This window comes from Astatotilapia calliptera, chromosome 18 (assembly GCF_900246225.1).
Source record: "Astatotilapia calliptera chromosome 18, fAstCal1.2, whole genome shotgun sequence".
Lineage (NCBI taxonomy): Eukaryota > Metazoa > Chordata > Actinopteri > Cichliformes > Cichlidae > Astatotilapia > Astatotilapia calliptera.
In genome coordinates, this window is record NC_039319.1 from 27486235 (window position 1) to 27549043 (window position 62809).

The 62809-nt window shown below is 40.3% G+C and overlaps 5 protein-coding genes across 12 annotated transcripts; 2 read left to right on the forward strand and 3 right to left on the reverse strand.

The window, feature by feature from the left end:
• Positions 1-3439: 3439 nt before the first annotated feature.
• On the reverse strand, positions 3440-7978 carry LOC113011228 (solute carrier family 22 member 13-like). The gene is made up of 10 exons (XM_026150667.1): positions 7604-7978; positions 7419-7522; positions 7111-7265; positions 5855-6023; positions 5651-5771; positions 5225-5319; positions 4913-5127; positions 3946-4054; positions 3642-3848; positions 3440-3560 (listed from the first exon to the last, which is right to left on the reverse strand). Exons 1-10 carry the CDS (start codon positions 7976-7978, stop codon positions 3491-3493), a joined length of 1620 nt encoding a protein of 539 aa, XP_026006452.1. The 3' UTR covers positions 3440-3490.
• A 2851-nt stretch (positions 7979-10829) lies between these two features.
• Positions 10830-21677, reverse strand: LOC113010698 (serine/threonine-protein kinase OSR1-like). Its single transcript, XM_026149888.1, has 17 exons — positions 21421-21677; positions 20416-20528; positions 19330-19438; positions 18341-18482; positions 17588-17643; positions 17376-17485; positions 17149-17250; positions 16821-16954; positions 16637-16685; positions 16467-16532; positions 16156-16278; positions 15642-15677; positions 15365-15514; positions 14834-14936; positions 14669-14737; positions 13965-14029; positions 10830-13808 (listed from the first exon to the last, which is right to left on the reverse strand). Exons 1-17 carry the CDS (start codon positions 21488-21490, stop codon positions 13734-13736), a joined length of 1572 nt encoding a protein of 523 aa, XP_026005673.1. The 5' UTR covers positions 21491-21677; the 3' UTR covers positions 10830-13733.
• Positions 21678-23641: 1964 nt separating this feature from the next.
• On the forward strand, positions 23642-34176 carry LOC113009934 (1-phosphatidylinositol 4,5-bisphosphate phosphodiesterase delta-1-like). Of its 3 annotated transcripts, none has more exons than XM_026148615.1 (15): positions 23642-23835; positions 27084-27242; positions 27814-28042; positions 28601-28730; positions 28995-29223; positions 30413-30614; positions 31483-31627; positions 31728-31880; positions 31986-32129; positions 32210-32363; positions 32443-32559; positions 32656-32834; positions 32926-33058; positions 33139-33288; positions 33515-34176. In XM_026148615.1, the coding sequence occupies exons 1-15, from the start codon at positions 23802-23804 to the stop codon at positions 33604-33606; spliced, it is 2250 nt and encodes a 749-aa protein (XP_026004400.1). In that variant the 5' UTR covers positions 23642-23801; the 3' UTR covers positions 33607-34176. The 3 variants fall into 3 exon arrangements, with proteins under 3 accessions (XP_026004400.1, XP_026004399.1, XP_026004398.1); XM_026148614.1 differs by lacking the exon at positions 23642-23835 and adding an exon at positions 24583-25376; XM_026148613.1 differs by lacking the exon at positions 23642-23835 and adding an exon at positions 26709-26869.
• Positions 34177-34359: 183 nt separating this feature from the next.
• On the reverse strand, positions 34360-51843 carry ctdsplb (CTD (carboxy-terminal domain, RNA polymerase II, polypeptide A) small phosphatase-like b). 5 transcript variants are annotated; one of them, XM_026148618.1, is made up of 9 exons: positions 50826-51843; positions 44785-44942; positions 44540-44572; positions 42778-42879; positions 42084-42140; positions 40021-40113; positions 39332-39517; positions 38062-38183; positions 34360-35036 (listed from the first exon to the last, which is right to left on the reverse strand). In XM_026148618.1, the coding sequence occupies exons 1-9, from the start codon at positions 50899-50901 to the stop codon at positions 34952-34954; spliced, it is 912 nt and encodes a 303-aa protein (XP_026004403.1). In that variant the 5' UTR covers positions 50902-51843; the 3' UTR covers positions 34360-34951. The 5 variants fall into 5 exon arrangements, with proteins under 5 accessions (XP_026004403.1, XP_026004404.1, XP_026004405.1 ...); XM_026148620.1 differs by lacking the exon at positions 34360-35036 and adding an exon at positions 35115-37978 and having other exon boundaries at positions 50826-51838; XM_026148619.1 differs by lacking the exon at positions 44540-44572 and having other exon boundaries at positions 50826-51841.
• A 452-nt stretch (positions 51844-52295) lies between these two features.
• On the forward strand, positions 52296-60545 carry hhatla (hedgehog acyltransferase like, a). 2 transcript variants are annotated; one of them, XM_026148616.1, is made up of 13 exons: positions 52296-52639; positions 53626-53753; positions 55185-55252; positions 55351-55464; positions 55894-55914; positions 56153-56347; positions 57200-57409; positions 57739-57910; positions 58206-58350; positions 58460-58495; positions 58587-58788; positions 59660-59801; positions 60069-60545. In XM_026148616.1, the coding sequence occupies exons 2-13, from the start codon at positions 53648-53650 to the stop codon at positions 60209-60211; spliced, it is 1554 nt and encodes a 517-aa protein (XP_026004401.1). In that variant the 5' UTR covers positions 52296-52639; positions 53626-53647; the 3' UTR covers positions 60212-60545. The 2 variants fall into 2 exon arrangements, with proteins under 2 accessions (XP_026004401.1, XP_026004402.1); XM_026148617.1 differs by lacking the exon at positions 55894-55914 and having other exon boundaries at positions 52299-52639.
• The last annotated feature ends 2264 nt before the right edge of the window (positions 60546-62809 follow it).

The following is a 62809-nucleotide window of genomic DNA, read 5'->3' on the forward strand; positions in this document are numbered from 1 at the left end:
GTGTTGGCCACAATGGATGAAACTGGGAAACCCATGGCACACCCATCTTTCTGCCTGTAGTACTCACCCTTGTATGTGAAATATGTGGAATGAACACAGTTCCAAGAGCAAACAAACTTGGTCAGTGCTGAGAGTGGTCCTGTTGCTGAGATTGGGGTCATCCTGTAATCTCTTACGAACTACCGGCCTAGTCTATCCCAACCCCACCCTGTGACCACCTGGACCACTTTGAACTTAAAATGCTGGTGAGCCAGATACCACCGCATCCATGCGGTTGAGCCATTGCAGCAAGGCATGATCCGAAAAGAGGATGAAAGGGCAAGAGGTAATAACAAAGATAGTTGACTGACAGTGGATGGCCAGGCCTTCCTTCTCTACAGTGCTGTACCTGCCCCCCTGCTCTGACAGGTTTCATGCTGATGTACACCACTGGAACAAAACGCCCCCCAGCCCTGTGTTTGGGGCATCAGTCTGAAGAATAAAAAAAGAGGGATAAGTTAGGCATCTGGGTTCCCCACAGAGACCCTCCTTCCCCCGCACAAACGCCACCTGGCACTACTTTGTCCACTGGGGCACCCTTCCAGGTGAGGTCGGTTAAGGCTCCACAAAGCCTTTATGGTGAAATAATGTTCTTTCCACTTCAGGATTATGGCTCCAACAGTGCAAATTCTTCTGTAACCTATGCCATCAGTATATTTTGCAGCAATACGGTTGCAAATATCTCGAGGGAGCTTATTGGTTTTATGCATCAAGAGATGTTTCTTATGTGACACCTTGGTAATGAGACACCTTTTTATATCAGTTGGGACTGAACCAGCTGATATAAATGTGCACTAAGTGGCAGGGTTACTTTCTAATTTCCAATAGATGTCAGCTGGTGTCATGCCATTTCCCATCTCCCTTTCTTTGTGTGTTCAATACTTTTTTCCCGTGTGATTTCTCATTATTAAACATAACTTAGTTTATGGATATATGTGGTTTGATTACTTTACTTGTGTGGATTGGATGGGTCTTGGATGTTTACCTAAAATATTGTGGCATGTTCAATACTTATTTTACCCACTGTATCTTTTGATAACAGCTTGCACCAATGACCCACTGGGTTTCTTTCAGGATGAAGCCAGATGTTCTGGATTTTTGACTTCAGTTGTTGCCATACTGGTTGGACTGGACTGGTTTTGGGGAGGTTGCTCTTAAAGCTACAGCATTTATAAATGAGCAGTGTGTTTGTGAACAAAAAGACACAATCACTGCTCATTACTATTCAGAATTAACCTCAGACATCACTCTGAAAAGTTTGAATGAATATAAATTTATTTGTATATCTCTTTGTCTCTTTATTTAATCAACTTGTTACTATTCAACATAAAAGCATTTGAGAATGAAATAAACAATTCAGTCTAAAGTAGAAGATATAACGTTATTGATCATTGCTTATTCAATTAATAATTAAGTAAAAACATAGGACATCTGAACAAACCACAAAGCTTCTAAAACAATGTCCTTTGGACAGGTGAGACCAAAGTGGAGATGTTTGACTGTAATGCTCAGCACCATGTTTTGTGAAAACTAAACACAGCATATCAGCACAAAAATCTCATACCAGTTTTCACCCACGTTGGTGGAGGGGTGATGATTTGGGCTTGATTTGCAAATTTGTAGGAACTTGCCTTGAGTCTCTTCTATACTAAAATATTCTAGAGTCAAATGTGAGGCCGTCTGTCTGACAGCAAAACCTTGTCTAAAGTTGGGTCTCACAATCAAGTCAAAGTTTAAACTTGAACTTGACAGAAATGCTGTTCTGGCCTATGAAGCAATGATGTTAAGAAGAGTGGGCATACATAATAAAAACCATAACATAATAACATAAAAACATAATAAAACCATACAGAAAATGATTACTTCAAGTTAGGGCTGGGCCATATTATACCGTTCACGGTAATACTGGTATAATGTTAGGCAACGATAGGAAAATGAAATATCGCGATAGAATATGAGTAAAACGCGCATGCGCAGTGCCTTTGTTTTCATACGCACATGGCCGATTGTTGAGTGAAACAGATGAACCAGAATTGGTTTGTAAAAATGGTGCAACTTCATTGATGTGGAACTGGTGTGGTGTTTGTCGGTCAGATACACGACAAAGCACATTTTTTTGCAGAACATGCAAGCGGCCGTCGTTATTGTTGTATTTGTCTGACTAAGATGCTCTTCTGGGAGTAATCTGGGTCCTAAACTCCGTCTCTTCAGGTCAAACAACACTGCAGCATCACTGAGAGTTAAAAACTGTCTAAATTCTTTCATCTTTAATAAAACGATCAGCATTGCTGCTTAACCAGGTGAAACTATGAAGTTTAACTTCCAGGCATCCATGAAAACAAAAGTTATTACATTTAACGGAGTTAGAAGTTAGCAGGAAGCTAGCGGAAGTTAGCTTGCTAGTTTCGCTAGTTACCTAAGCATGATATAGCATGTTCTGACAGAGATTTCTGGAAAAATTCAAACGTACAGCTCTGCTATCACGTCCAACATAAATGAAGACAGGAAACTAAACAGCAGTGACGTTTGTAGGGTTACTGAAGTTGGGCTAGCTGGTATATAATGATGTGCTACCTGACTGCTAGCGACACAGCTATGTTAGCATAACATAAACAGTGAAGCTGGAGGACGAACACTAACACTTTTCCACTTATAAAAGTTAACGTTAAAGTTCCTGATAGCTAGAGACAAATGCAATCGCATGGCAGGATTCTGTAAACGGACCAAACTTCAGTCAGGAGAACAACTGAGATAATCCATCCACAATACAAGGTTAGTCATTAATATACTGCAACAACATGGGAATAGAGCAGAATTCATTCATTAATAAATCAATGGTACAGAAGTGGAGGAAGCAAGAAGAATGAGTTTAATAAAGTTTGATTTATCTGACTGCTTTGTTTCGCTTAATGTGCCTTATAATCCCGTGCACCTTATGGTCCGAAAAATATGTACTGCACACTGCAGTTTAATGTTGCAAAGCACCTCTTTTTAACTTCAGTGGATATTATACATGGTTATGCTCAGGATATGTCAGCCCATTTCTACTGGAAATGCCTTTTGGTTAAACTTTCAGCAAGGAATTTGCATTTGCACTGTTACATTTTTTATAAAGCTTTAATGTACATAAAAACCAGCTTCTTGTTTAAGTGAAAATAAATGGAAGGTTGTCTTTTTGCGCTAGTAATGTTGTGGAGTTGTATTTTGTCTCGCATCAATTATATCGTCGGTTATATCGTTATCGCAAATTTTCAAATATATATCGTGATAAATATTTTTGGCCATATCGCCCTGCTCTACTTCAAATTATTGCTGCTAAGGTATATGAGAAAAACAGTAACACTATCAAGAGAGACTTGACTTTTAAAAATCAAGTTTTCAATCAAGTTTTTGCCAGCTTGTGTGTTTGTTGTTTGCTGCAACAAAACAGGAAGCAACTGAAATATTCAGATTACAGCTTAGTTGATTTTCTTTGTGGAGGTAAGTTTGATCCACTTTGGTTCCTCTCCATAGTCTTCGTCCTGCAGGGAAAAGGAAAACAGAGAGGTTAAAACTATAGAAATTGTTTGAAGAGTTTGCCGTCTCGCTTGCAGCTTAATTACCCATTGGCTTCAGCTTCATCAGTTGAGTCTGGAAGCTCTTTTCTTCTGGTCTCAGGAAGCAAGAAGGCAAGAGCTCCACTGATGAGTGTAAGGCTGCTGTAGACTATGATTGGTATGGACCAGTGGTAGATGGCCAACATGTTGACTGGTGGAGATATCAGACCACCAGTTCGATACACAATAGAGCCCAAACCAGAAGCTGTTTGTCTGAAACAAGAATGTATATTTTAAGGACTACAGAGTTTGAGAGCCACACTAACATTATGGCTGCAATGGCAAGGAGAGAGAGAGAGACTCAGCTCACCGAAAAGATGTTGGAAACAGCTCCTGAACATACACATTGCACACGGAGCCTGCCCAGTTAGTGAGAAAACGTCCACAGGTTGCTAACGCAGTAACAGCAACAGCATAACCTGAAACAGACTGACAGATTAAGTTTACTGCTTTCAGAAGCAGCTAATTCATATTTCCTTCATCATTCACATAATAATTTTAGAGAAATTTAAGAACCCAAAGGTCTGTCTGTAAATCAGCAAAAAGGGTCCAGGCCCATTTCTTGGAATCTGTGACTTACAAATTCACTAGTCCCCCATCTCTTTCACAGTTTTGTAACTGTACTGGGTTTCCACGGCTGTAAGTTTGCACTCAATGACCTTCCAAAGATTTCAGGATGGAGCTCATGATAGCTGCTTCATTATTTCCATTTTATCAGGTCTGTGTGTTGCTGCAGGAGTTTCACCCCCCTCAGCAGATTTTAGTTTAGGCTTTACCACAGAGACCCACTTATGGTTTAACAGATGAATTTTGTTACTTGCAAAGTTACACCTGTATTTTACCATGACAGTTAGAAGCCCTTTAGTGTTTAGTATCGTGAGATGACTGAATGGCACTGCCATCTAAAAACAGACAATATCAGAGGAAAAAAAATAAACAAATACATATAACTGGACCATGTATTGATGGCCCAGCATTATTAGCTATGAGCCGATTCATAGATATCAGCATTTATAACAGCCAGTGAGTGAAAATTAAACAAGTAAAGAAGAGACACAAGAAACACCCTTCTGCCATGTTGTGGTTTAGAGGTATTTGCGGGGAATATTGACATCTCATAGACTGTCCACCAGAGAGCAACCTGCAACTTCCTTTTTGGCAACACAGGTGCTTTGTAAGCAGCTAACACAACAACCAGCTGATCTGAGCAGAGTCAGGACAGACCAAACAAACCAACAAAACAACAGTCCTGAGTGAATACATCTGAGGAGCTCTACCTTGAGGAACCGCTAGCATTAAGAGACACAACAATCCTCCAATTAGAAGTGTTGCCATGAGAGATGGTTTTCTTCCCACTGCTTCCAGCAGCCAGATGCTCAGAATATGAGCTGGTATTTCAGACAGGCCAAATACTGCCTGAGTCACGAAGATGTTCAAGCCAAGTTTTCCCACACTGAATGAAAGGCAGAAGTAGGCAACATTCAGCGAGAACCTGGGGAAAGACAGAGATGGATTTCAAATACAAGTTGCACAACTTGATCTGACGATTAAAGGCTCGGTAGAGCAGATAGGTGTAAAATATAACTTACCATGCCAATGTTATGGTAAAGAAATATTTCCTAAGCACAGCTGATTGGATAAGAGTTTTTATGCCTCCCTTTTTCTCAGGGTCTTTCACAATAATCTGTAATGCACAGGGGTGAGCACAACATCATGCTAACATTGCTCATGTTAGCAATCATTTAATCCTACAGCCTTACAAATGTAAGTCTGACTTACTGCATCACAGTCCATTAAATTATTATCCTTCTAATGCAACTTTGGCCTCAGAAGTTGACACGGTGTCCTTGTGGTTCTAGTAGGCTTACTTTATTATTATTTATTAGAGTCCATCATTACCCATCATTTGCTCATTATACTGCTAATATTTTATTACATAGCAGCTTTTATTATTGCTGCATGTAATATTCCTTTCAAGCCTCGATACAAAGGGAAGTGAATGTTGTGAAGGGTACCTGGTCCAGCAGATAGTTTGGAACCGTGCGCTTGTTGATGGCTGCAGCTTTTTTGATTAGCTGTTTAGCCTCCGTTGTCCTTCCAGTGCCCAGCAACCACCTGGCTGACTCCGGGATAAACCTGTCCAAAACAGGCCAGTGGCACTTAATAAATTCAAATGTACCAGTCATAAGGGATGGCATCATGAGAGAGTTAATGCACACCATATATAAATAGCAACCAATGCAAGTGGAGCTGCCGTGATCAGCTGAGCCAGTCTCCAGTTTCGTACAAAGTAGATCATTCCAGCGAGGAGGCACTGTCCAACTGCACCACATAGCTGAGTCACACATGCCCCCCATGAACGATTGGACACCCCGATCCATTCAGTGGCTATAACATTTTTTTATTTAATTTTTTAAAAAAAAGGTCAAAAGACAATGTTGACAGGAATTACAGAGCCCTGAATGCAGACAAAAGGTAAAATGCTGTCAAATAATGTTTTAAAAAATCATTAATTGAAAAAAGAATGAATAACAAATTATTACCAGTACTATAGAGCTCAAGTCAGAAAACAACTTTTAAACCGATAAAAAGGGACCATATAAGAAACATATAAAAAATAAAAATATAAAAAACATCAGTACAGTTTAAAAAGAGGGAAGTATAATAAATTAATAAATATAAAGTCAGTGATACATTTTTTTAAACAATTCATTTATCAATTAACCATTCAATTATTGCACAAGAGAAATGTTGACTGCACTTATGTCCCCCAATGACTAATATATTACTTGAAAGTTTGGAGATGATCAAATGGAAGCTGAAGCTTTTTCCTAATTTGTATGACCCTGACCTTTGACCTATGACCTTGAAGCATTACATACTAAAATGGTGTATTTTATTATCTTTATCAGTACTGATGGAGAAGAACTGACTGAAACATATGGTTTCTACAGGCTGTAAAAACTTGAGATTTTTCAACTCTCTCTATGCCCTTTCATATGATCTATTACTCAATATGGTTTATTTTATTTTTTTTCAAGGTCAACTTTCACCGTGCGCAGTAACAATGAAGACCTCCCCAAAATTAATCAGAAGTCAGCAATTTTTCAATTTTTAGTGAGGAAAAATGTTTTTTATCTGTTATCAGGTCTGTGTGTTGCTGCAGGAGTTTCACCCAGCGAGCACTACAGGCTTGAGCAACATGCACTGATAACAACGTTTAATTCAGACATATTTAAGACAATTACTTACTCAAATTGCTTCCAAACCTGGTGCTTTGCAACCAGGGAGCTTCTCAACTACCTGCTATGACATAACCTTTTCATACTGAATATAAGCATTATAAATATTTTTTTTACTTAAACATGTATTGCTATCAAACAACAGCTAAGATATAAGTCAGTGAGTTTCAATATAAATCAGACTTATATACCTGTTTGACACAAAGTACGATAAGAAAGGGATAATACTTTACCCAGGATAACGCCATTAAGTCGATATCCCCCATAGCAAACTCCCGCCATGAACTGGGATGCCAGATAAAAGTAGAAGTTAGGCGATAATCCAGTTGTGACAGTAAATATCACCATTACAACAGCTGGGATTTGACATGCTCTTTTTCGACCAAACCTGCAACAGATAAGATCCTTTAAGTCACTTTGTCTCCTCTGGACAAATTAAATATTTAGTTGATGTTTCACATTAAGTGACAAAAATATCACAAATGCACCAAAAAAAAAAAAAAAAAAAATCCAAACGTTAACACTACAAGTATTTACTTACGACTCTGCAAAAGGTCCAAATAAGAGACAGCCAACAAGGATGCCAGCCATTAGGACAGTTTGTGCTGTCTCCAACAAACTAGCCCGGTCACAGACTAGATCAAACTGGGGAGAAAAATAACCCATATTACTGACATTCATTCATAAAAGTTCACATTATTTACATTATAAAAGACCAAGACCTACATCAGTGACTATGGTGGCTTCATACAGCATGTTCCCATACACCCATCCACTCTGGCACCTTGTAGTCTCATTGAGCCCGTACTCCCTGATGGCACCGATGTCCCAGTCCACTGGGACGAACATCCGACATCTGCTGAAGGTCCCATCGTCTTCCCGAGGCACGGTCAGGTTAAGCTGCTCCTCTGTGGTCAGGTTAGGAGCAGCATTGAGTATCCAGTCTGTGTTGCAGCGTCTGTCTGGATCTGACTGGATAAAAAGTACACTGGCAAAGTGGAAAGGTAGAATAACATTAGGGAAGCTGAGAGCAAAAAGGGTGATCTTCTGAAATAACCCAAACTCCCCCATACTCCGCAGAATCTCCCCGAAATCAGCCATTTTCAGGGCGCCTTCTTTCACTTTAGAGATGCTGGCCGACGACGACCTTTAAACAGTGCCTATTAATGTTTAAACCCCAGATCATGTATTTCAGGAAGGATGAGACAGCATTTCAGCAGACATTTCATTTTATAGAGAAAACTCCTCTCACTGATGGAGATGATAGTTTAACCTGACATGAGCCTTTTGTTCATTTCACTTTGTTTAATTAGTTTCCTCTGAGTGTGGTCACCAAAAACCTTCAGCAATTACAAGAGCTTTGGCAATGTGGCAAATTTCAATAACAGACCCAATCCCAACGCCTTAATTCAGTTTAATTTGCTATTTCCAACAATCCAATTCAATTCCATTCAAATTTATTTATATAGATTTACAATTTACAACAATAGTCGCTTCAAGGTGCTGTATGTTGTAGGGAAAGACCCTGCGAGTTAGAAACATAAGTGACAGTGCAGTATATAACTTACAGTAAGACACCTTGCAGATAGCTTAATAGATCATCCGCTAAGTTTTATAATATTCCTTCTTATAAAACCTGACCCAGTGCTCTTACATAACAAAACAAGCAGATGTGTTATGTAAGGTGGAGATGCTGTAAAAGTTATTGTACACTCGATAATAAAATGGTCTTATCATGCCGTGGTCTGCAGAAACATTCAAAAGATCATTGAGCAATAAAAGTTTGCTTCCCTTTCTTCTTTTTAAAATGCATTTTTTGTCTTATTCAGTCTCATCTCCATCTCTTTTGACTGTTCTTCCTTTTAATTTGATGTAGAAAACAACAGAAGAAGCTAAAGATACAGAAACAGATCCAGTCTAAACATGGGTCAAGGTATACCAAGGCACACAACATAGATGTAAAAGATAAAAGACCAGTTATATAGATAACAGATCAATGCATGCATGACTACAGTATATATATGTGACTGTCTGGCTTTTATTGAAGGATACATATACGCACGGTAAATCAAAAACCTGCCATTTTTATGTGAACCTGTAAAAAATCAATCTTTTTAAATCTAAAACTATTAAAAAAGTTATGACATGTACAAAAAGGAGGACCAAGGTTGGCAATTAAATGCAAACATATTTAGCGGCACTAATCTATACACCAGATCACACTTCCTTTGAAGTGCTGTTTGAGGAACACACAGATGGATCAGTTCAAATAAATCAAACTTCAGCCACTGTTCCAAACCCTGGGAAGAATCTAGGACACACTTCCTTTATAGAAAGGATAACACTGGCTGTTAGCTAGCCCTTCCACAGGAAAAAAAAATATGCATCTAACTGCACATTTAAAACACAGAGATAACTGCTGAATATAAAACTCAGCAGACTACATCAGTCCACATGTAAATGTGTAACTTCCATGGTAAATATAGCAGTGACAGCCCATTTAAAGTATTATTGGCTTGTTTACCACCTGATAAGAAGCTGTCAAAGGGCTCCTGGAGGTAACAACTCACATTTCTAAAACTGAAAATATTTTCAGTAGGAAAACGCATTAAATGCAGACATTGTTGATGATTTTAAAGGAACATTTGTTCTACACTTGCTTTGGGTATCACACTTTTGCATAAAGAAATTAACGGATAAAGAAAAGTTGGGATAACTGAACACATTTATCTGTCTTTGACTGGCATCCCTCTGAGCCACTTATCTACCAACACTCATTTTTTACTATTAGGAAATGGCTGCTACCTCAGGACAGCACCACACTGGTACTGATCGTAGTTTCTCTGGGTAATGTATGATTTTTATTCGTTTCTTCATGAGACCAGTTTCTAGAAACACCTGCAGTCAGGAAACAATTACTCAAAGAATCATTTATGAAACTCTTAAGTGTTCAAATTTTTCTAGTTCCAAGTTAGAAACGACAAAAACACCTAAAAACAAAAACAACAACAAAACAGCTTTTTAACGAGTTTGGGTTTTTTTTGTTTATGTAATGATATGTAAATATGTAATGATAATAATAATAATAATTATCATTATTATCACTAATGGTCTCTTTATATGATTAAAACATGGGAATCACAAAAAACACACTAAATTCATTGTTTTGTTATTAATTTTTTATATGAATGTGGATCACCTAATAATTACTTTATACAGATTTTTTTTTTTTAATTTAGCAGTGTTTAATATTTTTGTTTCATTTCTATTTATCGTGTCTAAAGGTTTTGAACTGTGACAAGCTGCTGCATGAAGGAAATGCACCAAAGAGATAATAAAATATGAAAACGATAGAACACCTGCTGAAGGTCCCACCCTCACATCGAGCTGCTCCTCTGTCAGGTTACGACCCGCACTCAGGATCCAGTCTGTGCTGCAGTGTCTCTGGATCTGACTGGATAAAATGAAAACTACAATACAAAACTTCATGTAACCAAAAAGAGTAAGCGTTTGAAAGAGACCAGCTTTCACATTTAAAAAATTGAAGAAAAGAAAAGAAAAAAGCTGGAAAGGAAGAAAATTTTGTTTTACTTGAAAAAAAAAATTTAAAAAAATAAAATAAAAAGTGCTGGGAGCTTTTCCAATCAGAATTAGGTGTCTGATGGCACGATTGTGCCAATCTCATTTTGCTTTTCCAAGACATGCTCTATAAATCTCTATAGGCTCTTGTTCATGTGTTTATCTGTTTATTTAATCATTTCCATTAGTGTTGTTTCAGTCATTACATTATATGAAACATAGTATAACATGGCAATGTCTAAGTTTCTGTGTGTAGGAACTCATCCCCTCCCCCCGCTCATTAACAGTTCTACTTTGGTGGGTGTGAGTGTATGAAAACCCAGTGCTACTAAAAGACAGGACACTTTAAATAAAAGCATCAACACTCATTGAATACCATCATGTAACTTTATTCAACAACTAAAATAAAATAAAAACAAAAAACAATCAGCTTGCATGTGCTGAAATTTACTGACAATGTATCAAACTGGTAAATCACCATTGCATCTCATCACAAATACTCTTCAAACTAAGCATGGGTGGATATACACATTTTATGATTAAGCGTATTTTTTTTTTTTTTAAATATAGGTACTGATCTGTAAAACAAAGTTCATACATACATGCCAATCAATTGATTAAAAATAATACTAATCACTGAGTGCCCTCATAAGAGGCAGAATGACTTTTTAAAAGTAAACGATAAGGAAGATGTTTAGAAAGTCTTTGATAAGCAACCATTTAATGACCAAATCACACATACACACACAGAGGGTAGGGTAACCTGTGCCGTTCATCGTCTAGTTAAAATTATCTATCAATCAGCCTGTAACTGGCTTCCATGAGGAAACACTACATATCATGACATCAACGCAGAGTGTGACTTCAAGCCCAATGTAATTAAAAAAAAAAAAATGTGCATGTTAACATATGAACCAACTGAATAATCCACACATGATTAGTGATGCTCAGGCAAAGGCCAACAGTGGAAAACACTACAAAACAAACTGAATTCTGCGTGCTGAACATGAGTCTCAATCTGTTTGCCTTTAATCAATATTTACAAGTAATATGTTCCTTTAATCTGACATGTACACTTCAACAGTCAATGCAACGACATCATTACATACAAACCTCATGTCTGTGCGACAGTGCGTGGAGTTGCCATCATATGTACAGTTACAACATGTTAACATACACCATTTACATCAGTCCTTGAACTAAGAGCTGTGTCACAGCCCTCTGCACATGGTCCAAAACCACCACAGAGCTACACTGGGAGTGATGAGTGACTTGGTGTTCATAAAGCAAAGACACTACAGTACTGAAACAACTTGCCCAGTGACAACAAAAGCTTCCAATGATTTTTAAAAGGTTGCTAGCTTTAAAGAAATTTGTGGGGGGAAAAAAACAAAACAAAAACAAACCAAGATAATGCTGTCATTGATTTATTGTGTTTTGGCAAATGAGTAAGACTCAAAATACGAGTGTAGGGAAGTAGAAAGAATCTGCAAAATAACTGAGCAAAGCTGCAATTATTTACATCACAAGTGTGTATTTTTAAAACATTTTAAACATAGTCATTACCAGTATTATGGTGACACCTTCACCGCACATTCTAACATGTTTTTAACAAGTGTATCGACCATGCTCACCTTCTCAGTGTGTTTGTGATGAGTGTTCGTGTTAAAACATTAAGTACCAGACAAACTGAAATTTGGACCAGATAGTGAAAAAAGAGGAAAAGACCGGGAGCAAAGCGGACAAGGAGTCCTTAATACCTGTGCCAAATTTAGTGACAATCCAATGTATAGTGGTCTGAGATCATTTAAACAAAACAAGAATGCCGAGCAGCTGCTTTGTAAACTCTCGTGCCAATCGAGGCGATGCCAAAACATTTGACCAAGAAAATAAAAACTTTGAGGACCACCAGTGTGCACAGAATATATAAGTATACACATGTAGTAAATTTCATGCCAGCCACTGATGAAGCAGCAATGCCATCAATCAGTGCTTGAAAGCAGAATCCCATTCATCTCCATTGTACTGGGGTGGAGGCAAATAAGCCAATAGCTATCTGCATGGCTAGCTGTCTTCCCCTTCTAAGCTTCATATGAGTATGTGCACCTTTACAGAAGTTCATCAGCACTCAAAACCAGCATCTGGGAATTGTAAGAACTGTTAAATCAGCTATTGCGAGATTCGATGACAACTTAAAGGGGAATAAAAAAGAAAAAGAAAAAGAGAAGCAGTCATTACCCGTGTTTGTGGATATGAAAGTTAAATCTTACAATGGGCTCTTAGCAATGTCAGTTTGGCTGGTTGACTCGTTATGAACTCCTTATGAGGTACGAAAAAAGAAAGAAAATGTATCCAACACAAAGGAAATGATTAGTAACCAGTGACCACATACCGTGAAAAGAAAACAGCTATTGCATAGTACAAGAATATCAGGCATTCCCTCAACCTGTGAAAATAATGTGTCTTTAATACCTTGGGATAAATGCCAACTGACCGAGGGTGGCACTGTGGGACAGAGGGGCTACAGTTGATTTAAGCAGTGCAGTTAGAGCTTAAAATCCTTGGTTATGTTTTGACAAAACCACCACAGATGCTGCGGAGGAGAGAGCTGATCACACTGCCTCGGGCTGGATCCTTTTTGACATAATAGGTAAAAGTTCATCGGAATTTATGGACTTTCATAAAAAACAAAAACAAAAAACCTATGCTACGACATATCTGTATCGATATTACGGGGATTTTCTTAGGCGTACATGTGAAATACACAGAGTACACAAACTACCACCAGTTACACTGGTAAGGTCTAAAGTAACTAAGGCTGAACTTGCTTTTTAATTTCAATGTATCATAAAGTGCCACACAAAGGTGGCCCGACACTTCAGAGTTTTGTGGCACAGTTAAATGTTTGCTTTTTTTTTTTATAAAACAATAAAAGGCAATCGTTTCCAGTACTGGCAGGAGACGGCTTGGATTGTGCTTGTGTATGAAGACAAAGAATGGAAACCGGAAGAAAATAGGAACTGATATCTGATTGCATCTCTTCCCCCTCGTATAAGCGCACTGTAAACTTTTCAAGAGTGACTCCTGTGATGAACTGAACCCCCTCAATGTGGTCCTTGTGCATGCTGCAGTAGTGTTACACTCCTACCAGGCTTATGCCTCCTTCTCTTCATCATTTCCTCCTCCTCCCTTTGGCAGAAGTGGTTTTTGGAATTGACTACAATGCAGCTGTGCCATACCATTTATTTCTGTCCTTTGTATCTGGCTCTGGTTGGACTTAACTGATACTGAGCTGCGCAAATCCAATGAGTTTAATATCATCGGGAATTTCAGACTCTTCCACTCCAGACGCCTGGAAAAAGAAAAAACAAAACTAACTGTTGTTACTAAATATCTGAGAAGAAATACTGACCCATACACACAAACTGTGTTAATCAATGAATATGCGACATATCTGTACCAGAAAGTCACAGCATTACTTCATAAATAACTCGGTTTGTGTGCTCACCAGTTTAAAGGTCACATTTTTGTTACTGTGTGGATCGTCAACAATCTTTTGCAAATTGGCAGCAACTGTAAAGACAGGAAAGTTAGAAAGCTGTGAGCAGACTAAGGCTACATTCACTGCAGACCTCAGTGCTCAATTCTGATTTATTGCTCAGCTCAAATTTTCCTTGAGGATGTGGCTAATGTCCTTTACCCACGTGTGCAAAGGAACAGCAAAGACATCATACAGATCATTCTGCTGCATCGAAGGAAACACACGTGGGTCGCCGGAACCAGCTTTCACAATTTAATTTGGATGTGTAATAGAAGCCTATGAAGTTGTGAGAAGATGACAATGATGACGAGACACCCTACAAATGTTAACAGCATTTGTGATTAATAGAAGTAGTTAGATTGTTTCCTAAATGCTGATTTTATTGAAAAGACCCAAAAGGATGCGAGCAACCGATCTGGAACAATATGAAAAAACTCAGATTTGCATTCTGCACTGTGAACTTTGCATCCAGCTGCTGTGATGCCCAACACCTAAGCGAACTCTGAACACTGAGGCTGCAACAAGCTTTACTGATGAGCATTAAAACGCTTTCAGTTAATTGCAAGACTTGATACCATGTTTAAAGAAAGAATTGAATGCAAAACAATCATTAATATTGACATATTATCTTAGCAATAATATCACAACATGTAGGGCTCTGTCGGACTCACCGATGACTAAGTCCCTTCCATCAACCAGACCAGCTGAGACCAACTCCTGAGAAACTCCATCAGCAGAGTCTGAGGACACGAGTGAAAAGATAAACCACAAACAGAGTTAAGAGACTGGAGTGGAAGAGCGTGAGAGAGAAGAAAGAGCTTTGGGAATATTTCTACCTCTGCCAGGCATGAACTCAAATCTGATGTCATTGAGCTCCTTCTTGGAATTCCTCAATCTCAGGACGAGACTGATGGGAACGCTGGATGAGGCAGCTGGATCCTATCGAAGGAAAATAGTAAAGGACTTACGTTTGGGAACACGTGTCTTTGTTCTCGAGTTATCGCATTCACAAGCTTGGGTGTCCACATCGCTCGCAGAGCAGGGTGACTACAATTCCCATCCACAACTGTGCTTAAAATGCATTTGGTCTGGAGAAAACTCCACCACGCATCTTTAAAACACATGTAATGCCAAACAAAATGGGATTTACGGTCACAAAACAAGATACCAGTGAAAATATCAAAAACAGCAGGGGTGAGTTGGGGGAAACAAAACAACCCATGCTTCTAACAGGGAACTTATTCTTGAGAATTTAAGTGTAATTACTTCATGAACGAGTATTGTTGTGGATGCCTTCCCCACAAATACGCCACCAAAAATTCATTTGTCCCAAAAGCTCTGTTTGTAACTTTTTAGGTAACTGTTACCTGAACAGCAGGCCCGTGTGAAGGGCTCGCTGTCTGAGCGGGAGCCTGTGGTGCCACGTGTTCTCCTGTTGGACCTGCATTCGCAGATCTCTCATGTGCCACGCCAGGTGGCTGCAGATGTGCACTGGAGCCATCTGCTGGTGGGAAAAGCTACAAGATACCAATTTCAAAATTAATCAGTAGTCAATTTTACATAAATGCAAATCAAATGGGGGGGGGGGGGGGGGGGGGGGCATAAGACAGATTTGCAGGTCATGTCCACTACAAGAGGACTTACCTCCATATTCTGGGGCCCGTCCTTTACTCTTGGTGACTGCAGAATGGACATGACAGATTATCAGGATTAAACACATGCAATTCTCCAAAAATGCCCCATGGACACATGCCATTTAGCATGAATTGTGATATGCCAATTATAATTCCAGCTCCTTTTATTTTTATTTTTTTTAATTTGTCATTTTGGGGGTAAAAATCAGAATCAGTAATTAGATTTAAAAAACAAAACAACACAAACTACAGTTCTACACAATAATTGCATCTTTACTTGCTGAAACCCCCGCTATTCTTAGGTCGAATAAAGTTCTGAAATCTGGAGTTTCTGAGCTCTAATCTCAACATGAATTAAGTAAGCAGAGGAGCTCACTAGTACTGCATTCCTGCTTGGCTAAACATATGCTCAAACTAACAGTAAAGCAGCACCATCTGCTGGCCAAAGGACGCTGTGCACTGAGAAATAGCAGCCGTATAAAATAACCTGGACTATCAGATGGCGCAGGCATGCAGGGCCTTACCCGCAGAGCTGCTACAGCAGCTTTGCCCTCCTCGCTCTCCTCATCCAGCTCGTCATCGCTCCACTCCCAGCCACCATCCTCCGTTTTGTGGAGACGGCCGCTTGAGCCAGGCACACGACGCACCTACACGGCGCAGTGAAGAGAAGCAACAGTGACTCATTCGTCCTCTCTAGGAATTTCCCAGCAATCATTAGGCAGAGCGTTAGGAAAACTGGGACACGCCCTGGACGAGACAGCACACCTTGTCTTGATAAGAGCAATGCACAGAAATACTGGTGAGCGTGGATTCAGTGCATGAGTAAATTATGTACCTTTTTAGATCGCTCTGTTATTGTTGGACCCTTATACAGGAGCTTCTCATGTAGGAACTCATTGTTCTGGAACACAAAGGCAACCATTTCTTACAGGATCTATAAATACTCTCTTTGAAACCTACAGCAATATTTTCAGCTTATTTTTATATCCGTGATGCATGGCTCACCTTGGCTTTCGTGAAGAATTTGTGCTTCAGCAACTCGGCAGCAGTTGGCCTAAATAGGAAAGAAACACGAGGCTTTTCATTATATTTGTTCAGCAACAGGGGAATCTAATAAGCAGAAAAATTAGCACAAATTGGGTCTGGAAGTTTGCTCAAAAAAAGAAAGAAAAAGGTTTTGCAGAGTAACCTTTTTTCAGGATCTTTCTGTAAACACAGACACAGCATCTTCCTGAACGATTTTCCGTACTTCTTCACCATTTCCTTATCTGTAATACCCGTCTCCAGGCAGGGAGGGTCGTTTTGCAAGGTCAGCATCAACACCTACAGACAGGCAGAGATCAGCCTGAGCTGGTGAACAGACTAAAAAGTGAAGATATCCTTACAATGGTGATGTTAAATGTCCTGCAGTTTACACAGAATCAAACCTCTCCACACTATAAATGGTCTGAGCTTTGAGCTTTTTACCGTGGAACAAAGAAGCTGTTTGGATCACTGTAAACTCTGCACATATTTACCTTCATTGGTGGGTATTTGTGATATGGTGCTGCCCCAGTGGCCAGTTCAATAGCAGTTATCCCAAAACTCCAGATGTCAGCTTTGAAGTCATAGCCACGGACCTGCAGATTGAAAACAGAGCCGAGTGAACAAAGCGCTCGAGTTGTCCTTTTATATCCAAGCTTGTAGCACTGCAGAGAAACTGGAGAGAGGGAAAGAAGAGGGATAAAGCAAGCGAGGCTTATACCTGCTCCATGACTTCTGGGGCCATCCAGCACGGCGTCCCCACAAACGTCTTCCGAACCTTGTTCCTCGTCATGTCTCCACCTGTTGCTAGAAAGGCACTCACACCAAAGTCTGGTGTTTTGAGTGCATGAAACACAACAAATAGGAGATGATGAAAAACTGCCTCAAATGCCACAAACCACAGTAAATGCAGACAAAGCAGAAACACTTTACCAGCTATCTGCACAGAGCCATCATCCCCGAGAAGAATATTTCCAGCCTTTAGATCACTGTGCATGAAGCAAAGGAGGATTAAACCACAGACTACAATTAGAAGCCCACAAAGAGTGGCTGTGCCCCGACACAGATGTGGCTCGGCTCCAGAAATGAACAACACTCCAAATATTTTACTATTCCACAGAAACACGATAAAGCCTCACCTTTGATCAGGTTCATTTTAATCCACCTGTTTTCTGTTTGTATGCTTTACACCGAGTGGAAATATGCGCAAACAACTTGAATGGGTCACCCTGAGCCCAGCCTGACTGAATAATCATTCACTCTTAAAATATCAGAAAATCTAATCTCTCATGATTATTATTATTAGATTTATCTAATTAAATACATAATAGATTGCTGGAAATGCTCCTTTGACATTATTTTTTTTGTGAATGGGACTGTTAATTTACAACAAGTACAGTTGTCACACATCCAGGATACAGAGGCCTTTCTTTTCACTGGTGGTCCACAGTGTTCCTGGGAGGAACTTTTATGTAAAACAAACCTCCTCAATTATGCAGCTTCACTGTATTAAATATTGAAGGAGTGAGGTCTAGTTCAAACCGCACACTCATATGCAGAGATGAAAGGCCCAGAGCCTGACTGAGTTGAGATGGCAGTGTACGATGGGACATGTGAGCTACAAAGAGTGCAAACACTGTGTACAGTAATCACTCAGCTGCTGCGCAATAAATCAGCACAACCTACCGATGAATCTGCCCGTTTTTGTGGAGGTACTCGAGCCCCTCCAAGACTTCTTTCAGAATGGTGGCAATGCAGGCCTCATCCAACACACCGGTCTTATGCTCACCGCGAGAGATGATGTGCTTGATGATGTCCAGCACCGAGCCTGAGAAAGAGCGAGTGAGTGAGTGAGGAAGAGGGAAAGACAGGCAGAGGCTTGTCACAAGATGTGCTCGCAGCACATGGAGAGAGTTTCCAAGTTGGTTAAAAGAACATCAAGTGGAATTCAACCTAGGCTTATACTGTAAACAAACCCTGCAGCTGTGCCCTGTTAACTAAACAAAATACAACCTGCCAGAACCCCGCAGAGTACAGCAGCAACATGCACAACAACCAGTGGAATAAAGTAGTGGCAAATTTGTTTCCACTTGGTGGAATAGATGTGCAAACATTTACATATGCAAAAGACAACAGTGGCAAAAACTGTAGACAGTAAATTCCCTGACAACATAGTGCAATATGAAATTATGAACTTGTACAAAAGAGGGCGTAACCTCGATGGGTAAACCATCAATCAGTCGGTTAAAGCTGGTTTTAGACTCCACACAGAAGCACATATTTTAGCAAAAATATGAACAAAATAAGACCGACAGCCGGTCTGCACACAGACTTACTCACCATTACTATCAACACAGTGTGGTATAACATTGCTACAATCTCCCTCTCTATGCTAAATGATGGAGCATGTGTCCTGCAGAAAAGATGCAGAACACATTAAGGTTTAAACAGAGAGTGTTAAATCAGTAGTGGATATATCACATAAGTGTGTTCTCACAGAAATGATCGTGAAATTAAAGAAGCCCATAAAATAAATCTCAAGAACTGGTTTTGTGGGAAGTTAATCTCAATATTCATTCCAAGTTCAAACTTGAGCTTATTAGTAATACAAGAAGACAGGTTAGCCAAGAGCAGGTCAAATTAGGAACAGGTTTCATCAGTGTAACAACACTTACCACCACTGAGCAGCTTCATCACCAGCCACAGCTCATCCTTCACCACAAAGGAGGTATAATAAGACACAATGTTTGGATGGTGGCACTGGCTCATAGCTTGAATCTCTTTCTGCACACAGAAGAAAAATGTTGGATACAAGGTCACCCAGGAAGCATCAACTGTGGCCTATCAAGCCAAGCACAAACTGAATCTTTATGTTAAACTTAAAAAGACAAACTCGATCTCAGTCACAGGATTTGATCTTTTCGAATATTTAATAAGAGCTGGCTCAAGTGAGAGCGAAATGCAACAGCTTAATGTGTGCTCTTCCTCAAAGACAAAATCTCCCCTATTAAAAAAAGCAAAACCTGAAAACTTCAGCTTCAACATTATTACAAAGCCACCAAGCAAAGACATTTTTAACCCAGCATTTAGACATAAGAGGATTCAGGAGCTTGACATTATATAAGAACTGAGTAGGAAGATAGTGAAATCAAATAAAATCTTTACAGCAGACAGCATACACTGCTATGATGGTCCTTAAGAAGAAATAATCAACTGGGGATAAAAATGAAAAGACTGCGGCAAAGCCAAGTAATCTCTGGTGTTTTACTCCAACATCTCGTGATTATGATCTTTAAGTTAAACAAAATAAATGCTCTAAAATACTTTAAAGTGGTTGACAAAGGTCCTAAGATGTATAATGTGTGACAGATCCAGCTGATAAAATGTTGAGAGTCTATTTAAGATCCTGGATGAATTCTTACTTTCAGGTAAGTGATTAATCCAACAAGCAAACCTGTTACATGGCACTAACAGCTTTTACTGGAGTTTGCACTACAGCTATTGATTCAGTAAATATAAATCAATAGCAATAGTGAGGTATTGACTTGTGACGTATTGAATTCACTGGATTAAACTAAAGCTAACTTTCACTGATTATTTTTGTCTATTATTCCTCCTTTCAAAGGAATGTTATTATATACATCTTTCCAACTTTTTCTCAGATAACTGCTTAATCAATCTCTTGTGCAGATTGTATGGAAAACATTCTCAGCAAAACACAAACATGAATTTCTGCACCACCTTCCGCTGTAGTTTCTTACCAGAAGCTCATCCATGCTAGTCTGACACTTTTCCAGGTTGATTCGTTTGATGGCCACCTTCTCCTTTCTCGGCTTGCAGTAAGCTGCCTGGACAACTGCAGTGGCTCCACTTCCTGAAGAGACCAATAAAAAAAAAGTCCAGCTATCCCACTGTGGAGCGGTCTCTGATACTCAGTCAGCATATGACCGCTGTACTGGGTCTTACAAGTACAGAGTAAAGACATGTTTCTCACACTGGAGACTAGTCTCTCTCTGTAGACTGTAGTCCTTGTTGCTCTTTAAAAAAAAGTAACGGACATAAGAAAGCTACATTCAGTGCACACGTTTTGGGAAACTTTTAATCGTTTTCTTAGTTATACTTAATTCACACTGTAAATATGTTTCTTTATCTTTGTTTTTTGTTTGGGTTGTTTGTTTTTTTTTGCAAATATTGATCTTTGTGTGTTCTTATTCATGTTCTTAACCGGGAACTGAGTGCAAATTTAGTTTCACCTCATGTGAATACATGCCAATAAAATCCTTGAATAAAGTCATTAACTGTAAGAAGCAGGATCAAGCCAAACTCAACAGCGTTGTGAAAATGACCCTAACTCTCTAACTCTTCTGATCAAAGTCATGTTCCAGTTATTTGAACTTGTGTAAAGTATGACTGATTCACTACATGCCATATCACACCTTGGGCAAAAGAGCACCACCCATTCTAACAACGGAAGAATCTGGACGTACTTAAAACTAAACTGCTTTAGCTAGCCGTTTAGCTTCGTGCCGGATAGCAGGAATACAACCTTACTTTATGTCTCCTGCTAGCAGAGACAGTTAATCGGTTTGCCCTTCTACGGAAAAACTTCTGAGCTGTTAGCGTTACTGCAGTGTAGCTATGGGTCGTAATTGTACTTCTGCTAGCTGCAGACATACAATGCTACTTGGCTAATAGCAGCTGACAGCCGACGACAGTGTAAGCCAGGGAAGGCTACAATGCTAACATTAGCAAGCTAAGCTTCTCACCTATCACCTCATTGAGTTCATAGTCATCTTTGTCGATGGACCAGGGCTGAGAGGACTGGTCATCTGCCATGGTCGTGGTCTAAATGGTATAAACAGCACTTCTGAATTTAAAAAGAGACGCCTGTTTGATGTTAGCTTTGTGATTACTCCATTCGATGAAGCTTGCTACTGCTCCGCTGACAACTCCTGCTGCCGCTCCTGTCAACACAACTTTACGCGCTACTGACGAATGGCGTGACGTATGGAGAGAGAGGAGGGACGAAGAAGGCGCCATCTTGAGTGGGGCAAGCTATAAAACTTTAAGGACGTTTAGTTAAACAAAGGCAAAATGTATAGTTTTCTTTAATAGATTTTAAGTGAAAATGGGTTTAGTATGCTTACGGATATTATAGTTCTTTCAATCAATTTTACCCGCACATTCAGAATAGTTTTCAGTTATGGGCGGCAGGGGGTGCTAATGAGGGGAATGTGACTCACTCCCATTGTCACGATGAAGTCGCGATAAATAGCAGAACATAGGGTGTGTTTTGTTTTTTAGGTTACTTGAGTAATTTATGTTACTTCAATGAAATACAGTGCAGTAAAAAGTGTTTTTTTACTTTAAAAAGTTTTATCAAGTTGTTCCACCAAACTGTGCTAATAACTCCTAAAAACTGACCGTGTTTTTTCCTAAAACGCTGAACTGACTCAGCAAAAAGCCATTAAATAAACCCGCCAAAACACAATAACATCACAAATGACTCAAATGAATTTAAGCTGTTACTTGTGGAACGACTTTACATATCTTCTTTAAGTAAATTAAAAAGAATTTAGCATGCCACTGAACCTTGGTGAGAAGATAATCCCATCTCATAATTTATACAAAAACACCATTCTGTTAATGACGACAGTTTACTGTATGTGCTGTTTCCATTTCTATAACCTGCTATATTTTGAATTTTCAATAACAGCTCACAGTTAAAGTATCACACAACTGGAGAGGGAAAAAATGATTTACATAAGCCATGTAAATTCAGATTATTATTGTATTATCTTTTTACAAATATCTATTTGCGTATTGCCAACCTAGGATTATAATGCCTTTTTTAACTTCAGTTCACAGAAATCCTAAACAGAGAGGAGACAATGAGTTCATCTGGCTCATCTCTCAAGCAGTAAATTAATACTAATAGGATTTATTCCATTTTATTGGCTACATCTTTGTTTTTAATTTGACCTGCATCGAACAACACAGTAAGAGCACACTGGGTTGAAGTAAGACACACATTTTGTAGTCCATTGTCTCGATATTGTAGTCTAAACAAAGCACACATTCAAGTCAAGTTAAGTCAGCTTTATTTGTATAGCATGTTTACAGAGGCACAATGTAATCAAATAAAAGAAAAATTAAGATAAATGAGGTAAAAAAAAAAAACCATTACAAAACATCCATATGTATGCACACAAGCAAACAATTATACACATGTCTATACAAGTATATATGTATATACAACATAAACACACACACACAGGACATGAATACATGTATACATATACACATCATCAAATGAGATAAAAGACCAAAATAACTAAGACCGAATAAACGCAGTTTCAAAGAGATCCAAAGGCCTTTGAAAATAGGTTGGTCTTCAAATTTGATTTGAAGGTTTCCAAAGAAGAAGAGAATTTTATAAATGAGGGAAGATTGTTTGACATTCAGAGTCAGATTTTCTCTTACAGAGGTCTCCTTTCCTAAGTCCTTATTAATTCCCCTTCAAACCTTTCCTTGACCTTGTGATGTTTTCAACCAAGCTCAAGTCAAAGTGATTAAACAAAGGATGCAGCCATTTTAGATACTTTATCACGCGTTGGATGTCAGTGACATTCCACAGTCATATTTTTGTAAATGCCAAGTAAAGAATGACGTAGTGAGTGGCCAGGTGGCATTAATTTAAAGTGATTTGCAAAAAGCAGGGTTGTTCAGTTGACGTCAATGGGTTATCTTTGTAAACTCCTACATGTTAAATGTTGATTAAAAAATGTATAATTTTGGTCTAAAACCTTCTTGGAATAAAGTTGAAGTAAACTACTTTAAATTAATTACAGTTCTTATGTAGTTGTATAATCTAATGGCCAATACCGAACCCCAAAAATACCATAGACTGGGTTTAAAAGACAACCTGTTTGAGGTATTTAGCAGTTTATAACATTCATATGTTGAAACACTGCAGCGATAATGAGAACCAGGTGTACTGTGTGCTGTGCCGTGGAACTGTAAACAGATAAAGGTGACTTTTAAACTATGTACTGCAGGTAAAACATCAGACAAACATCTCTTTCTGTAGTTCTGTCATTCTTTCTTTCATACAAAATGTTTCCTGTCTGGATTCCTGCTGCTGACTATGTCCTCTGGTAACACCAGGCATTGCACAGTCTGTGAGTAAAGCAGCACCCGTACTGCACAGGGGGTGTTTTGGGGGAAAGCAAAACTATGGATGGTATCAATGGTATGTGAGGAAACAGCTGGGCCTGTTCCTGCTTGTTTTGCAAGCACAGACACTAAGCAGAGACAGCTTGTACCACTGAAAGAAGCCTCATGATATCTGCTTCGTTTGTTTTTTTGTTGATTTTCATTATCTGGTTAAAGTGATTTTCTTGGAAAGTTTCATTTTCCTTTGTTTCACACTTGGTACTTTATCGCCCACCTTTGATGCAATGACTTAAGTTAAATATTAAAGTAAATGCTAAAGAACTCACTGTCTTGTCTTTTACAGTAATAGCAGTGTGGAGTTCATTAGTAACCATAAATCTTGACCTCTGCAAATCTAGTCACGGTTATTTATTTATTTAATTTTTATTTTTAATCTTGTCTCCTTTCCCCACACCGCCTGTTTTCCCGACCCCCGGTCCCTGCGTAGATTTTGGAGGTGTCATCCCCTCCCCTTGTGATGGTGCATGAAAGCTCACTCATCCTAATGCTGACAGTGCGTTGAGTCTAAGCCAGGCCTGAAAGGGAAGTGCTGAGAGCCACAGGAGCCCCAGCACACCAGTGATTGCAGGGCTTTTATCTCTCCAAAGGAAAGCTGTGCATGAACAGAAAAGGGCGAAAACTTTATCTGCCCCATTCAGTGCAACGAATATGCTCAAAGTTTTTTTTTTTTTTTTTTTTTTTTAAAAAGGGAAAAGAAAGAAAAGAAAACTAGGCTATGCGTAGTGGCAGTTAGCCAAATTTGCTATTCAGCCCCTTGGTGGAGTTTCAAAAGAGGAACAGGTGTCCATAAAAAAGAGAAAAAAAAAAACACTGCAAAGGGCTTTAGCAGAAGTTGATTGTATTTCCACGGGTTATCTAAGCTTGCATGCTTCTCAAATGAACGACCCCTCCCTGTTTATTCACATGCAGAATTACCTTTTGGTGAGGAATAGACTCCGAGGCTCAGGGAGTGGTAGCTTAAGTCTTGTGTACATACAACAGAATTAGAAAAGGTATGCGGGATTGTTTCCCCCAATTTTTGGCTGCAGGTGCGCGGAAACCTTTCAGCTAATGACGACGTAAGCTCTGCATGCTGGCTACAAGGTCACGCTAACCAGTCCCATCGATGCAGGATGGCAGAAGCTCACCTAAAGGTCTAACCTGCTGTGACATCAGCACCGCGGCTTGAATGGCAGGCTCGTCAAACCGGTGTTGAAGCCCGCGGGAGTCACTGACACCGTTCAGACTGCAAGGAGAAACCCACGCGTGTGCCCGCGTTCGCTCGCCTTGTACCCAAACTTGGCAGAAGCCTGTTTTTATAAAAAAAACAAAAACAAACCAACAGCAGCAACAAAAACAAAAACAGGTTTCCGTTCAGTGTATATGGGAGAAAGAAGCGGCAACTTTTCACGAGAAGCTGCATGAAGTGAGTGGAATATTGGGCTGCGTAAAGTGGAGTGAACTCAAGACGGGATGGAAACGAACGGGCTCGAAAATAAACTTAAAGGTAGGATGCATTTTGGATTAAGTCACCATGTTAAAATATACTGTGCCTTTCTTGGATTTGGCCAACTTCCACTGTTTTCCAAATCCGATAACCCCTAAGACAAAGATTACATGTCAGCAAAGGTTTTTTTTTTTATACCTTACATTTAAAAAATCTAATTTTCTGCGTTGAAATATATCGGTCCTATGTATATTTATTTTTACTCTTATTGTTATTTGTTTTTTGCCGCTTAATCTAGCGAAAAATCCCAAGACAATCAACTGTGTGCATTTAAACACTCAAAAAGGTGTGGCACCTCTCATTCAGCTCGGTTTCACCTTGCTGCAAGCTCAAGGAAATGTTACCAAACTAAGGCGGTGGACGTACTGCTTGTAGAGTCAAATCAGCCTTTCACATTCCACTATAGAGGCTAGGGACGAGGAAATATTACAGGAAAACTGCTTGTTGTCCTGTAATCGCAGGCCTGTTTGCTTGTTTTATTTTATTTTTAATAATGAGAAGTTTAGTAATGTGGCGTTAAATCACGGCGCTTAGCAGTACCGCCTTGTCACCACTAGATGGAGCCCATAAGATAACTAATGCAGAAGTCAACACTAGGCAGGCTCCAGTGCAGGTATCAAACCTGTGTTTGTAGTAATAATGATGATGATGTTATATTCTTGGACTCTGATATTACAAGCCTCCTATTAGTTCAGCTTAAAATAAATAAATAAATAAAAATCTCAGCCTATTTACAGCTTCCTAGCAGCAAGCCACTGACCACCTCAGGGAGAAGCAATAATAGCGCTGCAATTTCACAAGAAATATGCATCACATACAGTCCCATTTGAGCCTCGGGTGGTTCTGACCAACAACAAACAATATTTTCCTTTTAATTGTATGGAAGTACTTCAACCCCTCCAACAGCACCATAAAATGAAAGGCGGTGTGTATTATTGAAAAACACCAGTCATTAATGATGTCACTGCAGTTGTCACATTTTGCAAAGCCATCACGGTGGCCGGATTGAGGGCCGGAGCCGCATGTTTGACACCACTCCTCTGCTCAAAGTCAAATCTTTTGTAATGCAGGCATTTGACGCTAATTATGCCCTGTGGCTGCTTTTATTTGCTAGCAGGTAATTTACGCTAATTAAAACGTCTGAAGTTAACAGTGAGTATGGGAATGCTGATCAAATCCTGAAAAATGAACACAGGAGCAATATTCAAACAGACGAGTATGGAGTCGCTTCCTTTTCCGCGATAGTGTTCCTGCACGAGCAAGCTGTCAGCTGACTGTAAACTCAAGGGGACGTGACGGAGCTGAGTGAACTTTGAGTGGGAATGGTACACGCCCTTCTCCTCCACACAGTGCCTTGTGAACACAGACAGTGTCGGCAGCTCCGGGTGGCACCATGTCGTGCATACGAAAAGAACCCGAGAAAAGCAGGTCTGAGGAGTTACTCCAGTATGCCAGGGGCCAGAAGGTGATACAAATGAACGTAAAGCTCCTAGGTAGGCTGCGCTGCCAAGCGGACGAAACCAAACTGTTATCCAGGGTCAGACTGCTGCTACGTTGTTGTCACAGCGTAAAACTTTTTGTGTGCGCGTGTGTTTGCAAAGCCATGAACTTTTATGACTTTCTAATGATGGCCTGCTTGTGATTTCTGAGCGTTTGCACTTTTCCTGCAGTTTCTCTAAAGTGGTCTTCTGTTCCCTGCTTCCTCAGGTTTGGAGGGTGATCCCGACCTCCAGTTTCTCCTGAAGGGGGGAGACCTCCTGAAGGTCCTCTCCCCAAGCTGGAAGAAGACTCGTTACTTCAGGCTCCAGGAGGACTGCAAGACAATGTGGCGCGAATCCAAGAAGACCTTCAAGAAAAATGATACCTGTGAGTGCTGCCCTGTCTTCCCAGCAGAATATGTGTGACGAAAACCCACACATGTGCAAACCCCTGGCACACATCTGTCTAATCTCACACCGTCTCTTTACTTTACACTTTTTATTACTTTGCATTAGCAAACACTTTTGGAGTTCCTCTCCCGCCACAACCAAAACTTTGTGGATTATAAAAGGATTGGATTGATCACAAAGCTACACAAAGTCCTTGGTATTATCATACACATCTGGGTTGCTCCTGATAGCGGTGTGGGTGTGTTTGTAGAGATAGTGATTTATTTTATAGTGTGTTGTGGAGTGGGAGTGGTTAGAAATAACTCTTATTGTATTTTCTGCTTGGATGACACCCAGAAACTGCTGTCACATAGTCATGTACATCCAACATCTCCGCTCATTACTGACTTCAGTGGGAGGCAGGGGAAATTGCAAACATCAGGCTTGTACGTGTGCTTGAAAATAAAGTGTTGCTTTTCAGCAGTGTGCCACATGCTACATGTTTGAATGACAGGAAGTGGATTTTTAAAAAATAAATGAATGTTGCATAAAATTCGTTCTGTCTTCAGTTTCGCTTGATGACATCTCGGCGGTGCAAATGGGCCGTCAGTCGGAGGGCTTGAAGAAGAACACGGAGGAGCAGGTGGAGGACCGCTGCTTCTCCATCATTTTCAAGAGCCGCCGCAAGAACCTGGACCTCGTCTCCAGCTCGGAGGAGGAGGGAAAGCAGTGGGTTAAAAGCCTGCAGAAAGTGGTCTCCAACCTAAACAACCTGAGTCGAAAGCAGAAGACGGAGCAGTATCCTTTTACACGACAGTGGAAGCTGTACTGTGAGCAAGCTGAAGCTGAGCTCAAACAGGTGGCTGTTTGTTAATAACCTGTTATTAAGACTTCATTGGTCATCACCTATCGCATAAGATGTTCCTGCACCTTATTTTCACCTTTTGGCTCCACTAGAATGACTTTGCCTTATTGATAGTTTAATTAATTTATTATTTATTTATTTTGTGCAGAGCCGGCTAAAAGTTTGAAGCCGTTTTAGTGCCGCTCCCTTTAAGGCCACCTTCCATGTTTGCCGTCTTTTTTCTTCTTGAGCAGAGCCGTGGGAAAACAAATGCTCAAACGAGTGCTCAGAGATTATTTCACATATTCTGATTCATTATTTAAAACTGTGACCTTGTGTAATATGAGCATCTCATCCACCACTATAACAGTATATATGACAGAAAAAAGGACAAAAGCACTCCAGGTCCTCTTTAATCTATCCTGAGCTTAGCTAAGCAAAGGTGGTATAAGTAAATAAGTCACATTCAGTTGGTACCTGTTTATCTCCACCTTAAATCACAAACCTTCCAGCTGGATCTTCAGCTGCTTGAGGAAAGCAGACAAGAACAAAGATGATAACCTGAGTCCATCAGAGGTCAAGAGTTTCATGCATCTGATCAACATTGAAGTGGATGATGAATACGTGGAAATGCTTTTCAAGGTTGTTTCCTCAGAGCTTCTTAATGTTTCCTAATGGCAGAAACTGTTTTAATGCATATTCTTGGAGCCTTCCTGGCTAAGCTGTAGTAATCCATTGAAACTCTAATGAAATGCTCCAAGAGGAAATCAGTGCTAACTTGATATTTTAGCCCACATATTTTTTTTCTTTATTGTTAATAGCAAATCCAGCTTTTAATAGTTTTATAGTGCATTATTTTCAACTTAAAATGTTGACTAATCTTTGTGTTACTTTCCCCCAATGCAGAAATGTGACAGGTCCAAGTCTGGAACCCTGGCAGGAGAGGAGATCAAACACTTTTATGATCTGTTGACCCAACGGGACGAAATTGATGTTATCTATGGGGAGTACGCCAAAACCACTGGCTTTATGAGCGCTCAGAACCTGGTGGATTTCCTGCTGAAAGAACAGAGGGAGAAAGCAACGCTGGCTGATGCGCACAGAATCATCGAGACGTATGAACCAGATGAAAACGGTCAGTACACAGCCCTCTTTCAGGTCTTCTCAGGACCGCAGCTCTGCTGGTTTTCTTCCTGTAAAAATCAGTGAGCTGTATCCCGTGAATGGTCTAACTGCATATGGTTACCAGGGTTAAAAACCACTGTTTTCAAGCTCGTGGTTTCCAGCTGTGTATTATTCTGCGTTCTGTTCCTCTGGAATTGCAGTCTATGGCAGCCCGAGTCTAAGGCTCCAACACACTGCGACCTTTTGCTAATCTTGTAAGTTCATTCATGTCAGGTCTTCCAATCTAATAAACTTGGAATATGCACAAACTTTGATGGACAAAGATTGAACATAGTGGCTGTTGAAAGAGATGCTATGATGTATGTTCCTCTGCTTCTCTCAAAGCTTTGTCTTCCTTGGTATGTTCCCCACAGCTGGTGGACTAGATTTTCTTCTTTGTTGGAATTTCAAACATTTCTTTTTTGCTATCTGGGTTTGTTTTGTCTTTTTCATGAGTGTCAGTGTATTACTGCTTCGTACCTTCATATCTGCATTCCCAGTAGATGTAGATATAGCTGCAATCATGCTGTGAGATGGCAATCATAAATTTCAGACTTTGGTCACATGACTACTACTACATAGTAATTGTACAGATTTTGGATTTCCAGAGGTTTTCTTCTGCAAAGCTGGTTTAGGAACAGGAAGTGTGAATATGCATCTAAGCAACAGTTTCATGTAATGTCAAACCTGGATTGTAGCCACAATATAAGCAGAAGTAACCTTCATTCATTTGATTAGTCTGTATTCTTCTCAATAAGGTAGTCTTACCTTCGACCTCAGTATGAAATATTAACAAGGGAAATATAATTTTCTCAAGCTGGTCTCACACCTGCAGGAACATCCTAAAACAAGTGTGCCAAACATAAGGTCCGAGAGCCTGAATTGGCCCAGTAAAGACACCAATCCAGCCCAGTGGATGGCTTTGGAAAATGTGAACTGTATTTTGTTGTTAGTATAGTTTCTCAGCATTTCTTTATCATGTAGAAAAACTCAGATCTATTATTGAAATTGCGCTTCTTTCTGTCCAAGATGTCTCTGGGATTAAGAGTCTCATGGAGTTTGTCCACAGATAAATTACTGACCTCTTGTTGTTGTTTTTTTTTTTTTAAATGCACTGTAGACTGATCTGCTGCATTTGGTGTGTATGTGTGTCTTTTCAGCCAAGGAGAAGAAGCTGCTGTCCAAAGATGGCTTCCTCATGTACCTGAATCACCCAGATGCCATGATTCTGAATCCAGACCACAAGGATGTGTACCAGGATATGAGCCAGCCCCTCAACCACTACTTCATCTCCTCCTCTCACAACACCTACCTCATGGAGGATCAGCTCAAAGGCCCCAGCAGCACAGAGGCGTACATTAGGTAACACTTTCCATCCCGAGATTCAGTAATTTGTCCTTGATGAAAGTTTTTGGCTAGTTATTTATCCAAACTTGATCTTTAGTCATCTTCCTATCGGTGTGCAAAGGAACCACAGAGATGTAATCTCATTTTTCAACCCCAGATCAGCTAAAAAATAACTGTTGGAAGCACTCAGCTGCACCATCAAAACAAACAACCCAAAACATTAACTCACAGTGCAGTCACTAACATGAAATAGGCATGAAAAGACAGCAGCACTGTTTTTGTCAGTAGGAAGTCCATCACTTTTACTGACTTTAAATAGGACCTTTCATACTTGTTCTCGTTTTTTAGTTCTATAGTTGTTATTACAATGGTGGAAGCTCAGCATTAAACATGGCCAACACTTAAAATAACGAGAACAAAGGTCAGACATCAGATTTCTCTGATCTGTTGATATATATCTGTCTTAGAGAAGGGGTCTTCCAAATACCCCACCCATCTGTTCAAATCCTGCATTTGTGAGGGGCAGCCAATCAGAAGAAATTTACCTTAAATGGAAGGGAACTAAAATGGCTTGTTTCATTTAAGACAAAAAAAGCTCATTTTGAACTGCAAGTCATGCGAAGTTAGTCTACTAGAGTCAAAGACTAAAAATGATGATGTCCTTTAATGTCTTGGTTAATTGTGCTAAGCAGGCAGTGAGGGTAGTTTGTGTTTATGTGCCATATAATCTGTCAGTTCTTGAATCACTGAGACCAATTCATTACAACTTGGAATTTTAAATAGTTTCTTGTAACCATCTCTCGCCACGTTGCGCCGTTTCACTGATGGAACTGTTAGTCTAAACAGCATATTTGGTCACTAATGCTCACTCCAACACTCTCAGGGCTCTGCAGAAAGGCTGCCGCTGTGTGGAGCTGGACTGCTGGGACGGATCGGATAATGAGCCCGTGATCTACCACGGCTACACTCTCACCTCAAAGATCCTCTTTAAAGATGTGATCAAAGCCATCAGTGAGCATGCCTTCAAGGTATGTTTAGCATCTGTTGGTATCCAGCATGTCTTCACTCAACATCCAGCAACACACTTATATGTGTTTGTTTTGGGGGGGGTTGCCTGCTTTTCCTCAGACATCCCAATATCCAGTGATTCTCTCCTTGGAGAACCACTGCAGCGTGGAACAGCAGGAAGTCATGGCCCGCCACATGAGCTCCATCCTTGGCAGTGCACTCATCACCTCTCCTCTGGGTGATGGCATGCCCACAAATTTCCCATCTCCTGAGGTTAGCATCCGTTTCACTAGTTTTATCAGGATTGTCAAGGCTGAACCGATCATAGGAGATAAATGGTGTGTGTGTGTGTGTGTGTGTGTGTGTGTGGTCCCCCAGGAGCTAAAGGGGAAGTTCCTGATCAAAGGGAAACGTTTAAACAAACTGGAAGACACTTTTGCTGAGGCAGCTGCAGATGACAACGATGTGACGGAGGAGGAAGAGTCGAATGATGAGGATGCGCAAAAGGAGAAGAATACAAAGGTAGTCGAGCCCATGAAAATAAGCACATTACCACACACGTGATGTTTACTCACCCTTAAATTCTGCGCAATATTTCAAAGAAAAAGCTGAAGCTAGCGAAGGAGCTGTCCGACATGGTCATCTACTTTAAGAGCGTCCACTTCCACGGCTTCGAAGATGCCCAAAAAAACCTGAGCTTTTATGAAATGGCATCCTTCAAGGAGGGGAAGGCCATGAAGCTGGCAGAGGAGTCGGGTAAAGGAAGAGAAACCATGAGGAACTCACAAACTTTGATTAAGCACTGTCAATAAATCTTGTTTCCTCCCCCCCACAGCAAACGCCTACGTGCGCCATAATGTGGAAAAGTTTAGTCGCATCTATCCAGCTGGCTCCAGGACCGACTCCTCAAACTACAACCCGTTGCCTCTGTGGAACGCTGGCTGCCAAATTGGTAATGGCTAACAGAGGAATAACAAACACTGATAATTATACAGCAATGGCCAAGAGCTCATGTTCACTGTATTCTCTTTTTGTTTTGTTTTTTAAGTGGCCTTAAACTTCCAGACTCCCTGTACAGACATGGATATGAACCAGGGCAGATTCCTAGTTAATGGCAAAAGCGGCTACATCCTGAAACCAGCCTTCATGAGGGACGTAGCCACAGAGTTTGACCCCATCACCCTGACCCGAGGAGACTGGCTGACGCACAAGACCCTGCATGTCATGGTGAGGCCTTCATTGTGCAGACACACACTGGAGTTATTTGATTTCCTTTGAGTCCCGTTTAAAGTTGAGATCATTCTTCACCTGCCAATAGGTCATATCAGCTCAGCAGCTTCCCAAAGTGAACCAGAAGAAGTCCTCCATAGTAGACCCGCTGGTTAAAGTGGAAATCTATGGAGTGCCAGCTGATGTCGCAGAGAAAGAGACCAAACCTTTTGATAACAACGGTACCTCACGTTCACGTCCTTTGTTTTATTTTAATGTGTCCGCAATGAATCAAGACAATACAAAATTTTCTGTTTTGAAGGCTTTAACCCTTCCTGGAATGAGAACTTCCAGTTTGACGTGTATGTGCCGGAACTAGCATTGGTCCGCTTCAGCATCGAAGACTATGACTCCAGTTCTGATAATGACTTTGTCGGGCAGTACACGCTTCCCTTCAACAGCTTGAAAATGGGTGAGTTTTGCTGTATTTGTCAAGTCTTTTTTTTTCTCCTTACTATAATCCAGTGATGTGAAGCCACTGATAGTCAGTTATTCATTTATGAAGTGTGAAAACAGAGATGGGGAAGTGTCCCTTCTCGGTGGTGTGACATAGAGAACCCAATTCATCCGCTCCACAAGGAGCACTTCATGTTGTCCTGTGCCATCACTGACCGCAGCCCCTTTGTGCTCCCACACAGGATACAGACACGTGCCGCTGTTCAATAAGAACGGAGACCTACTCCCCTCAGCCGGACTTTTTGTACACATTATGGTCCTGGATGCCGAATAAGAAGTCTCCAACTCTAGGACCTCCTCTCTACAGCCATGTTTTAAAATTTTATCTTTCATTTTGGCTTCACAGTTTTAGCTCATGATTAACTTATTACTTTAATTCTAATCAAAGTCGAATTGCGACTTTTCTCTCTTCAGTCTAGAGATTCTGATTTGCAGCTGAATGTTGGTTGTATTGGGAGGTGGGTACACATGCACACACTCTAGGGCTCCCTAGACTTTATAACACTCCATGTATATATGACACTTCACTTTTACAAATTGGATTAATTCGTACAAGCAGCACTCACTACATACCAACTTCAGTTTGCATTAGGATGAAACTTTTTAAACTGCTTGTCCCTTATTTTTAGTCTGTTCAATGTCTTTTTTTTTTCTTTTTTTCTTTTTTAAACCTTTTCATCCAAATGACAATTTTGACTTTTAGAAAAGCACAGGCCAATGTGAAAGCTATAGTCTTTGTTTTCATCAGTAATTTTAGTCATCCATTATGATCATTTCTCATGTAACATCTTGACTTTGCCTCTTTTTGTAAATCAATATGAACACATAAAAATGTTAAACACAATCATCATCAAGCACTGTATTCATCTATGACTTAACAGTCCTCATCCAGTGGAGCCACAATGAATGATGCAGCATTATAGTCCTTATAAACCTCCCCAATCTCCCGACTCTGTGACAGCGACGATACCTGTATATACCAGTCTCCAGCTGAAACATCTTCATGAACTATTTAATTTTATGCAAACAATACTAGAAACCAGTTTGCAGTGAGCCACATCTGCCTTTCCCTAGAAGGAAACTACCTTGTGAACTTTGGATACACCCTATGTAAACAGTCACAGCAACGATGCACACAAACTGAGAGCTCCTGTTGAATGAAAACCTTTAGGAGTTATTTTACATCTTAATTGTGTAAAGTTGCTCAAAAATAGTTTGTACAAAAACGCATCGCAGGACTTCTTCCAACAGACAGCTATCCTTTCCACCGTCATCAGCTTCACAAGAGCGTTTGGTTGTTGCCAGACTGGCAGTTTTGTTAGTCAAAGCTCTAAATATCCACCGTACACTACCAAACAAACTGAGTTAACCATGTAGTACCTAAACAAGGTTAGCAGAGCCCAAAGGTTAATCACGCCGTTACCATCTTTCAGCTTGTTATAAGAAAACATGAACCCACCGCTGCCAGCTCACTAAGACAAAACAGAAACCGATGGTGTTAGTCTGATGACAGAAGACAGGCAACAATCCTCCAAAAATGTGCTTTTATTGTGACATGTCTGAAAGGAACGGTAAAAATAAATCAGGTCGACTGTAAAAGACAGAAAACGGTGACATTCTCAACTTTCAGTAAACATACCATATGAGGTACATCGGAGATGGTGGAAACCGCAGTCACGCCAGACTGAAGTGAGGATCTTTGGCCTTAATTCATGAACCACATCAGATGTGTGACAGGGGGCAGAGGAAGAAAAAAAAAAAAAAAAAGACATGACAAAATTGTTTCAATGAAGCCATTTATTAAAGAAAATAAAGGGGGAGAAGGTGATGCTCAGAATGACATGCTGCCAAAGTAGGAAAAAAAAAGTGAGGAAATTGATTAAAAAAAAATAAAATAAACTCAAGTGTTTTAGAACTTTGGTGTTAACTTAGTACAAAATGAAGAATGTGATTATGAGTGAAGTGACAAAAGGAAAAGTGAAAGGCAGCACACATGAACGAACATACACACACACACATGCTCACAATCGTCCCGATAGGTGGGACGAGACCTGACTTATTTTTCTTACCAAAGGCAAGAGAGCAGGAAAATACCGATCTGAAAGGATATAGGAACAAAAAGCTGGATATAATGGGTAATATGCAACTTTTCAAACCCAAATACTGACAACATGTAGGTAGAAAAATATATCACAATGATACAAACAACATTTTCAGAGAAAGGTCATCATTGAGAGGTTGAGAAGACCAAACGCTCCTTATTTAAAAACAAAAACATTGCACTGAAACCATCGTGAGCTGCACACTCGCAACACAAATGCTTATGCGAAGAGAATGAAAATGTCTGAAGGAGCAGCAGCCTTTTAACTGGGGGCGTAAAGTTGGAAATTATTAGTGTCTCTTAAATATAAACCCCATGACCCACAAACCAAGCAGTAAAGGTTTGTTGGAGGCAAACAATCCCTAGATGGCACCATAGAGCTTTTCACATCCTCCATTTTACTGTTACACAACCCACCAGAGCCAAATATGCTCTACATATATGGCTGATCACTTTTCGCACTCCATAAGAAAATACTAGAGATGATGCTAAAACAGGGAGGTGTAACCTTGGAAATAATGAAGAAACATTGCTTTGTGCCTCCACAGGCAGTAAGGCATTAATGCCATGATGAGGTTGTTCACAGTCCTGATGCAGTGCCCCAGTAGTGTTTCATTTAGAGCTGGACCCAAACATTGTTTTTGGAGGAGGGGGCTGTCTGGATGGGCCCGGACTGAGCACCCATCTGCAGGCTTGGAAGGCGTCCTTTTGCTCCACAACAGGGGTTTCTTACTATAGAGACACAGGTAACCACGTTTGGCTACAGTTTCTGAGATAAACCAATCAAAATTCAAGTTGTTTCAGCACTGCAACACTTACATGTCACCAGATCAAAAAACAAACAAGTAGATCTAAATATTATATGGATGTCCGGTTTCTGGATCCACTCATGTGGACAGAGAATGTTACAGTGGTCTTACTTTAACAAACCCTCACTGGTTAATTTATTCAAGTGCTCTAACCCAAGTGCCCAAACCACCCTCCCCCTCCAAAATAAAAGCGGTTATTGCCATGGAAGCTAATGTTGCAGCATTCGGTTTGCTGGGCTCCTCTCATATGTAGGCACTGAGGTGAAGAGCAGTTTAAAAAAGGAAGGGGAAAAAAGGAGTCTGGGAAAATAAACGCCACAGGTGGCATTTCCATTCGATTTTTTTTTTTTTTTTTAATTACGAGGGCTGGACAAGGGCAGGCCACCACTGTACATCAGGGGAATGGTGTGATTTAAACACTGTCCAGACTCTGACACTCAACCCTATTCTGTAAAGACACTGATGACATGGAAAAACTGAAAACATGGCACTCGACCTATTTGCTGTAAGATCCTGGACCAGTTTAAAAACACTAAAGAACACCTTTGCAAATGTGTACAATTTCAGAGGAAGTTCTGCCCTCTAAGGGTGAAGCTGCACCACTTGTGTGCATGCACACACACAAAAGTTTTTTTTTGTTTTTTTTTTTAAGTGATTAAAAGCTAGCCATCTGATCTTGTAATATTAAAACAAACAAATTTGACATCTATTTGTCAAAATAATAAAACCTATCATGTTATTCTTACAACTAATATACTAACAGTTGTAGCTCAACCCTGGTACGGATATGAAGCCTGTTTTAAAAAAAAAAAAAAAGAAAAGAAAGAAAAGTTCCTTATTTGGCAAATTATTAAAAAACAAACAAACAAACAAGGAAATGGCACATCTTTAGCCGAGCTTTCAGATGAAATTATCAAGCGCAAAGAACTACTGGACTTGCTGCAGGTGGGGCGTGAATGTCACAACTGCATACATCCTCCGTTTCCTAAAACAAAATCAACCATTTCTACTTATAATGAAAGCTGAAAGAAACAAAGTCACATCTATATAATGGCACAAGCTTACTGGGAAAACAGAAGAACACTATGAGACAACTGCCCAGCGTTTGATGACCAAAAAAAACAAAATAGTGAATTCAAACTTTCATATAAAGATATTTGTGTGTCCGCTTTAAAGCATATCTGTATGTGAAAAGACCAGAGTACTCTGGAAATATGCCATGTAGAAAATATCTCCCCATATAAACAACAGTCACACAAGGCACTTCATTAAGTATGAAAAGAGAATCACAGTCCTTTCTACTACCAGAAATTGCCTGCATAGCAACAATATGAGGACAAAATCTTTTCAGACTTTTGTGTGGTACCACAAAAGAAGTCTCAGACAAAAAGTTGTTTTTGTTGTCGTTTTTTTTTTTGTTTTTTTTTTTCCTTGCGTTTAAAATAAGCACTTCACCAAATAGTAAAACTTGGTTGATTTGAAAATAAAGATTAAAGTTCGTTCCTCTTAGTATTTTGTCCCCGATATTATCAGCTTAGGACACTCTACATACTTTCTGGTGTGGTTTTTATTATTTTTGTGAGACACAGTGCTCCTGGGATTTTGAATGTTTTTGTTTTTCTGATGGCACTCAGAAGGCAGCCGGTCGCCAGGAGATGAGATCAGAGACAGGGTTATGATGTTTTCCACAGTGAGACTCCAAGGCGTCCCCTTAGTGTGGGAGGATCTGCCCAAGTCTGAGAGATACGGTCGTAGAAAGGAACAGAGATCAATACAGGAGACTGGTGGGCACAGGCGGTAGTGTGGGCTGTCCTGCTACCTGCTCCTTAGATTCTGCAGGACTCCGTAAACCTCTTCTTCTTTGCTGAGTCCCTCAAAGAAAGGCAGCAGGTCCAGGAGTTCTGTGTCATTCATATCGTCAAACCAGGACTGAACTGGGACCTGAGGAGAGGCACAAACCACTGAAAGTTAGCCTTAAGATGTAGAGCTGAATGACAATTACAGCATAAAAATGCAGACACGTTAAGCAAATTAGGAAAAGTACACTACTGGAGAAAATGAATTCTAGTGCTCTTAATAAATTATTCTGATCCTGATTGATAAATACCACAAGAAACCAAAGAAATTATGTAACCGCTCAATAACATGATTATTTTAAAGACGAGAAGCAAGTACTTTAAAACAGAAACTAATCACTGACACACAAGTCAGAAACACAAAACTAAGTTGTATAATAAAAAACAAAACAAAAACAAAGTATGAACATTGTTATAAAATGATCTATGAGCACAAGAACTTTCTTAGTGTCTGCCCTGCCTCACAGCCAGGGGAAATGTGATGGTGAGACAAAGCTAGAAAATGGTGTGGAAGATCAGTGACCAACTCAGCATGAGTCCAAAACATAGCTGCTGCAGAAATCAGAAGAAAGGCTGCAGAGGCCATCCTCCTAAAATGATGCCACAGGCAGTGAAATACCTACAGATACAGGTATTTTGCATAATGTCACACTCTATGAAGGGCTTCGGGAAGAAAATAAAACCAAAAGGCTTAAGACTGTCACGTCTGGCTCAGTGAAATGTATCTGGTGTAAAAATGGCCAGGATCACCAGAGACAGTGAAAACCAGAGGTGTGAGTGTGATGATGTGAAGCAGCATGAGAGCAAAAGGTGTTGGACAGACAAAGACACAAATGACATTTAATAGGCGGCACTGTGAATGCCTGAGGCTACACCAAAATACTAACTGCAGATGTTTGACAAAAGAGAGGATTATTCCAGCCAGGTGACGTTTCAAAGCACACTGCTAAAATTACACGAGATTCTAAAGAGGAAAAACTATGTCCTGTACAAGTATGAGGCTTATTTAAATCCAAAAGATCACTGCTGGGATATTTTCAAGAACCCCAGAGCAACTCAGCTTCTGCAGCAAAGAGCAGCTGAGCAGCTTTTTTCCCTCCTCTTTCTAACTTCTGTTGTTTTCCATCATCATATTCAGCATGCAACAGAAGGCTACTTTGTAGCAAGAAAAATTCAGAGTCTAACAGATGCAGTGCTGAATGTAACAAATATATTGGAGGATTGGGAACTCACAGCATTTTCTGGATGGAAAATATAAGAAGCAGGTGAATTATCAACAATGATAACATTGTGGAGTTCTCGCCCCAGCCGGCTAAGATCTTTGACGTAGTTGCCTCGGTGAAAAACACAGGATTCTCTGAAGAGCCGCGCTTGAAACACGCCCCACTGGTCTAGCAGGTCTGCCACAGGGTCTGCATACTGTCCAAGCAAAACAAACAGAGGAGAAGCAAACGGTTTTTAAAACAAGGAATATAATAAGACTAATATGACTTGTGAATGTTGGGACGATATACATCACATCTTTATGATCACATGTTTCAACTAGAAACAAAAACAACTCACAAAAGCTAAACGCTACACTAGGTTTCCAAAAGGAAGCAAAGCATGGTGTCCCTCATAACTGCACTTGATTAACAGGGAAGGTGCCACTATGCCATAACACAGAAAAGCGCATTCTAGCTTTTAAGGAATATCTGTTTCTAGAGAGGAATTATTCCCACAGCACAGTTTCTTTTGCTTCATTCATTACACTTACCCATGCATTACTGGCTAACATGATGGAGTGACAGATGCAGAGCATAATAACGGAGATGTAAAATTCAGAAAGCAGAAAATTAACGATGTTCACAGTTCCACAGGTACCACTGGCTTGTAACCAAAGCACACATAAAAACAGAAAAAATGTCCACATTTGAACATACCTTGGCAAGACTGGCTGTGAAGAGCACACATTCAAATAGTTCTCCCATCTTTTGAAGAAACTCATCCACGTGTGGTCTTTTCAGCACATACACCTGCAAGATAGATCATCGCTTTTAAGACCAGGGGTCCGTTCTTCGTACCTCGCTAAGTAAGTTAGCTGGATTTGATTGTTGACGATTTCGCGTGATCTCCGAAGCTCATCCGGGACTTGCTGTCATAGCAACAGATCCGTAAGCGTAAACCTGCTCGGGAGCAGGCTCACTTTATGTAAACAGGATTAGATCGCGGCCACTCAGGTATGTCCGCTTCATTTATACAAAAGCAACAGCGATATTTAACCACTGTTTTTCCATAAATAAATATTATCAATGTAACTAAAGATAATGCAGTATTTGATTCTTTTATTGATTCCATACAGATACATACAGGTCATTTCCTAAAAAAAGGGAAATGTACTATTAATGATTCTATTTCATGTATTTGATTATTTCAGATGTAATTCATATGTTAGAGTTGTAATTGTAAATTACTTCGTGTAATCAAGATGAGAGACCACGGCTATAAAAGCGAAGGTGGATTTGGGAAGTCTGCCGCAGCCATGTCCTGTCCGTATACGCGAGCAGCCCATTGCGGAAGGTGCAAGATTGATAAGGAGAGTCCTCAGAATTCAGCGTATATTGCGGGATAGACAGGATCCTTTAGCTCAGCGCGACAGTGTGCTCATTGAGAGATATCGATTTTCCCGTGAGGGTATTATTTACTTAACCAACTTGTTGACGAGGGGGTGCAGGACCACCACCTGTCTTTTTTTTTGCTCTGCCCTTTTCTTGGTTGCTGTTATAAACAAACAGATTATTTCAGGGACTCTTTTCAAGAGACTAAAAGCAATACAAGTGATAAATATTACCATTCTGTAGAATATTATATTTCACTTTTACTTGTTCCCATGTTCTAGTGGGCCCTGTTGTGGCTCTAATGTGAAAGAGGATATAATGTAATATAATATAATATGATATAATGTAATATAATATAATAAATTTACCCTACCGCCTACTGGTGTTGGCCAGAGGGGCCGATGGCGCGATATGGCAGCCTGGCTTCTGTCAGTCTGCCCCAGGGCAGCTGTGGCTACAAGCTTAGCTGCCTCCACCAGTGTGTGAATGTGAGAGTGAATGAATAGTGGTATTGTAAAGCGCTTTGGGTGCCTTGAAAAGCGCTATATAAATCCAATCCATTATTATTATTATTATTATTTAATTACTTCCGAGTTTAATTTGTCAGCAACTTTCTGCCAGCCCTCTCTCCTTGCTTTTGCAGCCTTTGCAGTGTTCCCTTGGGTTTTAATTAAACTCTGAAACTCCTGAAATCCCTCAATCAAGAGTTCTTGCTCTGCTGCCGAAAAATACTGAGCGCGCTCCTTCGACATTTTCGCCGACCAATCAAAGGGTTGCCGATCAATGTTTCTACTATCGATGCGTAGCCCCTGTTAAGCCACCCAGTGATCTCACATTACTTCATCCAGCTGTACTAATCGTCAACAACAGGTGTGTTCGGAGAACCGGAATAGCGAGCTCAAAGTTGGCGCGATGATTTGATTTTGGATGTAGTAAGCGAGGTACGAAGAACGGACCCCAGATTTCAAAACAACAACAACAACAAAACAAACCGTGGTGTGACAGGAGTGTCAAACACTACAGATACATTATCTGTACTGAGGGCACTTTAGGTGAACAGTGTCATTTATAAGAAAATATATGCGAAAGCTTCAGGATGGCTACAAAATAATTCCTGTTACTCATTTCTGGAATTATTCAAAAGGATCAGACTGTTTACCATGTCACATAACTTTAGATGCCCCCCACATCCCCTTCGTACAGTGGCTGCCACCCAGTGCAAGTAATCACGAATAGGCCATCCAGGATACACACAGCCTATCCTGGATTACTTGAACTGGATAACAGCCTTTTCTTCAGGATCTTCACATCAGAACCAAATGGAATCCCCCCTATTAAAGAGACAAACTTCAATACAATTTATTAGTTTTTAAAGAAATCCACAATACCTGATGAACTGTACCATCGATCTCTACTGGGACAATGAAATCAGCGTTGCTGATAGGCTGTGGGAAGAAAATACAATTACTTTTGTCGTACTACCCCAACTGACCCCCAGAGGTCGTACTATTAACACAAACTCAATTTCCAGACTGTCTAATCTCTGAGGGCAAAAAAAAAGTATGTTTTGCTACAACAACCTTTATCATCACTGCCCTCCTTTAACCTCTGTAGTAATTTAAGACAGCAGACAGAGCATTTGACCTCAGGCAGAAGTGGACAGCTTGAAGATTTAAAAAGAAAAGAAAAGAAGAAAGTGCACAGAAAGTATTCTTCAGTGCAAAAAAAATATGTTTTATCGAATGGAGATGGTTGCCAACACAGCCTGGTTGTCTGCATTTTCCTGTTACAATCATGTACCCATTATAAGCCACAGTCAGTACTGTAATATTACGCTCGCTCACATCCTCTGCCACCTGCTCATCTCGTTCTTTTGTGTACACAGTGATGTCATGGATTCAAACAGCGTCAACTTCCTGTGTATCATTAGCGGAACTTTGGAAATAATGACAATGTATAGACATAAACTAAACAATGGTTTGCAGAAATATAGGCAAACCTAATATTGGCTTTTAGTTAAACCTGGTAGTAAAAGTGCTCATACTGTGCAGAATTTCAACAGTAGTTTTAGCCCCTTCTTACCTTAAATGAACTGTGGACAAGTGTTTCATCCAAGTCAATCACCACACACTTTTTGCCATAGTCAGATATTTTCATCTCTGGTAGGAGGTATTTGGCTGGCGGCTATAGGGAGGACAAGTCAGATAATGTCAGAGAGCAGTACATGAGAGAGAAGGACAGGCAGAGCCAAAGAGAGAACATGAATGCTGTACACTTTGCATTAAGTAAGATTTAAGCCAACAAAAAGCCAAAACCATGTTAGAGGAGATAGTTTTTTGAAAAACCAACTGAGATCAGTGACACTACAGAATTCAAGCGAAAACAAACAAACAAAAAACCCTTTCATCTCTTTACATCTTTATTAGGTCAAGTTAGATTTCACAAATCTGTATCATGCATAAAGCTGTCTGCTGCTGTTAAGCCATCCTAATTTTGCTGGGATCAATCAAACTTAACTGTTAAGTTTGGAAATGCCAGTACACTATATGAGAGTGTGAAGTGAAGTGAGAACTATGGCTCAGTGCTGGAATTGACTGGATGCTCTTTTAGAATGAAATTATATCAAATCACTGTTGGTTATTCTCACCAACTTTTCCTTGGATGGGTCGCAGATCACCAAATCACATCTCAGTCCTTCCTTGAGTGTAGGGCTGTGCGATATGACCAAAATCTCATATCCCGATATAAGAATTCTATCGTCCCGATAACGATATAAATCACAAAAATGTAACATTTTCTGTAAATTCTATGAATCTCGGGCAGCTCGACTTGCAGGAAGTGTTTCCAGCTGCGCGTCATGTAGCTGGAGTCGAGTGTTTTAACCGATGCATGAAACGATACATTTTTAGACACAAGTTGTAACGGCCGCCGTTTTCTTTGTGAGCATTTATTACACAGCTGGCTGCGGGGAAAGTCTAAGGTTTATTTTTTTAGCACCTGGCGGCTCTTTTTTACTTCTCATCCGTAAATAATCTGCTCTTTCACGTGATTCAGTTTATTTTGAAAAGTCTCAACAGGATCTTGAGCTTTATTGTGAAAGGTTTATGTGGAACATAAACAAGCGGACACGCGATCGTGTTACCGTCGTTGTTGCTAACCACAACGCATAAAAACAGGCGCTTGTCCATCCGTAGTGTGGTTATATTAAATATAAGAGAAAAAGAGAACTTTAAGAAATTAATATGGCCACTACAGTGACCATCAAAACTATGAAAAAAAAATATTGCCGTAAACAGTTTATTTTGCGACACCACGAAACAAACTATAGCGTAAAATGAAACGATAGACGTTTTTATATCGTCATCCGATATATCGTTATATCGAACAGCCCTACTTGAGTGACAGGATTAATTACTTTAAGTCTGTAGCTGAGTAGCCAAACTGAAAGACTAGGAGCTAATGTTAATTCTCACTCTCAAAATTACTAAACTGCATAGATAAGTAGCACAATAAATGGTTTAATGCCTTGCGTAGAAGCTCCGGAGGCAATTAACAGAAACAGGTTTGCACTTAAAAATGTTAGCTGGTTAGTGTTACAGTGTTTCTGAGAGCATACAAACCACAAAATGTCACTAATGCAGATGAAGCACTGAGACATTAAACCCAAAGGTGCACGTACACCTTCTACGCAGCCAGACAGTGCTACCATCGGCTGAGAGTGAACTGCGGTACGGTAGCAGAGCTAGAGCTCTCTGAGGAGCAGTGGAGCCCACACAGACAGGATGTGCCACCAGCCCACTCACCCTGCATGCAAAGGAAAAGAAAAAAAAAAGGCAATACATACACTAGGGACAGGGATGACCTCGACCTGGTCACACTACAACACATACAAAAACAGGGTGAGGGATAGGAAGTAAAACAAAGGAGAAACCCCCCAAAAAACAATGACACATTGACAGAGATAGCACAAAGAGAAAATACTACTCACAAAAACAGACAGTTTACAACAGATGGAAAAGACTTGCAAACTGATATTTCTAGAGTTCTCAACAGGACAACAAGCAACAGTTTAGTGGTGGAACAGCTCACCTTGGGAGGCGATCCGTTCTCCTCAACTGGTGGAGGCGGGGAGCTGGCGTTGGTGTTGGTGGCTGGAGAGTCCACATTGTAGTTGCGGAAGCAGCAGAAAAACGTGCTGAAGATGCCTCGGCTCCTCTGCTTCTTTAGGCTGCTGTTTGACTGGGACGCTGGCAAAAATAACAGGAAGAGGGTGGAAGAATAGAGGATGAACAAGCGGATATGCAAACTGACGTTCTACGATAAAAACGCAGCAGGATGAAACTGTGCACCCTTTACATCTGAATATTTGCATGCCAGGGTGTAGATCCTGTTTTAATAAAACAGGCCATGTGTTAGCCACAAATTTTCCTAAGTGGCCACAGTGGTGTGAGCCATGCTGAATGACAATAGGGGAGACCTTTACAGTCTGATTAAATGGCATTAGGTTTTGTTTTGTGCGCTCGCCCTGGCTGAACCACTGATCAGAAAATAACTTAGGTGGCCGGGTGACCTCATCAGTCACACTCAGTGACAGTTCAGAGCATGCTCTGCTCCGATTCCAAATCGCCTCTCATTCCTGAACCACGAAGCGCGGCCTAAATGAGACACTGAGCTTTTATTAATAGTGACAACTTGGAGGGTGTACACACTTCATTCTTTTGTTCTCTCTCTCCTTTATTTTTTCGTATTTGCTTTTGTGGCTACCACCATTTTGAAAACTTGACTTGATTCCCTCCAACATTTCAACTGGCAGGTGAGTGACTGAAGCAGCCTGATCATGCACAAGAGAAGCAGAGAAGGAGGTGGGAGGCCCTCAGACCCCTCAGAGCCTATACAAGGCTGCATTCCTCTCCACCCATTCCCCCTGCCCAGCCCACCAGAATGCCTTTGCAACTGAAGACTGTGAAGAGTGAATAGCATTATGTCATGTCTTTTGGTATCTTGATATTGTGGCACTTTGTACTACAAACAAATGTGTAAATGTCTAAACAAAAAAACAAACAAAAAAAAACCCACATTCGGAGCAAAATATTTCTGCAACTTGCCATCTCTGTCTAGTGCTTTATTATAAAACAGTTTTGTGCATCAGAGGATCTTGAGACCACAAAAGCAACAACAATCTTTTAACATGTTAGGATGTGGAGCAAGCACATAATGCGTTTCAACAGATTAATAGCTCGCTCTTACAGTAAAGCTATCAGAAGCTGACTGACTAACAGCATGTCACAGCTACATTAAACACTTTCTGCACTCCCGAGCTTCTCTGTCATTTCCCTCTATCACTGTCTTCCAGTAATGTTAATTACAGCCTTTCAAGCAAGGGCATGTTTTACTGGGTATCTAAGTTGTATCTTATCAGTGCCATAAGCTCTTCCAAGTCGAGTGGACTATAATCTGCAGCCATCGACAAGGAAAAGAAACAATAACAACAACAACAACAACAACAGATTTATTGTGTCTTCTAAGAAAGCCGAAGCATGTGGATATCTTGCTACAACCCAATGTTTCAGAGAGACCCAAACCAGCAAAAACAACATTGTAACTACCACGAAATACCAAGGCAGCAAACACATTTAGAAATTTGTTTGGAAAATTACCAGCTTGAAAATGAAGAATGTTTTCTTCAGAAGTTTTCAAATTACTCTGAATCAACATTGCCCACATTGTTCTCTGTGTTTTACAGGCTTAAGTTAAAAATACTCAAAGTGGCTACACTGAGCTCAGTTTTTATCTGGCCATAATCAGCAGCACAATTTTTTTTTTTTTTTTTTTTTTGCTTAAACAGGGCTTTATGTTTTCATTTCAGCTCTGTAAAACTGGGACAGAGAGGCAGTTGTCAGCTCCCTGTGACTCATCACTACAACCAGCCGTGGTACTGACTCCTGCACAAAGACCCTTAGCAAATTCACAGTCAGGCACAGAGCACAACTGTGTCTCAAATATATCACTCACCTGGCATAAAAGCAGAGCTGTAGTTCACTAATGAGGTGCTGAACTTCACAAGCACAAGTACCTTTACTCACAACACATTCCAGAAAAACAAACCAAACACCTTTTGGAAAGAGCAAAAATATTCCCAGTGTTGTTTGACTTTTCTCTAAGCTCAGGTAAGAGTCAGACCAAGGGACATGACCTCTCATTCTACTTGATAATTCTTTTGTTGTTTCCTAAACTGTTTCCATCAGATCACACTGAATCAGGAGAATGCCATGTGGATATTTTACACAATTGTCATTTCATAACAGTAGTCCGCTTCAAACACATTGACAGTACTGGAAATACTGTGTGGTATAAGCGAGACAGCTGCATGGGTGCATGTATACAACATTCAGGAGACAGCACCACGCACTGAATGCTCCAAATTATTAACTGCATTATTCCCCACACTGACACAATATGACATCACATGGACATTATACTAGTGGGCTGCAGGTTAAATACTGCCTAATGTCCGATCTGACTAATGTGGCAATTTGCTTCCATACATGCATCTCAGCTGAGTGATGAAAAAAGGTCAGCCATCCAGCGCACATGTGACAAAATCTACCGACTCCTGGGTGGGTTTGTGACTGTTGACACAGTCTACAGATTTGACCAAGGATTAGTCAAAGAGAAGCCTAAACAATTCCACACCACCTCCTGTAAACAGTGCAATCTCCAAGTTTCCACGGCAAGAGACGTTTTTCTAAACAACACCTTTCAACTCTTTCAGTACTGATACCTTTTTTCTGCTCTGTTTCTGTGTTTTTAAGACTGTTTTTAGATACAAGTAATAAAACTGTTGCATTGACTGTGAAAACCTATGCAGAACTGTTTTTTGGCCAGGCAGAAAACTGATCAGTAACCCATGAGAGAACCGATAGTCAGACTTCTGACCAGAACTGATAGTGCCATTAAGACTTTATTGATAGCCAACCCAAGTCCTGTGCTGTTTTTTGTTGTTGTTGCTTTTTTTTCTCCCTTTATTGAACTTTTCTTAGCGCGGAAAGGGGTCTTCTTTTAGTAGATTCCCCAAATGAAGACTTTTAGTAGCTTAAGTGAGGATATGTGGATACTCCACTGCCGTGAGTTTGCTATCACTCTTTTGTAATGTGCAGCCCGCTTTAAAGCAAACAAAAAGATCCTGGCATTGGCAACTGATAAGCTTGTAGGCTTATAAATCCCATGGATTGGAAAATGTGAAACTGGCTGAGAACTAAATGGGACCAAAAGAATTAAGACAGTATTTTAAACTACAACTAAAAAAATGTATTCCTGCAATTTTCCCACTAAATTTTGATTCCATTAGTAACCACAGAAAAACCAAAACTTATTAAAAATTGAATGCATAGTACAAAATATAAGTAATTTCCAATAGATACATATATTTTGGTGCTTTTCTAAACTATTATTAATATTAATCTTGACAAGTTTAATGCTTGGGAAATATTTATATCCTATTTTGCTAATCGAGGACTTAATTAAAGCTAAATCTGTAGCATATTTGAATGTATTTAGTGCTTCCTTCTTTTTATTTAAATTCAATGTGTTCATGAGGTTAAACAAATATAGACAGGAAACCCCAGAACTTAATAGCAGAAGAGGCTAGAAGAGGGCTCAGTCAAGGTCACCCCATATGAATCAATCTTCCAACACTATTAGCAAGGAATTTATCGTAACAGTAAATGGATCATGTGTAACACTCCATCCATCTCACAGACATATTAATAAGATCTCATTACAACAATCTCAGCTGAGTGGCAAGTTTAAGTTGTTGAAATCAACAAGACTCTTCAAATTCAAGAAAAAGACCCACAGAAATCACTGCTCTGATGGCCTCTGTTTGGAAATGAAGAGCTTTTTTGTTTTTGTTTTTCCCTTTCAAAGTATGTCTGTGACAACACAGAAAATGATCACTGTCATCTTACAATTAGTTACACTTGGCTCTGGGGTTAGTGCCCTTCCCAGCAAGACTGTAGGTCTATATATAGGCTGCTGCTGCTGCTTGGGAGCCAAACCAGTGTGAGAGGCAGGCACATGTTGTAAGACAGCCAGCAGAGGAACATTAAGAGCAAAGGTGGTCAGTTTTTGCCCAGACAGTTTGGCGCCTGTTCAGGCTATTGGAAGACTACCTATTTAATTCCTTTAAGACAGATGGCCGCATGGGCTACATGTTGGGTGATCTCCAATAGATAGATGACAATCTGACTTTGTATTTACATTAGAAAATGTGTATAGAAATAATGCTGTTAAATATTTATAGACTTTTTAAATTATGTGATTATAAACTTCCACCAAGTGCCAAATGTGGACAGTTTTGTTTGGCAAAATATTCTATTCTATATAAAAATTCTATTCACAAAACTGGCTGCTAATTAGGAAAGAAAAAAGAAGAGAGACTGAAATAAAAACAAAAAAACAAGTGCTGTTACCACATGTTTGTTGTAATTTATATGCACAGTCCTTCTGTCCTGCCATCTGTTTTGCCCCACCTGTATCTTGTGAAGACCCACCTGCACCCTATCTGACTTTTTTTTGCAGATTCTGAAATTGAATTGCCATTTTTCCAGATTAAGAACAAAGGGGAGAAAGGACAAAGACATATACAATTGTTATAATGATTATATTATTTGTTGTGAGAAGCGAGCATCCACGTCACTGCTCTATTTCATCCGGTAACTCAACTGTGTCTTGTTACACGCACACTCTCGCACCTAGTCTTATATTATTTCATGCAGCAACCCAACACACAAACAATGAATTCTAGCAGAGTGAATGCTTGTACTCGACCGCCTCTGTTGGCAAACACACTGAAATCATACTAAAATACTACCTGGGTGCAGTAAAGTGCATGTCTTCAGAAGCAGACCAACTATCTGTAACAGGCTTGCTAAACATGGTATATGCTTACTGATCTAGTAAGCTGTCTTAACACTGTTATATCACCGTAGTGGCATATGATTAGTTTAATTGCCATATAACTCCACCTTAAGTGTTAAACTCCAGCACACATGCAAGAATAACCTCCCAAGACAACCCACGTATATTCAAGTGACACAGAATCCACAGCAGTTACTCTGGGTCACTTTTATAGCTTACAGGCAAATGCATTGTTGTGCTTCAAAGACTCAAGTTCTCACATTACTGATGGTCTGAGAAGAGAAGTTTGAGATGTGATATTGATACACACCCTATGCACCAGGGTGACCCGGTGCATAGGTAAAGTGTCAAAGGGCGCCAGGAATGAGAATCACTGGATATTAGGAGCTATGGGCTTGTGGAGAAGTCATTCACGTTTAAGCAGCACTTAAAAAAACCCCCAAAAAAACAAACCCATCTATTACAGAGGACAGAATATTGTTTAGAAGTGATACATATAGGAAAAGACCTAAAACTGGAGGTTAATTTCACTGCATAACACACAAACCTCACAAGAAACAATAAGCGCGGATAAAACAGTTTCACTGTTTACATCTCAGACAAACCGAATAAGTTTCCCATAAGCTGCACAGATAGCTTCGCTATGTGCATGAAGTAAAACTGAATCGATACACAACACCAGCAGCACAGTTCTCTTTAGTCCGCGTATTAGCTTCGTCCTTAGGAACTTCTTGCCAATCTCAATCCAAACCACCGAGAACTCGATCCATACATGAATCAACTGTCAGAGCTGTCAGATCATATGGTCCCGTTATATAGTCCAAACGCATAAAGAGAAGTGTACTTTCCAGATGTATTATTGCAAATACTTTTACAAAATATGCGTTAACTTGATGCAGACAGTGAATTTTCGTTAATGTTAAAAGGGGAAAAAAAACGCGCTGGAGCGCTTTTCATTTTGAAAACGCAATGAACAAACGTTATCCTAGTTGGAGAACTTACCCGGGCAAGGCCCCACTGACAAACTTGTTGCGTAGTTGAGTTTTTTTTCTTTTTCAACAAAAGACGTGTTTCCATCTTTTCACACAAAGGCAACTGAGGTCTTTAACAACTACAACAGCTAGCAAGTGCGAATAAAAGCTAACGTCAACAGAGAAAAGTAGTCAGCCAGCTAGCATTAGTTATGTACCGTAAATTGACTTTTTCCTTACCTTTTTCCTGGTTAAATGATATTATTTCCTCCTCCTTGGGGTTAGAAACTTGGGTTATTATGGACATGTGGTCCATTTAGACGATTGGTTATTCCTGTTTTAGTTCCCACAATGTCAATAGTACAAGCGCGCTTGCTTCCTTTGCTAGCTACTGTTAGCTAGCTGTTTAAAAGATGAAGGTAACCAGCTAGCCCACGAAGCCAGGAAAGCGTCCGAGGCGAAGGGGTTGTGGCAGCGGTGGTAGCCAGCCAGCTAGCACAGTGGTGAATGGAAGCCAGATAATGTCTGTCATTTATGGCTTTCCGAAAACTACCATCGCTACAAACAACTATGTTTGTGGGCAACACGAGGAGCGTGCGTGACTATAAAAAACAAATAAATAGAAAAGACGCTGAAATTGCTAACTAACTGAAGTTAGCAAGTAGCTTAGGTTAGCGAGTTAGCCGCAAACCTTCGATTATCCAAAATGCGAGGCCGTGTCTGGAGCACCGCTGAAAATACTTGGAAGCCCAGATGGTTGTTCTAGTTCAAAAAAATGCAACGACCGCAGGTTGTTCGGCGTTAAAGTTACCAGACACTTTTAGGCAGTCGGTTCATATGTGCTGGCCCTACATTCCCTGTGCAACATGGAGGCTTTATGTATTTTGAGTTGCATCTGAAGCGGGGGCACCGTGAGTGGGAGGGGGCGGTTTGTTTCTGTGATGGATTCTCTCAGGCAGGCAGCACAAACTCGCCGCACTACATTGCTCAAACCATGCAGCTGGCTGGACGCGGGTTTCTTGGGCTGTAATTACTGATGTCCGCAGGCAACAGACTCTTTACTATTAGCATTTGGGGGGAAAAACTCTCCCAAACAGAATATGCTTAATGGGGCCGTTTATAGTGACACTAAGCTATCGATTTAACACTGCTCCCAGGCAAACAACAAACCGAGCAAATACTTGACGTTGATCCAAAAACCCCTGGTATTCAGGCACCCTTGTCATTTTTAATAAACCGGGAGCGACACCTAGTGTCTAAATGACAACAATGCTGCTTTAGTAACTATGAAACAGCGCCTGCATGCATTCAATCCCATCAGTCGCAGTGTGATTTGGAGTGGGTGGTTTCTTGACAAATGACATTTTATGTTGTGAGTGATTAAAAATAGAAAGACTCAGATGTGATGTGTGTGTGCTGAAATGGGAAAGCACTGACTAATATATGAAAATTCCCCAAATCCCTTAGGCATTTAATGCGTTTTATAATATGGCGGTCTTCGACGATATCACAGAGTAGGCCTACAGAAAATTATTTTTAAAAACAGAAAAAACCCAATTTCTTTCAAATTGTAGAAACATTGCCTTTGTTGCATCTAACCGGAAAACGTGAAAGACTTGGGTCTGTAACAGTAAGTGCAATCATATTTCATTGCACTTTTAACATCCGCATATAATTTATCAAGTCAGATTCATTCTATCTTTGATTGGCTCTCAATTAGGCTAATTGCTACTGATTGACTTTCTTTTTTCGACGTTATAAACCATGTTTGTGAGTAAGATCCGATGGACACGGTGTGGACCACCCCTCATTGCGGTGCAGTAGTGGTGGATAAATATATCCCCCCTCCTCCTCCTCCTCCTCCTCCTCCTTTCGTTGGGTCCGCAACATCCTGACTGCCAGAGGCTGGTGATCAGAGGCAGCGGCAAAGCCCCCGCAAGACGAATGAAATGAAATCTGCTTTTGCCGCCACCTGCTTTCCCCCAATTTCTTTGGTCTACTGAAGAACTGGCTGTAGTGCTGCCCTCATCCTGACAGTGTAAAGCGGATATAAGGTTAGTAAAACAAGTCTTGTATTAATGCAAAGTGATAAATATGACGGAAACCACCAGGGGGGAACAATCAGAACAAACAGCCGGTGTGTTATCGACTCTGTGCGCACAGAGCATTGAAAAAGTAAGCCTCAATTTGTATGCATGCCGCTTTGCGGGGGATCTGCATAGCCATGGTTACATCTTGGCACTGGCATGCCACACTTGTTCGTCCAACTCCTTTAAGTTCAACTCAAAGTGCGCTACATGAGCATGAAGCACACGCCCTAACACAGCCAGGAACCCGGGCTGTCCACCTGAAAACTAACGGTTTTCCCACTCCAGTGCGCCATTCTTGGCCATTCCAGTTAGGGCTAATTATTCTGTGAAGTGAGTCCCCAGCGCCTCCCAGATCACATAGCACTGCAGCTGCCCTGCTGTACAGCAAACCAACTGCAAGACAGTACTATAATAGGAAGGAGAGGTAGGGTTGCGCAGCTGACGGTGCTGATTCCGAGGAGCCAGAGCTCTGAAGTCCTATTTAAGTCACTGGGCTGTCGATCCGGGAAGCTTATTAGTAAAATACCACCTCGGTGAAACACCCCGGTCTGTCTCAGACCAGTCAGGAACTTGTGTTATTACTGCGCTGACCCGTTTTTGTGGGTGTATAGTTTCTATAGGCACAGGCTGATTTCCACTGGGTAACACTGCCAAGGACATCTACCATAAAAATTAACTGTACTGGGTTTCTCCTCATGTTTTGTCCGGTTAATCCTGCGGAGCATTTTATTTATCGAGGAACCTGTCAACGTGCATGCTTTCATACTGACATGTCACAGCAAACTATAATGTAACAATTTCCAAAGAATAACCTGGTTCAGTAAAATAAACCTTTTAACCCTGCATTTCTCTCAGAGTTTTCCTGTTTTTGTTTTGTTTTCTGTTCATTTATACTGGTTCCCTTCACTTAGGTCTAACATTATGTGGCTGATTGCTTTTCAACCCATTAGGCTTCAAGTGTGCAGATTCACCATGGGGATCAAGACTGCCCTCCCTAGATATGAGCTGTATCTCTACACAGCTGTACTTGCTGTGGCCTTGATATGGGCAGGCAGTTGGATATTTGAAGCTTCAAGTGGTGAGTGCACAACGTGTCAAGAGATGTCCGGAGTGCATGCATGCGTGCGCGCACACACACACACACACACACACACACACACACACACACACACACACACACACACACACACACACACACAGGCTGTCGGTGTAACTGAGAAAGTCCGAAAAAAAAAATCAATATCACAGTGCTTTAACATTTATAGAGGTTAATTGAAATCCACTGATATTCCCTAAAGTTGGAGAGAATGGACACTTTTATGCACCTACTATCAGCTTTAGGAGCACAATTTTCACTCATGATCTGATAAATGTCACTGAAAGCCAAGTGACAATGCAATTCAATTCCAATGCAATTTAAAAACTGCCTCAAAAAGCACCGTCCTACATCCTACAACAGTGCTCTATTTAACCTAAAACAGGGCAGAACAAAGTTCATTTAGTAGATGAAAAGAGACTGCTTCCCCCCCTGCGTGTTCTTATTATGTGAAGACAATTTGAAAAAATGGTCCACTTACTCTCTAATTATTTCCCAGATGGAGATATTTCTGACTAAGTTACACTGAGCCAACTAACTCCAAACCCTTCATCCTGAAATAACACCAAATGTTTGCATGCATTCAGACTATGACATGCTTCGACCAGCCTCTTCACAAACTGATCTGAGTGGACTGAGTGCAATCGGGTGACTGGTGCTGTCTGTCACCGTCTGTGCTGTCATACAGTCTAGATGTCAATCATCATTTTAGTCCAGATATTTTTTCTCCTTCAGTCTCTGTCTATTAAAATGGTCATTTGTAATACTCAGGTCTGCATGCTACAGTAGCACTGTATACTGGCAATAGTAGTTTGGCTGTGTTCCCAGAAGTAAGAGGCTTTCCCCGAATGACCCTTACATTTTGAGGCTTCTCCAGCTTTGGCTGGAAAAACCTACTCCCCACTGTGGTGGTGGTGGTGTAGGTTGATCACATTTGTTGCTACACTGATTGCTTCAACTTTGGTCACCACTGCGATTGTTTTTGGTGTTGTGTTTGTCATTTATGTGTTAGCGCTTTGTTCAGGTTATATAGAAAACTACTCTCCTGCAACAAGATTATGTCTACATGAGACTAGATGTCAGCCTCAGAATAGAAAGTTCTGCAGTGAGTGTATTATGTAATATTTGGTGTTATAAAATAGACCAGAAGTGCTCTCAGGCCCTTAAATTTGCAATAATCCAATGAACACACCAAAGCTCTTCAAGCTGTGACTATCTGCACGACTGTTTTCTTACAGAGGAATAACCAGCTCATATAAAAATGCCCAAAACAAAGCTGCTCAAAGCCTGGATTCCCTAACACAGAGGCTTTACAGTGTCCTGCCATTACTTAAAGCTGTTTTGCATTATTAATAAAACACCTCAGCATGCACAAATGGAGATTATCGTTTTTTTGTTTGTTCGTTTTTTCAGAAAATGCAAACAGAAAGACCTTCAAGGAAAGCGTCAAACCAGGATGGCATTATTTTGGCAGGAAAATGGTAAGTCCCTCTTCTTCATGTATTCTCTATACAGCTGCACAGCGCCATGTTAAGCGAGCGGTTGTTATTTGATCCTAATGCATTTTTCCTTGCTGTAGGATGCTGCGGACTTCGAATGGGTGATGTGGTTCACGACATTCCGCAATCATATCCTTTTTGCTCTCGTTGGTCATGTGATCTTTGCCAAGATATTTTCCCTGGTGGCTCCAAAGGTGCGCGGGTGTGAATGCTCACGAGATACTCCTGGGTTTTGAATAAATACACGTGCGGGCTCATGGTGTTTTCTCTGTAAATATGTATTTCACACATATTTGCATGTGCTCAAGTGTGAAGAAAGATATTACAGTAAATGCAAAGCTGCATTCTGCTGATGTGAACAGAAGGCCTTGAAGTGATTAATTAAATGTAGTTTTATTCCATTTTTATTCAATGAGATGTTTTTCTGTTCCAGAACAAAAATGTTTCTCGTGGCTTTTATTTGAACCTCAAGGCCTGACAGAGTGACTCAACACAGCATGAGCTGCTTTCTTTGATACCAAGTTCCCATCTGTTGCGTCTCTGCTGTGAATATCTGGAAATATTTAAAACAGTTCATCATGTTTTAAACACGTTTTATGTCTTGTTTCATGTTTACAATGAAGATTGGTATAAATGGATGTAAGGTAACATTAAAAGATCTTAGAATTTCACAACATTTGCCATGCATTTCATTTAAATTGTGCATATGTGGACTGTAGATTTGTTTTCATTGCCCTGTAATTTAATCTTCCCATCCTTAGGTATTTTAATTTTTTGCAGTGTCATGAGTGTTATTATACTAACACCACTCTTCATGTGTGTTCCTGAATTCTGAACTATATCCTGATATCTTGACTAATTCTGGCTCCTTCTTATCCACAGCACAGATCCTTGGTCTTTGGGGTGTATGGAGGTTTGGCAGTCCTGGTAACGATGGGCTGGACTTTCTTGGCTCTGGTTCTTTCTCATTGCATCATACTATACAGCGTGGCTATATTCAAAAGTAAATGGATGTGCTTCGCTGCAGGCTTGTGTACGCTGGCCTCCATCAAGCTGGAGCCCTTTAACTCCTGGCAGGTGAGGGAATGGTAGCAAAGTAGAAGTTTAACAACTTCACCTACTTCCAAAGTCCAGCGACGCATGTAATAAATACTACAACATTTGTGCTCGACCACCACATTTCTTCCTAATGATCCTAATGGAAGTTCTTTCTGCCCGTCCCTGAGCCTGGTTCTGCTGGAGGTTGCTTCCTGTTAAAAGGGAGTTTTTCCTTCCCACTTTCTCTCAGTGCTTGCTCATAAGGGGTCATTTGATTGTTTGGGTTGTCTCTGTATTATTGTAGGGTCTTTACCTTACAATATAAAACACCTTAAGACAACTTCATTTGTGATTTGGTGCTATATAAATAAAACTGAACTGCAACTTTTCTGGAGTTTAGCTGAGTTTGTAGGGGTGTTTCCAGGATTTTCCAAAATGTGGTGATTCAGACTCAGAAGCAGTTATTGAAGCCCACTGGAAATAAGTGAGGTTTATTAGAAAGAAACAACCAATAAAACCATTTGAAAATTGGTTGAATTTAAATGCAGACAGACCTCCAGCCTCCCTAAACATGCACTAGAAAACGTGAATGCCCTGTAGCATCATAGTTTTCACATTGCTACACACAGTTGTTGTTGGCCCCCCTTTATCCACACCACTGTGAAAGGTTTCAGCTGTAGGTGATCTTAGAAGCGTTACCAAACCGGAGAACGATCCCGAAACACTATAGATAACATTACAAATTATAGTATTTGGTCTAATATGTAATGTATGGACACATGATTACAGTACTGACAGCATACAGCTTCTGCCAGATTGTTATTGTCGTCCTTATGCAGACTGGTGTTTGAGGCTCAGAATAACTTTTATCCCCCCACTGCCCCACAACAGGAAGCCTTGGTAACTGGTTCCTTCAACCTCCAAGATATCCTGTTCTATGGCGGTTGTGGCTTCAGCATCATGCGCTGTATGAGTTTTGCTTTAGAGAACTGCGAGAAGAAGGAAGGCAACTACACGTTCTCAGACCTGGTGAAATACAACTTCTACCTCCCATTCTTCTTCTTTGGACCGATAATGACATTCGACCGGTTTCATGCCCAGGTGAGGATTGAAATCAAACGGAATATAAAGATAAACTGGTGTTTTTTTAAAAAAGAAACCCTAATATTTCTTTTAATCAACAGTAGGTACATCTATTCTTTAATTAACTATTTTATTAATGTGAATAATTAATTGGTCCAAAAATAGTTACAAATCTGTAACTCTGCTATTCTGAATGGAGTAATCGTCAAATATTCAAGTTTCTATGGAATATGGCAGGGATAGCTCAGTAGGTAGAGTGGTCGCCCCATGATCATGGGTTCAAATCCCCTGAATGGCTACCTGAGCAAGGTACTGTCCCTAGTTTAGTGGAAGCTTTTGTTCTGCAGGCAAATAACACTCAGCTGATCCGTAAAGAGAGGGAGATGTGGAACATCACCACCAAGGCCTTGTTGCACCTGGGAGGTATTCTCGTGGTGGATGTCTTCTTCCACTACCTTTACATTCTGACGATACCCAGTGACATGAAGCTGGTCGCTAAGCTTTCTGACTGGTCTCTGGGTGAGTAATTAAATCCAAAGCTTTTTCCTTTCTTTCGCACTTGCACTGAAGTTTTCTTGCTTCAGTCATTTGATTTCTTGTGGTTTGAAATAACATTGTTATTCCCTAAAATCATACTATTTCCAAGGAAAATCAGTGAAAAAATGAATAATCTAAAATTCTAATGAGACATCATTTCAAGTTAATCTGCTACTGGAGGTTTTCTCAGAGGCAGGACTTTAAATAAATGCCTGAAAAGACTGTGGGATATATTCTAATTAGGAAAGATTCAGATTTGTTTTTATGTGATTCACAGCTGGACTGGCTTATTCCAACTTGGTGTATGACTGGGTGAAAGCGGCTGTAATGTTCGGCGTCATCAACACCGTGGCAATGCTGGATCACCTGGACCCTCCTCAGCCTCCCAAGTGTATCACCATGCTTTACGTCTTCGCTGAGACGTACGTGCGACTTGCATCAGCAGTGTGAAACCACAGTGTAGTTTCTTGGTTCGCTCTGCAAAACCGTAAAATGTGTGAAAGTATTCATGAAACTTTGTGTCTTTTGTAGGCACTTTGACAGAGGCATCAATGACTGGCTGTGCAAGTGAGTGCATGGATGATTTAAATTCATGGGCATAAAGAACCGAACGCGGTATAGACAAGAGGATTTTGACTCATCGTTGTGTCACGTGCAGGTATGTTTACGACTACATTGGTGGAAATCACGATCAAATCTTCAAAGAACTTCTTGCAACCATCTGCACTTTTGCCGTCACCACCCTGTGGCTGGGCCCATGTGAACTGGTTTATATCTGGTCCTTTTTCAACTGCTTTGGTCTCAACTTTGAGCTGTGGGTGGCCAAGTTCTTCTCCCTTCCACCACTTTCTACCATAGAGGTGAGAAACGATAAGGCAAATAGTAATGCCCCTAGGCATGTTTGAGCATGGATGAAAATTCTTGCCATGAATAACAATTTGTGTCTGATACATTTAAAGAAGAAATTAAATTACTTGGTAAAAAAATTCTTTAGAGTCTTGACACAAACACAGGAATCTATCAACATTTTGTCATCACATTTAGTCACTGGATACAGAATCTCTTCTTCATCACTGATAGTGATCTTGGTATTTAATGAGCACTGATTTTAAGTCACTCTATCACACTTTGTGGAAGCTGCGTAATGGACTGAGACAGAATAGTGTGTATTTGGTTCCTGTTTCCCCGTGCCCTTCTTGTTTCTCTCCTCTTTCCCCCAACACCCCAACTGGTCACGGCAGATTTCTGTCTGGCTCTACCAGAGTTCTCTTCCTGTCTAAAGGAAGTTCTTCCTTCTCACTGTTGCCAAGTGAGCCTCAGGGGCTATTATCTAATTCTCTTTAATGTTGTACCTTTCATTATAAAGGGGAGTGAACTGGCAGTTAATAAATAAAACTGGTGGTTATCAACTTCACAGATCCATTTCTTAGTTTGATGGGCCTTAATACAGTACTGACCTGAGAGCAACAGGATCAAAAGTAAGCTGAGCGACACGATTTTGAGGTGTGGAACTATTTTTATTCATTTAAAAAGCCATTATTAAAAGAAGTGGATCTATTATATTTGCCCCAAGAATATAATAGACAAGAGAAAAGCAAAACAGATCCTAATTTAAAGATGGACTAAGCATCTATCAAACATTTCACAGGTCTGCAGGATGGCAGCAGAATTACATTTTTTCTTTTTCTGTGTTAGTTGTAATTTTGTGCTCTGTTGTGTGTCTTCTGTTAGAGTGCCATGGGTGAAGCCATGTCACGCAGGATCCGCGGTTTGTTCAATGCGGCCAACTTCTGGGCTATCGTCCTCTACAATGTTCTCTCCCTGAACAGTTTGGAGTTTGCCAAAATGGTGGGAAGGAGACTGATTTTTAAAGGTGGGGAACAACATCAGTATGAATAAAAAACAGGGTTTTTTCTCAGTTCCAAAAGCACAGGAAAACAAGAAAAGTAAAAACTTGAGGGGCTTAATGCTCCACAGATCATTTGACTTTAGCATCGCTTCTGTTTTCTTCATAGCATTAAACATTCTGTGACACAACTCTGACAGGGCTTGTTCACTGGATTATCTGCAGTATTTCCTTTAAAGTTCTGCTTTAATGTTCTCACCCCCCCTTCCTCCTTCTTCTTTGTCCTATTGTTAGGTTTTCCTCTGACGACCCTCTCTGTGTTACTCGTGACCTACTGTGGTGTGCAGCTGGTGAAGGAACGAGAGAGACAACAAGCCTTGCTGGAAGATCCAGAGCCGGTGAAGCCAGTAGATGGTGGCAAAGAAAAAGCAGAATAACCTGGCAGAGAAACAGTTTCACAGACTTAATGGTCAATGGGCGCTCACGTGGTTCTATCCTCGGCCTTGCATGCTGTAACAGAACCATGCTGGTTAACAGCCATTCAGCACCTATATTGTTCACAAGCCGGTGTTTTTCCTTTTGTTTGTCGGAAGCGAGGCAATGATTCGAACTGTGAAAAATCCGCAAGTGCACTTGCTGTTGATAATCAACACATACTTTGGCACAAACCCACCGACAGTGCATTTAGTATTTGTATCGATCTGGACTAAAGATTGTTTAAAATCTATCTATCTATCTATCTATCTATCTATCTATCTATCTATCTATCTATCTATCTATCTATCTATCTATCTATCTATCTATCTATCTATATATCTATATATATATATATATATATATATATATATATATATATGTTTAAAAGTACTTAAGGACATATAGTATTGTAAAGGAAGAATTACTTTTGGCCTGTGTGGTTCTGTTCTCCTTCACTTTTATTTCTTCTTCCTTTTTTATCACCATCTTTGTTTTTTATTTAATTGAGATGGTTGAGATCCAATCTTATTGATCTGTAATCAAGCTAAAAGGGTAAAACTTGAAGAAAACTTGAAATCAGGGCGTCATAAATGGAGTGCAATAAAGAAAATAAAAAGGGTGCTATGGAGGTCCTCCACATAGCTTGCAGCTGATTGTAATGTACAGTATAATTGTTTTACTCTTACTAAGAAAAATATATATGACGGTAAAGCACTGGTATTTTAGTTTGATTATGTATCAGATCTCCTGTGATTCTGAGTACTGAATGTAGCTAAGTCACTGGAAACCATTCAAAGAATGACTGCCTTACTCTACTACTGTCCACAGGAGATTACTGTGGGTGTGGCGTTTTGGTCCATCTCTCCTCGGCCCTCACTCACATAATAAAGACCCCCACTTGAAAGGCCAGAAGCCCAGCAGGGGACATGGGTCAGTGTTATGCTGCCTGTCAACAAAACCTGCTGTGTGTCTTCAGTGCAGCAGTCAGAGAGAGAGAAAAACTCGATGCAATGTTTTTTCCCACTTTTGGGTATTCATTAAAGGTGTTCATTTCAAATGTTTGACTTGTAATAAAGTGGTGTTTCGTCCAGAAGGGACACTCCTGCTGTGAGTTTGTTTGGTTGCTATTTGCAGTGAGATTGCTGTGTGTACATGTATGCACCTATGAGCTGTTCAGGACGGTCTGCATTAAAACATTTGAACAAATTCATTCTCTTTGAATGGACGAAAAAGGCTCTCCTGCTGATTTGTGAGACACTGCCATTCATCACCACCAGATGGCCCAGTTTGTCCAAAGTTAATTTCTGCTATTTCCTTTGTGGTTACAGCATGGATGATTAAAAACATCCAATGTTTGCTAAACTTTTCTTTTGGCCTGTTCGACAGTGTAGCAGTTGTTGTCTGAAGGCCAAAAAATGCCACACAGATTTACTTTCCCACGTGGACCATTACTGTATTTGCTATAATGGTCCACTTGATAGTTATATTTCATTAGAATTTTATCAGGATTTTTAATTTTGAGTTATTATAATGACAATGGACAAGACTGAACAGAAAAGAAAACAAAGAAAGAGAAGTTGGGAAGAAAGAAAGAGGGAGAGAAAGGGACAGAGAAAAAAAACACATCAACAACAGAAGTGGGACAAAACCACCTCTTTGCCAACAGGCTACACTACATGTCAGGATGGTTAAAACATACCCTTTTAGAAAAGCCCGGGCCAAATTAAGTAATTCACTTGTATTTGTTGATGAGTGTTCCTTTTATGAAACCAGTCTGGCCAGGCCGTATTATGAGGTGGGTTATCTTTTCTAATCTTTTAGAGTTTTGTGACGTCAGTAACCAATACAGTGTGACACCCAAAAAGCATTGTTGGCTTCATGTTGAGATTTACTGGCACAGAGCACAGAGAATTATTTAACACGATTACCTAAACTTTTGTTATTTTTTTTAAAGCTGCTGGCAACCCAAAACGTCCGCTATGCTGAAGCTTTATGCAGCTACAATGTGTCGTCTTAGTTTATTTGTATAGTGACAAAAAAAGAAGAAGCTTGGCAAAGAATAAGGCTATGTGAGATTTTAAACTTTGAACTGTTTTGAGTTTGAGGTTCATAAATCAGACGCTGAGGCTATAGTGGTGTAAACCTTTATATGGCCCGCGCATGTCAAACCTCTTTTATCTTGTGGGCCCAGAGAGCGCACTTTGAGCTTGGACCAGTGAAACTCCCCTTTCTATCATTCAATTACACGTTTATTCCCTGGGAAGGATTAATGTGAGGGGAAAAGGTGCATTTACGACAGTATTTCTTAGTTTTTCAACATGATAAATGGATTATATTACATAAAAGTTTAGGTTTCATTGCCTAGACAAATGTTTTAGTGCATATCTGTATGGTAGGTGGTGAAAAACAGGAATCTTGTTTTTGTATGGTATGGGCCGTCATGTGGGAGGTCTTTAACAATAAGAAAAACTGTAAAAGCTGTGAAATTATAGATAAAACTTTTATATCCTCCTTCACATTTTCCAAAGCCTTTCAGACCGTAGTCTTTGCTGGGCTGA

Coding starts and splice junctions, on each gene's coding strand:
- LOC113011228 (XM_026150667.1), bottom strand. CDS start 7,978: ATGGCTGATTTCGGGGAGATTCTGCGGAGTATGGGGGAGTTTGGGTTA. Junction 5,320..5,650: donor CAAACTATCTGCTGGACCAG/GTACCCTTCACA, acceptor TGTGCATTACAG/ATTATTGTGAAAGACCCTGA. Junction 5,128..5,224: donor TTTACCATAACATTGGCATG/GTAAGTTATATT, acceptor GTCTTTCCCCAG/GTTCTCGCTGAATGTTGCCT.
- LOC113010698 (XM_026149888.1), bottom strand. CDS start 21,490: ATGGCAGATGACCAGTCCTCTCAGCCCTGGTCCATCGACAAAGATGAC. Junction 16,533..16,636: donor AATTCTTCACGAAAGCCAAG/GTGAGCCATGCA, acceptor TTTGTGTTCCAG/AACAATGAGTTCCTACATGA. Junction 14,738..14,833: donor TGAGTTCATGCCTGGCAGAG/GTAGAAATATTC, acceptor TCGTGTCCTCAG/ACTCTGCTGATGGAGTTTCT.
- ctdsplb (XM_026148618.1), bottom strand. CDS start 50,901: ATGGACCACATGTCCATAATAACCCAAGTTTCTAACCCCAAGGAGGAG. Junction 42,141..42,777: donor TTGTCCACAGTTCATTTAAG/GTAAGAAGGGGC, acceptor TTCTTCCCACAG/CCTATCAGCAACGCTGATTT. Junction 40,114..42,083: donor TCGATGGTACAGTTCATCAG/GTATTGTGGATT, acceptor TCTATCTTGCAG/GTGTATGTGCTGAAAAGACC.
- hhatla (XM_026148616.1), top strand. CDS start 53,648: ATGGGGATCAAGACTGCCCTCCCTAGATATGAGCTGTATCTCTACACA. Junction 53,754..55,184: donor GATATTTGAAGCTTCAAGTG/GTGAGTGCACAA, acceptor TCGTTTTTTCAG/AAAATGCAAACAGAAAGACC. Junction 57,410..57,738: donor TCGACCGGTTTCATGCCCAG/GTGAGGATTGAA, acceptor TTTGTTCTGCAG/GCAAATAACACTCAGCTGAT.
- LOC113009934 (XM_026148613.1), top strand. CDS start 26,770: ATGTCGTGCATACGAAAAGAACCCGAGAAAAGCAGGTCTGAGGAGTTA. Junction 28,043..28,600: donor CGAAAGCAGAAGACGGAGCA/GTATCCTTTTAC, acceptor CAAACCTTCCAG/CTGGATCTTCAGCTGCTTGA. Junction 33,289..33,514: donor CTTCAACAGCTTGAAAATGG/GTGAGTTTTGCT, acceptor GCTCCCACACAG/GATACAGACACGTGCCGCTG.